Genomic DNA, 72,089 nt, shown 5'->3' with positions numbered 1-72,089 from the left:
GCCATTAGATGGCGATGAAACACTTTAGACTGAACACGTAATATGCATGTGCATGACATCATCGTCTTCAGAGATTCGCGTTTTTGTTGTTTACACGGAGACCGTTTTCAAAAACTTGCACTTCGAAACCCGTTTTCAAAACTTTGCGTTTTCAGGCACCCAAAACGCCGTTGTCGTGTAAACGAACAACCAAAACGCATAAAAAGTAAATAAAAATGAATGACTTCTTGTTAATTTGCATGCTTAATTTGGATACATTTCAAAACAGCGTTTTTGTTTAAAAATGCCCCCCTTCCACACTGGCATTTTCAAACGTTTTCCAAAAAGCCTATTTAGAGCACTGAATGCAGTATATAACTTGCAAAAAAAGATTTTTTTTTCTTCTATTTTATAATTAATTCTTCTTTGAATCACATATCTAAGATTATGCATTCTGCCAAATCTGTATCTTTACTGAATGACATAATTTTTCTGCTATTGGAATGAATGTGCAGTCCAGTGCGGTGACACATCAAGCCTGGCAATAAATACACACTACTCCAGCTTTCAGAGAAGGAAATCCCCCTCGCTACACTTGCAGCATTGGAAATCCCCACAAACAATGGAGGATCTCACATTTCTTAAATAAAGTGTCATTATTTTGGCCGGGACATGCATGTGCAATTGATTTAGAGTGCTGGAAATTGACAAATCCTTTTAGTTTGGCATTGGCATGATATACGACCATCCAAAATCACTATGTGGCTAACGACTAATTCATTAGTTTTGTTGACAGAAAGGTTTTCTTCAGTGATTAGCTGATTATAGATTGATCTAAAGTTGTTTAGACTAGCCAATTACTTTACAAACCTTCTCACATAAACGCTCAAACGCTATAGCAAAACCCAAGACAGGTCCCAGAATCAGGTGTGTGTTTCATGGATATATGACTATAGAGTAAACAGAGCAAAGTGTTTTTTAAGGTTATGTTTTATGGCAAATATATCAAGGAAATTTAGACTCAGTTCAGGCCTTAGAATTCCAAACATGCTCAACAATGCGGGCTAATGTTCTTTTTTTATTATTTTTTAATAATATTAATAAATATATAGCCTATCTACATGCGCGCACACACACATGCACTGTAAAAAAAAATTACATCCCCAAGTCAAAAATTTCAAGTGACCGATAACATCTACATTTTTCAATTAGTCTGACGTATTATTTCTCATTGAGCCAATGTTAACAGACTATTGCAACAAGAATTTCACTTGGGCCAATTGAAAAATTTAGATGTTATCGGTCACTTGAAATTTTTGATTTGGGAGGGTTAGAATTTTTTTACAGTGTGCTATTGAAATAAATGTTTTTGAAAAGGCTGCATTTATTGGATCAAAAATAGAAGTACATCCAGTAATACTGTAACATTTAAATTACTGTTTTAATGTATTTTAAAATGTAATTTAATCCTGTGATGGTATAAAGCTGAATTTTCAGCAGCTGTTACTCCAGGCCTACAATAATATGTAAACAAAAGAAATTATAATGAACGCTAAACTAAATAATTACATCAGACTTCAGCTGCATCTGTATCTCTAAAAAACATACATCATTGTTGCATTGTTATTGGCCGTTGGCTAAAAGCCCCGCCCCTCTGGATAATCAATCAAGAGAAGCTGGGCTTCCAGGTGGAAAAAAATACATTGATTGAAAATCCCATGATAGCAATCAGGGCTGCTTTTCTCTAGAATATTGTGATCTAAGTTGATCGTAGAGACCATTGCGGCAATGGTTGTACGATAGGCTTACGATGCTTTTGGGAAACGCAGCCCAGATCGATTTCCTCATGCAAACAGCGTTCATAGTTCATAGTGAACCACAACGTCTAGACAATTGTTGTCCAATGAATATTGATCTTTGCTCCATTGAATGGAATAAGTATCTGCATAGTCTGCCAACGAAGGGTGAATTTAATAGGTTCTCTATCAGCTGAACCTCATCCTCTATCAACTTGGCACCATCCAACTCTTTGCTCAGAAATAAACTTGTGGTTCAGGATAAGAGCAGAGGAAATGTGCCAATAGCACTGGCTTAACATTTTCTGTATGTGTACTTCAGAAGATATGGTCAACAATATGATAAATCTTTAGTTGCATGTCTGCCTAGTGTACATGTGTTCAGCAGCTTCATGGTGTGTGTGTGTGTGTGTGTGTGTGTGTGTGTGTGTGTGTGTGTGTGTGTGTGTGTGTGTGTGTGTTTCAACCTTTAGCCCAGGATCTTAAATGACTCCATCATATTGATTAAGGAAATTGTCCATCAAGTTGTCAATCAAGTATGTTCATTTCCTGTGAAGCAGTGAGTGATAAGATATAAAGCGGTTCTTTTTGGGTTGTGATTGTAAAGAGCAGCAGATGGCCTCCAGGCAATGCAGAAATGCAGTAACAGGAATCATCTGCAGCGGAAATAACTCCTCACTTTCATCCGCTCACTCCAACTTCTGCTGATTTTCCTGCAGCCTTTCTGCCTCTCTTATCAAACCCCGTTCGATTCTCTGATTATTAATTCACTGCTGCAAAACTCACATTTATAATAATAAAAGTATAACCTGACTTGCCATTTACAGATGCGTATTTGTAGCCTTTATCAATGTTTCTCTTGTTTATTTTTCGCTTACCTTTGCTGGCGATAAAATATTTTACTGGGTAATATTTATTGAAAAATAACAATAATTGCATTTTTTAACAGTTTATTATAGTATCCCACTCAATGAGTCAAAAATCAATATATACTAGTTTTGGATCTCAATAGGAATAATGATTTTGGACCTAACTCTCATAAAATTGCCATAGATCCTGTTTTTGGACTTTTGATTTGCGATTCAAATCATCTGGGAATAATGAATTGAGATCTCTCTTAAGGAAATTCTTGGACACCATATTAAAAGTCATGAAACTGACTTTTAAAATCAGTCTAAAAATCATGATTTACAATGGAATCAGACACCTTTAAATAAGAGATCTTGATATTGAGATCGTTGGTAAGAGCCTGATCACATGCTTTATTTAGGCAGCACATTACATATAAGGTGCTTAAAATGTGCCACTTGCACATTCTATTTATATCTCTGGCTTGTTCCCATCTTCTGAAGCTGTTTGCGTCCAACAGTCTACAAAAGGGCTAAATTATGTGCCGGTTTGGACTAATTAGTAATCACAGGTTATACAGGTTATGGGGAAGCTTTTAAAAACCCTCAGGGGCCGTTACACGACACCATTTTAACTAAAAATGGACAACGTTTAATGCCATTCGTTTACACGACAATGGCGTTTTGGGGACCTGAAAACGCAAACTTTTGAAAATAGGTTCCAAAGTTTATGTTTTTGAAAACGATACCATTGTTGTCTCCATGTAAACTACAAAAACGCGAATTTGTGAAAATGGTGACGTCATGCTATTATGTGTTCAGTCTATAGGCACGGAGTGTTTCTTTACAAAGTGACATCGCATTACCATTAGCAATAAAAATGTCACTAAGTGACATTCTGTCATGGAAATTAGCATGTATAAACCATGTTTAATAACAATCCAAAATAAATGTATACCTGTATGATATTACGCTGTAGCCACATTGGATCAGCGGTTTGGAAAATGAATGGATGGATGATTCAGCTGCCGGCGCCATCTTCTGGTCAGATGCGGGGATTCATTCGGCATGACCCTCACAGTGCATTATGGGTATTCTCTAGCCATTGAGCGTACATCGGTTGTACACTCGTTATTGCTGTGCATTATGGGATTGAATGACTGCACTTCATAATGTCCACTATGGTTTTGGACACAACTACAAATGGCTGTCCCCTCAAATAGTGCCCTATTTAAGGGTATGGGGGGCGATTTCATACACAGCCAGTGTTTTAATCGCAGAAACGACATGCGTCATGTCATGTGACCTTACATTCACCTCAGGAAAGCCAATTGGTGATTTCAAGTCAGGTCGGAATTTCCGAGTTGAATGCACATGAACACCACCACAAAGTCGTAAATACGAGAGCGGAAGCTCTGGATTTTCTTGAGTTAGGGTCGTTTCAGTGAGAAATTTGGTGGAATACAACAATACTTATAGGTATTATTTAGAAGTGATATTGTAATTGTAAATTTACAACAAAGCTAATTCCCTGCACAAAATATGCTAGCATTTTAATACAACAATATAATATGTAACGATAGTTTACAGTGGCTTCATAAATTAATAAAAAACATAAAGCATAACACACATGATGCCGATTCTTTGTTCTTCGTTTTCTAGGAGTTGCGTTAAAAAACCTTGCATTTTTGTGTAGTTAATTAATAAAGGTACATGCCATCTTGCTCTGATGAAAGTGACTTGAAGTGACGTAAATACAAACTACCAAAGAGGACTGGAACACACCAACTATCCAATATTGTTTGTCAATACCACAAAAAAAAAAGACTTTATATACCAAAAGGGGCTGAAAGGGTTGTGCTAACCAGCAAAGCCTTGAGTGTTTCTGTAGTGTTTACAGGACACAACCTCTATCTCTGGGGACAACAGCTGGCACACAGGAGGGAAAATCACCAGCATCCAGAAACACACAATTTATCTTGCTAAGCCAACATTTTGATTAGAGATTTATGATATAAAGTTCCATTTTATGTGAGTTAATAGGCCTACTCATATTTTTTTGTGTGTCAGCTACATAAAGCAAAGCCAGTGATCTATGCCAATGTGCATGTGTGCTAGTGTGTATTAAAAGTCAGTGACATTTTACATGTTTGTGCATTTGGCATTTTCTCCACAAGCCTGTGTTGAGTTTGAAGGAGAGATAGAGAATGAGTCTAAATGTGTGGCGTTGTAAAGAGGGTATGCATTGATCTACGACGTAAAGAGCTCTTTGTTCCCGGTAACAAAGAACAGAGCGTGACATGAGCTAATTAATCATAGCCTTTAACAAGCCACGGCCTGAGCAAGATTAAATGAGCGAGATATCGAGTGAGAAATGAAGGGCATGGGAATGTGATCAAGAGATAAAAGGAAAGTCAGCGAGGGAGAAAGGGATACAGAAGGAAAGTACACAGAGACGCAACGGTAAAGAAAGTGACAGTACCCGCGGCACATTGCCCTGGGGCACACAGTAAACATGAAATAAACAGTTAATAAAACCTATTTAACAGTTAATGAACAGCTCATGAACTGGTGAAGATGAAGGCTTTATATTCTCTGAAGTTTAGTTCCCTTTTGTGTGTTGTGTGCGGTTTGAAGCTGGCGTAAGTGGTTGTCAGATTGCTTTCAATGCAGAAACATGCTGAAATGTCCAAAACAATGGTAGCTAGAAGCATGTTGCAGAAATTTTCTGCGATTTGTAAAATATATATATTTTTCATTTTGCAAAACAATATTGCATGCTTTGAAATACGGGCAGTCTAAGTTTTTTTTTGGGACAACCTAATAGTAACAAATTAGGTAATAAGAAAATAATGAGAGAATTGTTACTTTTGTGATTTTCATCATCTCTACATAATGTTATTATTAATTGTTAACAGTCCTTCCTTATATACATGCAATTTAGGCTTGACCAAAGTTAATTTAGTTTGCAACATTAATGATTGATTTTTTGGGGGGATCCAAAGTCTGATCACTCAAAATAAAAATAAAAACCTTTCCTAAAGCTGCATGATTTTTGGTATCATTCATGCCTTTACCACAGACAGTATGGGTAGAAATACGCACTGAAGTTTAATATTCAAGGATAGGGAAAGTAGGCATATTTTAACATAAAAACTGTATTTCTATTAGTTTACTGCTCTACCTACACAATCTATTTTCCTCCATAGTTGTATTTCTACAGGCAAATGAACAGTTTGGCTCTTACTGTAGAGTATTGTGAGGTTTTTATATTGTGAGGACCACTAAGTTTACCATCTGTCTGTTTCTGATCTATCCTGCGGATATGGAGTTTGTTTTTAATCAAATAAAAAATTCTACGCATTTTACAGTGAGGTCCAGCATCCCACAATAAACCTGGACCAGACATACTGTAAACAAACAGCCACTCATTGCACTGTATCTAATGATTTCATGGATAGTCTCACTCATTGAGATTTTGTAGCCCTTCATACCATCATACGCTGGTGTTATTCCTTCATCAGTTAATGGATGACCGGGGTGGAGGTGCTGACCAGTGTTTCAATGAGTAATAATGATAGAACTGTAGGCCTACTGGTTGGTGTGGAAATGTAACACAAGTGAACCGAGTCTCAGTTTATGACTCCATATTGAGTGAGGGTTAATATATTAAATGGATGCAGGGCTCCCTGGAGGTCTGAAAAGGTGACATGTCATTGACAGAGGGGAGGGGCTAATACTCAGTTTCATTAAAGAGGCGGAGCCAAGTGTATAAATAAAGTCTACGTTTAAATGGTATTCTGGTCTCCTGTCCTGGTATATCGTGACACCAAGACTATTGGGTACAGTGCATGACAATATACTTTTGATCATCATTTTGAAAAGTACATTTATTGCTTTATTCAAAGCCTAACATTATTTAATTAAATGTTTTGTATATTTGTATTGCCAGTACTATCTTAAAATTTAAATGGATTGACATTTTGTTTTATAATAGAATGACAATCATGCTTTTTTAATTTTTTAAATTTATTTATTGCTTAAATTTTGCTAGTGCCATCTTAAAAATTAAGTAGTTTAATATTTTTTTTTATCTCATAAAATGACATTAATTTAAATATATTTATTTATTTTTGATTGCTTAGTCTGCTAGTTCTATCTTTAAAAATATATATTTTGATGCGTTGTTTTATAATACAATGGCATTCATGCTTTGTTGCTTTGTATTTATTTGAATCTTTTTGTTTATCTTTTATTGCTAGTGCTATATCTCAAAAATTAAATAGTTTGATATTTTGTTTTCACATAAATTGGCAGTAATATTTGTTGTTCTTTATCTTCATTTATTGCTTAATGCTGCTCTTTTAAAATGTATATATTTTGATATTTTGTTTTCTAATACAATAACATTTATGCTGTGTTGTTAGTCATTTATTTGCTAGTTTCTGAATGCTTTCATCTTTTATCTTAAGCAATTAAAAGGGTCTGAGCAAAATATACTGAGAATAACATCTCAGTTCTCAGAGCTGTTTATCTTTGAGCCAATCCGATTATTGAAACAAAGAAAGCTCTGCCGTACATCAATAATGATGAAATCCGACTGAAGCGCTAACACAAATGCGCACACCATCCACTCTCACTTTGAATCTTTTATGCGCTTCCTACCACAGATCTCTGAGCCATCGATCTCTGTGCAAAAAATAATCAAATTGATTTCTTATGGAGAAACCATCAAGCCTTGTAATTTCCAAGCCCGTTGAGAGTGAAGATGGGTTAAAGGAGATGAAATATATTTATTTTAAAGGAAAAAAAGGGTGAATCACTGTCTTACAGGGCTGGAATGTGTTCAGGCACTTTCTGTGTTGAATATTAGGCAAGTAAACTGTAGAAGTATTCACGTTTAATAAATCCAGATGTATACATGTGTGGTGGCACGTGTGTTTGTGTGAGAGATAGAGAGAAGTGTTTTCTCTGAGATCACAGACTATTTACTGGCACTGAGACCGTATTAAAAAAATTATAATTACATTTTGCATTGCAGTGCTAGTGTTTTTTTTTTTTTTTGTTGTTGTTTTTTTTGGCAAAACTGTCATATCATTTGCTTTAGTTGCTCGCCCCATATTACTGTATATTAATAATAAAAGTTTTCCTAGGACATGGTGACCCACCCTGACACTCACAACAATGACATATCATGGTGTGTGTGTGTGTGTGTGTGTGTGTGTGTGTGTGTGTGTGTGTGTGTGTGTGTGTGTGTGTGTGTGTGTGTGTGTGTGTGTGTGTGTGTGTGTGTGTGTGTGTGTGTGTGTGTGTGTGTGTGTGTGTGTGGTTCAGGAAAACCTTACGTTATGGGGACAGAATGTCCACCCAAAGATGGCACCCAAAAATCCTGGTCCTTGTGGGACATTTTTGGTCCACATGAAGGAAACAGCTTATGAATCATATTAAGTGATGTTTTTTGAAAAGGTAAAAATGCTAAAAGTTTTCTGATCGGTAGGTTTAGGGGTAGTGGACAGAGTAGACAGTTTGAACAGTATAAAATATTTTTTTGTCTATGTAAAGGCCCCATAAAACATGAAAACCCAACGTGTGTGTGTGTGTGTGTGTGTGTGTGTGTGTGTGTGTGTGTGTGTGTGTGTGTGTGTGTGTGTGTGTGTGTGTGTGTGTGTGTGTGTGTGTGTGTGTGTGTGTGTTGTCCATGAGCAGATATTTCCTCGCCTCCAGTTCCAGTCGAATAATGAAAGACTCTGTTGTGTTGTTTCTGAGTCTCTCTTATCTGTTTCTGAAGGACTGTGTGTGAGTGTTTGAGCTGCGATACAGACAGACAAGTATTTTCTGTTGACTGAATAGCCAAGGTCAGCTGAGAGCAAAAAACCCTCAGATTCCTCTTAAAAAGATAAACATACATTCTCTCCACTGGAGACCTGAAGTCACTCTTAAAAATAAAGGGTCTTTATTCACATCTATGGTTCCTTGAAGAACCTTTTACATGGAACTTTTGCACACAAGGTTCTTAATAGTGGAAAAACGGTTATTTTTTTTTGTTTTAAAAATGTTCTTCACACTAAGAAAAAAAAGAAGCCCTTTTAAGACCTGTCCACTGAAAGTGAAACAGTTCACTGTTTATTTTATTTTATTAAAGCTGACACTTCATTATGTTATTGCATGGATATCCTGCTATTCTTCTCTCCTGAGAAGTCCAAACAAAATCATTCTCTGCCATGCTTAAACACACAATTCAGAGAGAACGGCCTCCTTACCCTTACGAAAAAGAAGTATACTTCAAGTTCATTTTATGAAGTATACTTAAGTAATGTTCAAGTATATTTTTAAGTATACATTATACAGTAAGTATGTCAATATGTTCTAGTAGTAAACTTGTAAGTGTACTATTTTAATACCGCTTGGGACTAAATTGGCCCACTTTTAGTATATAAAAGTATATGTTTAAGTGTACTATAAGTGTAACAGTAGTAAACTTTAAGTGCACAACTAGTTCATAATTAGGTTTCTCATTTGTACTGCAAGTGAACTTATGGGTATACTAGTAGTTGACTATTTTAATACTCGTAGCAACTTTGAAGTATACTCTCAGTACTCTATAAGCTATTCCACCAGAAAGCTTGTTAGGCTACTATATAAACTTGAATATGTTATTTTATAAGACAGTGTGTTTAAAAAAAGTATTTAATACTTTGACTCAATCAAAATAGTAAACACAAGTACAAGCCAAGAATACCTAATACTTAATTAAGTATATCTCGATCAACAAGTACAGGCCAAATATACTTACACTTTTCTGTCAGTATAAGTCAAGTATACTTAAGTGCAATTTGAAGTAAATTTCTGAGAAGTACATAAAGTATATTTCTGAGAAGTACATAAAAAGTAGACTGAAAGTATACTTTCTTATTTTTTTGTTTAAAATAAGTATACTAATAGCACACTTGAATAAACGTCTTTTTCGTAAGTTTCTTCATTTAGAGCTGATATTCAAAATTAGTTCTAGAGACAAAGAGAACATGAGAAAGGAGAGAGTCACTTTCATATGCCCACGAAAGCAAAGAACAGTCCTGGAAATCCGAATCGTTTACTTATTTTGATGATTCTCCCATTTAAGGGAATCCATGAAGAATCACTGTTATCCTGACATCAGGAATAGCTCCAAACTAAAGCTGCTCATTTCCTTGTGTTTTGCTTGGTTTGTGCAGATTTTCACAATGAATTCTCAAAGGATAAATCTGACAGTGTCATTTACACTAAATATATTATATATTGTATTATCACCAAGGAGTTATGCAGATGGTGCAAACATTTGTTTGTCACAATTCCCGATCTCGCAGGCCCGACATCTGAATCAGCTCTTTAAAATGCCAAAAGTGCGCACGACTCCATTGTGGGTTTGGGTTTATGCCTGCTGTAATACTCTTCACAATTTGATTAATTACTGCTGTCATGATCAATAAAAACATACACAAGCATCTCTTTTTAATAACATTCCGTTTACCGCCTTCCATCCACAACATTCGTTTATAAGCCATGTTTTTACTAAAAGAAATGACAATGACATTTGACCTGTGATTATTCAAATCTTTCCCCACGACACGCATTGCTTTCTCAGTCTCCAGTTCTAATGGGAGTGCGAGTGCCACAACACTCTTTTTTCCAACAGCTCTGGTCTAAACAAAAATGGCAGATGTTTATATCTCACAAGTTTATATCTTGCAATTGTGAGTAGATATTTCGCAAATTCTGAGGAAAAAAGTCACAATTCCTTGATATAGGGGCTGTTTATCACAACCGTAGACGTCAGTGTTTATATCCGAACTGTAAACTTTAATCCCAGTAGCTACTTCTGTGATCATTTGAATTGTTGTAACAGTAATAGTGATACTGTGTGGTTGAAAAGACTGTTTGTGAAGCTTTTCATACATGTACATGACAATTGCTTTTTCTGGCGAAGCAGCAGCGCCAATGCAGATTTGAATAAACACTGTGATCGTACTTAAAGGTATCGTTGTTATTTAGGAATAAGATCGCGATCTTTTAACGATTAATCCTGACACTACTGACACTCTTTCCTTTTCACACTTTTAAATGAATACGGTTGCACATTCAGTCTTGATTGAATGAGGATGGACCATAAGAACAATCACAAAACTCATTTATCAAACGTGCCCTTGAATGCAGCACTTAACCCCAGGAAGCCTCAGTGGGATTGTTGCTTTTGGACATTAAATGATAACATATGACACTTTGGTGTCTGTGTGTAGAAGCACATTTGGAGGACTTTAGCTAACTAAACCCCGCTGCCCCAGCCTAAAATACCACAGGATGAGATGCCAGATAATGAGAGTGAGCTTCCTCTGTTCTATAATCTGGGGCTCACTTTTAATCCCTGAAACCTCTGAAGCCTTAACAAATGCACAAACACATATATGCCCTGAATGTATGTGTCAGCAGAACATCCAGTGCTGGAGCTGGTGAATCAAGCGAGGCCTGGTAGACCACCACGAACCACCAACAAACCAGTTACCGTGTTCCTTAAAGGGATAGTAAGTTTAAATTCTGTACTCACCCTCATCTCGTTCCAAACCTGTCAGACCTTTGTTCATCTTTAGAACAGAAATTAAGGTATTTTTGATGAAATCTGTTAGCTTTCTGACCCCACATAGGCAGCAACGTAATAACCACTTTCAAGGCCCAAAAAGGTATAAAGACATTGTTAAAACAGTCCATGTGACTACAGTGGTTAAACCTTAATGTTATGAAGCGACAAAAATAGTTTTTGTGCAAAAAAAAAAAAAAAAAACTTTATTCAACAATTGCTTCACTTCCGTGTCAGTCTCTGACACTGTTCACACGAAAAAAAAAACAAAAAAACACGCAATTTACGTGTTAACGCGTAAATACGTGTTAACACAACAGTTTCATATGTTTTGGCCCTTTTGGCCTTCCATATAAACACAGTGCAGTGCTTCTGGGTTCTACGTCAGAACGCTGACTCAGTATTTGCCGGATCCTGCTTCAGCATCACACGCAAGTGTCGTAGGGCTTACGTGAACAGTGTCAGAGACTGACACAGAAGAGAAGAAATTGTTGAATAGAGTCGTTATTTTTGTGTTTTTTTTGCACACAAAAAGTATTCTCATCGCTTCATAACATTAAGGTTGAACCATTGTAGTCACACAGACTATTTTAACGATGTCTTTACTATCTTGGGCCTTGAAAGTTATGATTACGTTTGCAGGGAACGACATGAGGGTGAGTAATTAATGACAGAATTTTCATTTTGGGTGAACTAACCCTTTAATCTAGCTGGACCAAATTTTTCCAGCACTGTAAAAAATGTATATGATTAAGTCATGTTGAAGTCATGACAACATATCTATTTCTATTACAATAAATCATCTATTACTTAATACATCAATACATCATCATTACCCTGATTTTCATGGGAAATTGAGCACATATGTCACTCGCCTGTGCGTATCTTTTCTTATCGGTAAATGGAGAGAAGTTGCTCCGGTGCCTTTGACACGTGTATGTTGTGGGAGTAACATAGGTTGTTGTCACAACAAGCGAGAAAGGTCGAAATGGAGCATGCTAAATCTCCAACCTCCGGGGAATCACTCGAAAAGAAAACGCTCGTAATAAAACAAGAATCAACATTGGCTTGGCTTTTCGGGGATTGTTGTAAAAGCGACGAGGAGATGGTGTTTCTATTACTCAGCAGGTGAGTAAGGTATTTCATTGAACAGATAAATTGCCATGTAGCTCTCTAACAGAGTTCATTGTAAAGCATTATATCTATTTTGAAGGGTCATTTCACTATGGGTGGTTGTTGTGCTGGAATTTATTTTCAAGGAAGTTGTCACGGATGCACACGGGAAGCAGGAAAATCCAAGTGCAGTAATTTATTAAGAGGGCAATCCAACATCGTTGTAATCCATGCAGAGGTCAAAAATCCAGAGAAGCAATCCAAACAAGAACGGGTATAAACAGACAAGAAGTGTGGTAACACAAATTAACGACTCCGTACACATACAGAAACAGGCAGAGAATAAATACACACAGATCTAACAGGACTAACAATGAACAGCTGGGACAATGATTACGGGCAACAGCTGAGTGTAATGAACAGTGATAAGTGACAGACAGAATGCTGGGAATTGTAGTCAAAGTGAAGGACACCGTGAAACGAGACACAAACCAGACACTGTGACATAACCCCCCCTCTACGGAGCGGCTACCAGACGCTCCATGACAACACTAAAACACAACACAAGAGTTCAGGAGGGAGGTGGAATGGTGGAGGATCAGGGGGAGGGAAGGTGGGCCAGGTCCATGGAGGGAAACGGGGACAGGGAGTGACAGTTCATCTGGCGGCCAGGGCGGAGACGACAGTCCCTCGAGCGGCCAGGGCGGAGACTTTCCCTCGGGCGGCCAGGGCGGAGACCTTCCCTCGGGCGGCCAGGGCGGATCCAGCTGTGCAGGCGACCGGGACGGGGCAGGTCCTTCGGGCGGCCAAGGCGGAGACGACCCCTCGGGCGGCCACGGCGGAGACGACCCCTCGGGCGGCCACGGCGGAGACGACCCCTCGGGCGGCCACGGCGGATCCGGCTGTGCAGGCGACCGCAACGGGGCAGGTCCTTCGGGCGGCCAAGGCGGAGACGACCCCTCGGACGGCCAAGGCGGAGACGACCCCTCGGGCGGCCACGGCGGAGACGACCCCTCGGGCGGCCACGGCGGAGACGACCCCTCGGGCGGCCACGGCGGAGACGACCCCTCGGGCAGCCAGGGCGGAGACTTTCCCTCGGGCGGCCAGGGCGGATCCGGCTGTGCAGGTGACCGGGACGGGGCAGGTCCTTCGGGCGGCCAAGGCGGAGACGACCCCTCGGGCGGCCATGGCGGAGACGACCCCTCGGGCGGCCACGGCGGAGACGACCCCTCGGGCGGCCACGGCGGAGACGACCCCTCGGGCGGCCACGGCGGAGACGACCCCTCGGGCGGCCACGGCGGAGACGACCCCTCGGGCGGCAACGGCGGAGACGACCCCTCGGGCGGCCATGGCGTCGCAGAAACTGGAACAGACACCACCAGCGCAGGAACTGGAACAGACACCACCGGCTCAGGAACAGACACCACCGGCGCAGGCTCAGGAACAGACACCACCGGCTCAGAAACAGACACCACCGGCTCAGGTTCAGGAACAGACACCACCGGCGGCTCAGGAACTGGAACAGACACCACCGGCGGCTCAGGAACTGGAACAGACGCCACCGGCTCAGGAACAGACACCACCGGTTTAGGAACAGATACCACCGGCTCAGGAACAGACACCACCGGCTCAGGTTCAGGAACAGACACCACCGGCGGCTCAGGAACTGGAACAGACACCACCGGCTCAGGAACAGACGCCACCGGCTCAGACACCACCGGTTTAGGAACAGATACCACCGGCTCGGGCTCAGGAACAGGCACCACCGACTCGGGCACTGGAACCGGCACCACCGGCTCGGGCACTGGAACTGGCACCGTCGGCTCGGGCACTGGAACTGGCACCACCGGCTCGGGCACTGGAACTGGCTCAGGAACAGGTACCACCGACTCGGGCACTGGAACTGGCACCATCGGCTCGGGCACTGGAACTGGCACCATCGGCTCGGGCACTGGAACTGGCACCACCGGCTCGGGCACTGGAACTGGCACCACCGGCTCGGGCACTGGAACTGGCACCACCGGCTCGGGCACTGGAACTGGCACCACCGGCTCGGGCACTGGAACTGGCACCACCGGCTCGGGCACTGGAACTGGCACCACCGGCTCGGGCACTGGAACTGGCACCACCGGCTCGGGCACTGGAACTGGCACCACCGACTCGGGCACTGGAACTGGCACCACCGGCTCGGGAACAGACACCACCGGCCCAAGTGTGTGCGTAGCCCACACACACCACATGGCTGTGGCCATAATGGCCAGTGTCGCGGTCACTGAGGGCTCAGGAACAGACACAGAAACAGACACAGGCACAGGCACAGACTCAGGAACAGGCACAGACTCAGGAACAGACACTGGCTCCGGCTCAGGAACAGACACTGGCTCCGGCTCAGGAACAGACACTGGCTCCGGCTCAGGAACGGACACTGGCATGTCCAGGATCCGAGTCAGACGCTCCAAATAATCCATCATAGCCTTGGCAGCCACACGAATGGGCATCTCTTGATCTGTCTCTAGCTGGGCAAACGGAATGTGAACAGTCTCTGATTGGGCAGACGTGACGTGAACAGTCTCCGGCTGGGCAGACGGAATGTGAACAGTCTCTGACTGGGCAGACGTGACGTGGACAGTCTCCGGCTGGGCAGACGGAATGTGAACAGTCTCTGACTGGGCAGACGTGACTTGAACAGTCTCCGGCTGGGCAGACGTGACGTGGACAGTCTCTGACTGGGCAGACGGGACGCGGACAGTCTCTGACTGGGCCGACGCAGGTCTCCTCCTCCTTCTTCCCTTCTGACGGATGTGTACCGTCTCTGAACTGGACGAAACCATCGACGAAGTCCCAGCGCTCGAAGAGACCCGTGGTGAAGCTTCAGCTATCCTGATTTCCTCATGCCTTTGTGCACATCTAGAAAAATACTCTAGTAAAGAGATGCCCTTCTCTCTCTCTGCGGGAGAAAGTTCGCTACGTGGAATCCACATAGTAACTGGGGACGAGATCCTACAAAAAAGAATAAAAAATGAAAATTACCGCTGGATTTATGGTGACGGAGTCGTTCTGTCACGGATGCACACGGGAAGCAGGAAAATCCAAGTGCAGTAATTTATTAAGAGGGCAATCCAACATCGTTGTAATCCATGCAGAGGTCAAAAATCCAGAGAAGCAATCCAAACAAGAACGGGTATAAACAGACAAGAAGTGTGGTAACACAAATTAACGACTCCGTACACATACAGAAACAGGCAGAGAATAAATACACACAGATCTAACAGGACTAACAATGAACAGCTGGGACAATGATTACGGGCAACAGCTGAGTGTAATGAACAGTGATAAGTGACAGACAGAATGCTGGGAATTGTAGTCAAAGTGAAGGACACCGTGAAACGAGACACAAACCAGACACTGTGACAGAAGTACCATGTCTATAAATTGTATAGGCCTATAGCTACAGTAACATCTTCAGCAAGTCAGCTTGAGATCCTTTCCATCTTATATCTCTTAGTAGTAAATGTCTTATGAGCAGTAGGATATATAAACACAACATATATATATATATATATATATATATATATATATATATATATATATATATATATATATACACTCACCTAAAGGATTATTAGGAACACCATACTAATACTGAGTTTGACCCCCTTTCGCCTTCAGAACTGCCTTAATTCTACGTGGCATTGATTCAACAAGGTGCTGAAAGCATTCTTTAGAAATGTTGGCCCATATTGATAGGATAGCATCTTGCAGTTGATGGAGATTTGTGGGATGCACATCCAGGGCACGAAGCTCCCGTTCCACCACATCCCAAAGATGCTCTATTGGGTTGAGATCTGGTGACTGTGGGGGCCATTTTAGTACAGTGAACTCATTGTCATGTTCAAGAAACCAATTTGAAATGATTCGAGCTTTGTGACATGGTGCATTATCCTGCTGGAAGTAGCCATCAGAGGATGGGTACATGGTGGTCATAAAGGGATGGACATGGTCAGAAACAATGCTCAGGTAGGCCGTGGCATTTAAACGATGCCCAATTGGCACTAAGGGGCCTAAAGTGTGCCAAGAAAACATCCCCCACACCATTAGACCACCACCACCAGCCTGCGCAGTGGTAACAAGGCATGATGGATCCATGTTCTCATTCGGTTTACGCCAAATTCTGACTCTACCATCTGAATGTCTCAACAGAAATCGAGACTCATCAGACCAGGCAACATTTTTCCAGTCTTCAACTGTCCAATTTTGGTGAGCTCGTGCAAATTGTAGCCTCTTTTTCCTATTTGTAGTGGAGATGAGTGGTACCCGGTGGGGTCTTCTGCTGTTGTAGCCCATCCGCCTCAAGGTTGTGCGTGTTGTGGCTTCACAAATGCTTTGCTGCATACCTCGGTTGTAACGAGTGGTTATTTCAGTCAAAGTTGCTCTTCTATCAGCTTGAATCAGTCGGCCCATTCTCCTCTGACCTCTAGCATCAACAAGGCATTTTCGCCCACAGGACTGCCGCATACTGGATGTTTTTCCCTTTTCACACCATTCTTTGTAAACCCTAGAAATGGTTGTGCGTGAAAATCCCAGTAACTGAGCAGATTGTGAAATACTCAGACCGGCCCGTCTGGTACCAACAACTATGCCACGCTCAAAATTGCTTAAATCACCTTTCTTTCCCATTCTGACATTCAGTTTGGAGTTCAGGAGATTGTCTTGACCAGGACCACACCCCTAATGCATTGAAACAACTGCCATGTGATTGGTTGATTAGATAATTGCATTAATGAGAAATTGAACAGGTGTTCCTAATAATCCTTTAGGTGAGTGTATATATATATACTGTATAGTGCAAAATGCTACAGGGCCAAAAGTTACATAGTGTACCTTCAACTAATTTTAACTTCAATTTTAAGTTTTAGATTCAACAACTCAAGAGTTAAAATAACTTGTAAATTACATTTTATTATACTTAAACATTTAATGCAGCAACTGAACATAAGTTTTTAAGTCGAATTGGGGAAACTTTTTATAGTGTGGGCAACATATTAGCCGAAAAAAGTTTGAGAATTTTTTTTTATTATTAGATTTAAAAAAAATGCATATATCATTTTTATTAAATTTGAGGTTTTTTTTGTTAATTTAGTACTTCAACTCAAACTAAGCAAATATTTTTTATTTAATTTTCAAGTAATGTTTTTTATTATTATTAGGCAACATTAATAACTAATCTGAACTATTATCAGCAATGCTCAAACATCCTCACATCTGTATTTTCTGAGAAACTAGTGTCCCACTTCTCCTCAAACTATATCAGCCAAAACCATAAAGCGCTTTCAGGCACGTCTCTCATCCGCTGCCTGATTCGCTTCATTGTGACTTTGATTAATTGCAGATTACAGAGTTTACAGTTTCATTCTCCATAACACCACTCCACAATTATTAAAACAAATGTCTCTTGAGTTAATCTGAATGATTTACAGACGGTGACTACTGCCAAAAACACTGGACTACCACACAGAACCACCCATCAGCGAGCGAAACCCGCTCAAAAAATGACAAAAACACATTTTCTGGCCAATTATCCACTGACAGTAACACTAACCATTGCAACAAAGTCTGATAAAACACACCATTTGAATTCAGTCATATAGATCCTTAATGCAAAGAACTGTGTATAGTCCTTTCACAGTCATTTTCAAAGCAGTAGGCTAGTAATTGCACTAAATGCACACTGTATAGTGTGTGTTCAGAGTGAACCGGCTCAGGAAATGACTGATGTAACAGCACTGATCTGTAGAATCACAGCGAGTATCTGTGTTTGCTTTACGGTGATCTCTTTATAGATTAACTCTAATAGTGTGATTTTCACAGTAGTATGCTGGTGCTTGGGCTCCCAGAGTGCATTGCGGCATTAATACAAGTTAGACCGTAATTTTATTGTTTAAATAAAAAAAAAGTCATTAAATTATATTTATAATTACATTTTGACTATGTAACCATGTGCAACCAATTATTGCCAGTAAACATTATTGCTCTATGAAGGAAATTAAGTATCCAGATCCAAGTTCCCAGTCAAAGGAAACGCTAATTATCATAATGGAGAACTATTACACCGTATCAAAAATGTGACAGCCTGCATTGCCTTCCTTAGCAAAAATACCAATAAAATATTTTTCAAAAAGCTACTGTTAAATATTATAAAGCCTGTCAAATTTTTAGTTGTCAAGTCAGCATGAGATGAAAGTTGCAACGACTTTACTGCCATATTGTGACATAAATCGGCTGCAACATTGAACATGAAACCCATTTTCCCATCGACTGGATTGTGAAACGTGATCATTGCATTGGATATCAAGTCATATCACAAGAAGAGCAAGTTACATTTTGATTAAAGTAAAAAAAAAAAAGCTAAAATGCACAGATTAATTAATCATTCACAATAAGACTCGTAACACGCATTAAGAAGACAAATAGGGTCCATTTAAATTTTAATGGCCTTCAAGGCTTTCTTAACAAAACCCACACACTCCCACAAACTGCACCCACTTCCATCCCAGCAGTCTTTTTAATATGTTTAGAAATATATCTTACAACTCCAACAGCACATTTAACACAATCCAAATAGAGTTTATTAAAACCAGACATGCTGCATTGACAGAGTCTCGGAAATCTCTTCCCCTTGGGAAGATTGTGTTTCTAAAACTCAGTCAAAACAAAATATTCTGCTATTTACAGTGGTCACGAGGACAAGAAACTGCTTTTAAACCACAAAAACTACAACATTCTAAACACTGGTAAACTGTTTATACATGACGTATGTATCTGTACCCATGCATCACACAGGCTTTCCTCGCACGACCTGTCTGTTTAAACATTCTATACGTAACCCTGCCCGGTCATTAGAGAGACTCACAAACATAATCATACGCTCGCATTAGCACACAAAGCATTCTTTCTCCATTATGATGCTTTGCTTTACCAGTCCACTGAGGCTATATTGGCCGAAACACAGGAAGACAATTTTCTGGCACATTCTTGATGTGAAAACAAGCACCAGGTTTCCTGCAGGTGTGTCTTGAATGCTTGTAATGTTTATAGAATATCGTTATAGGTACATGAAAGATTGGTGGTTGCGTTATGTTGTTGGTATAGTTGACATGACATGTACGCTTTTATTTATAGTTAAGAGGAGCATGTCATGTAACTCGTAACTTAACGGTTTACACGTGTCCTAACCAGGAGCGATACGAGACCTTTGTCCGCAGTGTGTGAGCCGGATTTTGGACCAATGAAATGCAAAGGATAGGTGTCTGCTGCTCGAAATCCTATTCTTAATAAATGCTTTAGTGTAAAATCTAAAAATCCTTTAAACAAGACCAATTTACTTGAAGTATATTCTAAACATGAATGTGTTTTGTCTTAAACATACTTATACTTATACTTAAACATTTTATAATTTGTTAGTGACAAGACGAAATACACTGGTATTAAAGATGCAATCCATGAAAAAAAGTTTTATTTTATGCATTGTTGTTTCTCAAGTAAAGTTATCATGTTTAAAGGTTTTTTAGATTTTTACTAGACAAAAAGTAATAAAAAAAGAGTAATTAAAAACTTGCATAACTTACAATGTATTACTTAAAAAGTATTACATTTTTTATTATCCATTATTATACTAAAAATTAAATGTATAAAATGTTACCATATACAGTACATACTTGTTATTGTTTGTCGCTTTATTGCGGCATGCCTGGTTAGAACAGTGTAAATTATGTAAACATTTTTTAATAGATATTTTTAAAAATAATTTCAAAGTTCTACAAGCTGCAATGGAACGCTCTTTAGAACCTTTCACATGAATCGCATTAGGACTTCAGTGCACTTAAGGACAAGTTAACTGTGTGACTTTGAAAAATTTTACCTGCAAAGTTCTGTCCTGTCACGAAAGGCCAATTTTTACGGGTAAATCTTTACATTTTTAAAGTAAAGCAGGAACGTCATGCGAATTTTCCAGTGATCATGCTTTGAAAGGTCAGTGGCATGTGGGATCAAAGTTGAAATTGGTTGATTTTAAGCTGTGTGTAATTGTGTGGTAACCATTTGTTGCACTTCAAAACGGGTCAAAGATACAATCCTTAACACTACGAGTATAGCTTGACACTTCGCTCCATGGCGTTCAGTGCATTGGAAATGTTAACGTGAATCATGTGAAAGAGAAAGTGGCAGTGAATTCAAGAACTGTAGAGCAGCACGCAACTACTAAACTTCTAAGTTATGTAATCCCTTTGTCCTTATATAATCTTGAACAAATGTACATTAAAGTTCATTAGGACGTGATTAACCGTTTCATGAGGGTGTTTGTCAGTGGAACCAATGAGGCAGTCGTGATCAGATACACAAGAAGTGGCTTTTGCTTCGCTGTGCAAAGAAGTGGCATTGATAAAGTCTGATTTCATTTCTTTTCCTGCTCTACAAAGTTGATGTTGTAGGTGAGCTGGTGTCCATTGTCCCAGGCGTACAGAATCTTCTCTTTAGGGTTGTAATCGACTTGTGTGGTCAACCCGTATTCGTTAATGAAAGGTAAACGCGGAGACGCCTCGGCCCCTGTAAGCGTGTCGAACGCGTACGAAACCTCCCCTTCCCTCTGATTGTAAATGTCCACTGCGTACAGGACGCCACATATTATGAAGCAGTTCCCGAACGAATTTATCCTCAGTCTCGTCCTCCACGTGGTCTCCTTTTTGACCGACAGGTCATTGGGATCTAGTTTGCTGACTACAATGACGTCGGCCTGTCCGTAGTCATCGTCAACAGACGGGTAAATTACCCAAAGTCCATTCTCATCCACGGCGAAGTCGATATCAGAGTGGCCTTTCCACTTCCAAGGTGTGGTGTCTTCATAGACGACGTCGTGAAGCTGAGCCCAGGCGGCTACGTACCGTTGCTTGAGATTGTATTTGATGATGTTCTTCGTGAAGGCACGATTATAGTAAAACCCTCCTCTGTACACAACATGACCCGTTCCGATCCAGTTATAAGGGAGCTTGAACAGGTTACTCCAACGGCCTGTAGGAAAAGAGAGAGGAAAGTGGGTAAAATGTTGCTAAATTTTTGGAGTAAATGTCACAATAGTGAAATTTCACAGCCATAAAGTTCCATTGTCTAGTGTCATAGGTGTAGAGATGTATAAAGCACAGCTCAGACAGGTCGCTTTCAAGCCAAGCAACTTTTTGTTGACCAAAGTGGCCAAGACTGAAAACAATTCAGTGTATGACTCCCCTGGCTCTGTCTTAACAGGAAATGTTTTTAGAAATCTATTAATACCAGTCGTAACAGGCACACAAACACACACTTATAGAAAAGCACACCAAAATCAACTGTTACATCTTCCAAGCTCTTTCTCTTGTTCCAGGGACACACACACATTCACTCAGCAAAACACACAGGCACACATCCAGACACAAACAAACTGGCTTGTTCCCAAACATCCAAATCATTCACATTTACACTTATTTAGAAATCCAAACCTTTTCCAATGGAAAAATGGAGCTTTTAACTCAAAACACACACTATCCAACCAATATCTGTCTCTCTGTCTATCTATAGACAGCTGCATTGAATAAGTACACCATTAAGTTGTATGTCTCTAAAGAACAGAATTATTTTACACACCCTGTTTAAAGTTGTCTAAGTTCCGGAACTCTACGAGGTTGTTGCCATAGTAATAGTTGGTGACGTAGATTTTGGAGTCTCTGGCGGTGGGATCCTTCATCCACGCGCCTTCGTTCCTGCCGTAGCTGTGCTGTTTGACCGGCAGATCCACCGACGCCAGCGTCCCTTCACAGCTGTGCTCTTTAACTGCCAAAAAAACCCAACAGTTTCAGCCCAACAACACACATGCACCAGGATTCAACCATTTCACTTGGTTAAAAAAAGAAATATAGGCAGAGTTTTAAGTTTAGTTTAGTTTTTGTATTTACTTTGCATTATTTCATTCCAGTTTACATAATTTTAAACAAGTAGGTTTTAGTTTAGGATCATTTTTGTGGTGCTCTTTTGTACAAACTGAGTTTTATTGTTAATATAGGCCTAGTGTACCTGCGATGTATGAGTTATTGCTGGTGTTGTCCAGCACTAGTGCAATCGTTGGGGCCGGTCGTTCCTCTCTGTATATTGTTCTGCTAGGTGTTGTTGTCCTCTGGGTTGTTGTTGTGGGACGAGCGGTTGTTGTTGTTGTTGTTATTGTCGTGGGTATAGTTTCTGGGGTGGTCTCTGTTGCTAAAGTGACGGGAGCGATTGCACTTTCCTCTTCCTCTACTTCTACCTCAAGCAACGTGTCTGTTTCATCAGGCTTCTCTTCACCTGATAGAAATACAACAGAAACAGAGCAAGAGATTAAAATCCTCTCACATGTCACTTCAATAAAAGCACTGCACACTCTAAACCTGGCAACAACTTTATGCACTGGCGGTAACATCTTTACATGTTTGCATATCATGAAAAAAAGCTAATTTTAACTTGTTTACTGAATTGTTGATATGAAACTAAACGGTTAATTCAAGAATAAACATCATGCAAATCATCAAATAGATCAAATGAACCTATCTTTGGTAAAATGAATACAAACCACATTATAATGCTGAAATGCTAAAAACAATATATGAATTGACAGATTCAGAAACACTAGACAAGAGCAGATTCTAGCCAAGAACAGACTCATTTTATTTCTTACACCTGCTCTCTGTGGGTACATGAAGTCTCTGGAAACGTACTTCTTTACCCGTCATGCCAATAAAGGTTTGTTGACATGTTGAAGTTTGAGTTTTAAACTTGTTTCGACACCAATTACTCAACACTTCCAGGACAAAAAATGACTTGCATCCAAAAACAAAGCAAGTTGACGTTTGAGTGAATATTTAGCCAATCTGCTCTCCAAGAATATGAATACACCTGGTTTGTAACCGCTGTCACGTTGAGCATGTAACACGCTCAATCTCACCATACATTTACTGTGGTGGTGCACCTGCTAGAGTGGCACGGGACTGAGGGAAAGTTATATTTAACGAGAGAATGGATTTGATTACTGTACATTAGATCACAGGGTGGGACGACGAAAATAAACATAGTATTTATTAGTGAAAGTAATTTATGTTTATTAGAAATTTTTTACTTGACTTGCGCACGGTCCGCCGGCTTTTGTATTGGCTTTGCATTCCTGTCAGGACTGATCATACTGAATCTGCATCACAGCTCTGTTATGCATTATCTTAAACCAGTCAAACAAATCCACGCAGTCCAATAGCCAAGACACGCTAACAAAGTTAAATAGTCCTTAGTCAGAGGAGATGCCACATTCAATTTGACATGAACAAAAACAAGGCATCTGATGGACAGAGATAGTTTCTTTTAACAGATGAAACACTGAAACTATGTCATTCTATTCTGGCTAATGCTGTGTAACTGTCAAAGTTCAAAAAGTCCAAAGACAAATTTGAGTCAAAAGTTCTAATCTAAAGGTATTTAATAAAAGAATATCCATCATAGAGTAACAGAGTGCTCAACACACAAACAATAGCCGACAATGAACTGAGGAAACACAGGAACTTAAGAATACTTAATAGTGAACTAAGAGATTAACAGGTGTAATGATCCAATGAAATGCCATGGTAACTGATTAGAGCAATACATTTTATACCCCTAATCTTGAATATCTGTTGAATATCCAACATCCAACTTTAAATGGTGCACAGAATAAAATCCACAGGTTTTATGTTGGCACAGTGGCACAGTTTTCTTAAAAAAATATTTTGCACTATCTCAAGAGTTTTAAAGCTTAGCTTAATTTTGGGTTTTTATCTGTAAACCAAAACTGCAATGTGAGATGTTTCCAAAGTGCTAGTTTACAGACTAAACTTTTCAAAAGTGTGTCCATAGGGCCGTTCATTTACAGTAATTTATGCCTTAATCAAATTCCTTGTGATTGTATCTACCGTGCACTGAAATAGTCGGGACCCAATTTGGGAAGTAGTGATTAGGTTACGCCTATGGATAACACAAGATTAGATCAGACCATATTACAAGTCACAGCTGATTGTGGTGCTTTCAGAATAATTCTTTTATAGCTCAGAAAGAAAAAAAATCAGTAATCACACAGACTGTCAAGCAAACGGCGGTAACTATGGAGACTTTCGGGCGAGAGGCACACATCTAAAGCTTAAACAGGAAGTGAGGCTGAAAGCCCACATGAATGGAAACACTGTTGGATTGGAGACATTTGGCTGTTTTTTGTAGAAACCCTAATGCCGATATGAATGTCATGTCAGAAACTAAAACTGATTCATTAGTGTGCGTTGGCTGTCATTTCAGACTCTAAAGACACTCTCTGGCTGGCATCCTACACTGTATCCTGTTAACTTGAGTGCTGGATCATCTAGTCTCAAGATACTGAGATCGAATCTCACTGTAAGATGTTCATTATGTGAGAGTACAGTGTGTGCATGGACTTGGCTGTAGTTTGGGGCCCAAAAATATCCCCAAAAGAGAGAGCAATCTGACAAAACCTCCCTTTGAGGACATCTGGGACTTTATTTGCCACAGTAGATGCAGCAGAAATTGTTGTCAGGTTCATAAATAAAGAAAATACTTTCATTTAACTGAAAAAAATGCTAAGTTTTATTTCAGGGTTAGATTTAGCATTAGTATATTTATAATTAAATTAATATAAAAACAACAGAAGTCAAGGGTATGTCCCCATCAAATAGCGAAGTGCACATGTGTGTGTGTGTGTGTGTGTGTGTGTGTGTGTGTGTGTGTGTGTGTGTGTGTGTGTGTGTGTGTGTGTGTGTGTGTGTGTGTGTGTGTGTGTGTGTGTGTGTGTGTGTGTGTGTGTGTAATATTTCATTTATCATCAGTGGCAGTGCATCTGGCAGATTTTCCTGGGAAAAGGGAATTGGAATTTCTTGTCTCTGTTTTAGTGTGGATAATGTGACACAGACGATGCGTCTGCATTTTATTCTGCTCTTAACATGGTTATGTGAGTGGATTATTAATATAGTTCTTTATCTTGCTATCAGAAAACAGTTCTACCCTTTCAGCAGATGAAGTGGTCTAAAATGAATGACTGTGTGCATGAACGTGTGCACATGTGTCTTAAGTTATGAAAGTGTCTGTGCTAATATCTAAGTGTGTGTGTGTGTCTGGACTGGCATGGATACAAGCAGCTGTGCTTCAATGGGGAACACAAAGGAAACAACAATGTCTCTATAAAGGCCAATCCACACTGCACTGACAGACAGCGAACGACGCAGACAATCACCAGATTACAGTTCGTCACTTCTCGAACATTCTACGACCCGACAAATGCCGTTTCAACGTTCATTTGGTGAAAACAAGAGCTGGTCAACGCCAACTGACGCCAAAGTTGACGCCAACCTTTGTCTGTCAGTGCAGTGTGAATTGGCCTTAAAAATATATTTTTGGGTGTTTCTGATCTATATAAGTTTGCCTTTGCAAGCAAAATTGGTGAAGTTACTCCCCAGAATTTAGCTAACTCATACCTCACTACAACACTATCTCTAAAGAGAGAAATGTTTGTAAAGAGAGTAATGTATTTTATTCAATGCCAATGCTTTAGATAATGTGTAAATAATGTGCATCTTACCTCTGTTTTGGTTTCTCGTCTCATCGGTTTTGGTGGCTTTGTAATATGTGATTCCTCGGATGAGTCCTGGCTGGTTCTGTGATGGTTTGGTTTTATTGGGCAGTTCTGTTTGCTCTGGTTTACTGGGTTTGTTTGGTTTTGTGGTCTCTTTCTTTGGCTTGGCTGGCTTTTCATTCACTGGCTTTGGTGGAGGTTTCCCTTTTTCTGGTTTCTTTGCTGGAAACTTTGAAGCATCTTTGATATTTGTCCCCAGTGTGTCCTACAATCATAACACATGTCTAACTCAACAGATGTTAGAGATCTCATCCTAAAAACTATATTAACACTTACATAAACTCTATGCAGTTATATAGATATGTCTCATATTACAAATGCACACAGTATGCATATTTTTCTTTTGTATTCTGCCAGAACAGAACTGAGATATTGTATCCAATAATGCAATGCTTTGACTTTGACATCCATTTCCATTGACAAATGAACTTTTTTAAAGGGATACTCCACTTTTTTTGGAAATAGGCTCATTTTACAACTCCCCCAGAGTCAAACAGTTGAGTTTTACCGTTTTTGAATCCATTCAGCCGATCTCTGGGTCTGGCGGTACCACTTTTAGCATAGCTTAGCATAGATCATTGGATCGGACAAGACCATTAGCATCTCTCTCAAAAAAATGACCAAAGAGTTTCGATATTTTTCCTATTTAAAACTTGACTCTTCTGTAGTTACATTGTGTACTAAGACCGACGGAAAATGAAAAGTTGCGATTTTCTAGGCTGATATGGCTAGGAACTATACTCTCATTCCTGCGTAATAATCAAGAAACTTTGCTGCCGTCCAGCAAGCGTAATGATATGACGCAGCGCCTGAAAATAGTCCCCAGCTCGGTAGACTATAGGGTCGACTATAAAAGTGGAGTATCCCTTTAACATCTCATTCTTGAATAATCATTTGATTTGCACAGCCAAACTGCAAAATAACCATATTTATGTCAGAGAGGATCTGGATGCCACTCACTGAATTAAATGGGGAACATGATCATGTGATATAGTGCAGCACACTATTAAAGGGGACTGGGGACCTATTATGTCCCCGTTCTCTGCGTATGCCTTGGTCGGGAGTTATTTAAATGAGGAATATTGTGATGTGTATGTTCCTGGAAGAAACTCAAGACTACAATCAAGTCATTTAAAGGAGTTAAAAAACAGTGTGCACTGATATAAATAATGGCTCCTTTTAAACTGACTTTGTACTTTGTAACTTTGCAGACCTTTTTCATACTCAATCAGCAACACTAAAGAAAGCTGAAAATGTAAAAAGCATAATTGGACCCCTTTAAGTGAATTAAATTGAATTATTTTCACATACTATAAAAAAATAAAATAATACAGTAAACTGAACTTTATGCAGTATTCCATTCTGAACATAACCTAGTCCTAAACCATCAAAGTCCGAGATGAAAGGTCATGACCCTTACTTACCTGTGCTTTGCTTTTAGGGCCTGAGGAGGAGGAGTCTTTCTGCAGCAGCTGAAGGCCCAGATTGGACAGCTCCTTCTTTATGCTCATCATGATGTCAGAATGGTTCTCGTACTGCCGTAGCTGATTGGTCAGAGTCGCCACACTGTCCCTCACAAAGTCATTCTCCCGAGTGAGGTTCATCTTTATCATCTGGATGAGGTACACGACTTTACATCATACTACTACATACAACAACACTTCTGCATTTAACTGTACATAAATACATCTGCATAAACATTTTACTCAAACTGTTATGATGCTGATATAGTCTATATTCTCTTATGCTCACCAAGGCTGCATCAAAAATGGTAATGTTGTGAAATATTATTAAATGTGATATAACTGTTTTCTGTTTGAATGTATTTTAAAACACTTGAGATGCAAAGCTGAATTTCATCATCACTTCAGTCTTCAATGTCACACAATCATTCTTAAATCATTCTAATATGCTGATTTTCTGCTCAAGAAACATTTAGTTTTATTATTATAATCAATGCTGAAAACAGTTGTGTTGCTTAATATTTTTGTGGAAACTGATGCATTTTTTTTTTTTCAGTGATACATTTTAAAAATTATTTGATGAATAAAAGAACAGCATTTATTTGAAATAATAGAAATCTTTCATAACATTATGAATGTCTTTATCAATTTAATGCATCCTTGCTGAATAAAAGTATTAATTTCTTTCAAAAATGTAAAAAAAACAACGTACTGACCCCAAACTTTAGTACCAAACGGGACTGTGTATAATTAAATTAAAAGTATAATTAAATGAGAAAAATGCAAACTAGAAGCATTTTCACTAGTGGTCTCAGACTATATATGTAAGATATTTGATAATGACCCTCAGTGTAAATGCAGTAAATTTATTGCAGTGCAGATTTCTAGCCCAGCTTTACCCCATAATGAGCAAAATTTAATTGGAAATAAAAACAGAGTACATAAGTGTGACTATTACATGACTGTGGTTTTCATCCTTTGGTCATTTCCTCTCTCTGTCCCACTCTTTCTCACACACACACACACATTATTTTCCCATCCCTCAAGCCAAAGCGAAGTGGTATAACGGTTAATAACTTTAGCCAGAGCATTGTGGGTAGCCACAGAATGACCAGTTAAACCCAGCCACGGCTCATTAATGTTCACATGTGTGTGTTCACACGCACACGGCCAGTGTAATCACACTCACCTCCTCCAGGTTGTTCATTTGAGACACCACCTTGTTGATGTACGAGTGAACTTTAAGAAGGTCCATACTGAAGAGAGTTCCTTCCAGAAGGTCCACCATGGACTGCAACTGCACACAAAGAATCAGGTGACTTTCAACAAATGAAACATGAGTGGAAAATTACTTTTGGAGGTTCACAAAGCAGCAGCTTGGGTTTTATTTTCAATCTGCAGTAATGTTTGACAGTTCGTCACGTCAGTGATTGACAATAATGATTAACATATTGTTACTTTGGTCAACCATCTTCACAACATAGTGTCGGCCCAGATCCGGCCCATATCTGGTACACATGGATTCCACATGGCCCAGATGTGGGCCGGATCTGTGCTGACACTATGTTGCTGTCTGGAGGCTTGTTTCCGCCAGGGAATAAAAAATAAAAAAGGTAATTGCGACTTTTTTTTTTGTATTGTGATGTATAAATTCGCAATTGCTAGTTATAAAGTCAGAAATGTGAGAGAAAAAAATCAGAATTGCTAGTTTATATCGGACTTTTTAACTTGCAGCATTTACTTCTTTCCTCAGAACTACGAAGTTGAATTGTGAGATATAAAGTCAGAATTGCGATATATAAACTTTTTTTATTGCAATTGTGACTTTTTTCTCGCAATTGAATGTTTATATATTGGCATTTTGACTTAACTCGCAACTGCAGGTTTATATCTCTAAAAAAAAGTCGCAATTACCTTTTTTTATTCCCTGGCAGAAACAAGCCTCCAGACAGCAACATAATGTCGGCACAGATCCGGCCCACATCTGGGCCGTGTGAAATCCATGTGTGGAATCCATGTTGCAACTATGACTTTTTTCTCGTAAGTTTATATCTCACAATTTGGACTTTATAACTCGCATTTGTGACTTTATTACTCGTAATTGCGAGAATAAAAGAATAAGAGATAAAAAGCCACAATTAGCTTTTTAATATTTTTTTTTTCATGGGAGAAACAAACTTCCATAAAAACTAGATTAGATTTAAGCTGGTGTTTTTAACAGGAAAAAAAAAAGACATACTTTTTTTTTTTCAAGAGAGTGAATTCCTCATATGCTTATATTGTTGACTCGTGCCGCAGAAAGTTCAGTCGTGTAACAGCTTGACTGTCGTGATGATTAACAGCTTCATGCAGCATCAACAGATATGAAGAAACTGCAGTGAGGTTAAAATAGAGCCACATGTTTGGAGCTAAACAGCACACGATCAGCAAATGTTTTAGGTGGAAATATGAATACCATTGTGTTTAACTACTGACTAAATACTCCTGAATGATTTTGCAGCCTTTAGCAGAGCTGTAGTCAGGACTGGCGTCAAGGGGGGGGGGGGGGGGCTTGCAACAGTCCCAAGGCAAACCCCCAACACCCCTAATGTGATTTTAAACTTAGGGGGTCCCACCACACACCCCCAAATGCGATTTCTTTTCAGTCTAAGAAATATAAAAGCCCCCCCAAGTCGTGTGTTCTTGGCGCCAGGCCTGACTGTAGTAATATAAAACCCTGGACTGATCATCTGGATTGTCATGTGGCTCTGTGTGTGTGTGTGTGTGTGTGTGTGTGTGTGTGTGTGTGTGTGTGTGTGTGTGTGTGTGTGTAATCTGGAGATATGGAATGCTCAGACAGATGGACAAAGGAGAAGAAAAGATGGAAAGAGTGAACCAGACAGGAATGGTGCGGAGGAAAGAGGACAGGTGCTATAAAAACACACTTGCGAACACGTGCTCCGCATACATGCCCAGAATTCTGCCGTTTAACATTCTAAAGTGAGCCAGTGTTCCATTTACCTCAAAAACAGCACTTCCTTTCCTACTTCTTTTAAAGTTATGTCACAGTTGTGTATCAGTCATGTTTTTAGTAGCATATCAGTAACATCCAAACGCATTAGTACATTGCAGGAGATTGTTAAAAGTCTGGCTTATATTTTTGAGTGCACAGGTTGAAGTTATAGACTGAGCATCATTAATGCTGAATTTGATTAATATACCAATAACATAATGTTTAAGTGAGTCAAATGGTAATTTAAAGCCTGGATCTGTCAAATTACATTTAAAAGTACAATTTTAGGCTATCCTTACAAACATGTTCCATGTTTTTACTAAATTAAAATGAACTGTAGTTACTGTAACATTTTTTTTATGGATAAATGTAATATTAAATCATCATATTCATTTTTATTACAACTGTGTATCATTTATATTATTTATAGTTTGAAAAAGGCTACAATTTTTTTTACTATTTTACCTTTTTTACCATTTTTAAAGTTTTTTTTATAGTAAACAGTTACATTCTGCAAAAGTATTTTGCTTAAAGTCGGCATTAAAGGAAAGTTGTGATAGTCTTTTCTTCCTTATTGTAATTCATATCTGAGTGAAACGGCTTCTTAAACAATAAAAAATGTAGTGCGGGACTTGATTTTGTGCACTTGAACTTGATTGGATCGTTGGATGGTTGAGGTTTGCTATTGGTGGATCTCATGTGAGTGACAGGTTGCCCCGCCCTCACACCAGTAAACACATCATCAGAGAAGAGAAGAGGGAGGGGAAGCTATTTTGATTACAGATTACGATGAATTTAAAAATAAATAAATAATAATGTGTATGGATGCATCATATGCTGTAATATTTCATAAAAAATAAATAGTAGACAATTTTGATTTCATGGTGACTTTAATCAGTTATATTGTCTAATTCAGTAAAATATCTAAATACAAAATAAAAATTAAATAAATGTACTAAATAAAATTGCTTATACATTTTTTTAAAATATATATATATATATAATATATATATTTCATGCTTATACCATTTACAAATTAATGAAGTTTATTTTTAAAACAAGAAAAAAAAAAACTGTTTGCAAATGGGGCATGAAAGAACTTAAACTACGGTTATCATGCAAGCCAAAGGGATATGGGATGTGTTTTAAAGTATCAGGTGTACCTTGAGCAGCTCTGGCGCCTGTTTCTTGAGTTTTTCCATCTTCCATTCGTTCTCGCAGGGGTTGAGAGAGGATGGCGGAGCCGTGCAGGAGCATTTACAGTCGGCTCCGGAACTCACCGTCTCCACCGTGTAAAAATCCTCCACGCGTACACTTCCAGTCCTCAAGCGGGCGCACGCGTCCCGGGTCAAAGGCCGCATGATGCACTTACAGCGGCAGTCGGATCCCTCTGATGTCATGCGGACTTGTTCCTCCCCGAAGATCTGAAAAGGAAATTGATAGAAAGTGATGGAAATTACATTGTGTGCTGGGACCCAATGACCTACTTCAGTGTCATTTCTGCCACTTTGCAAAACTATGTTCACTTTAGTTCTCTTCAGAGACATGCAAGCCAGCCTGAGACTTGAGTTTATTGATCAGTGCTTAAACCCGAGCTGTCTTCCTGACATCAGATATTAAAGTTTGAGGTCAAAAGGTCACCAGTGCCACACGACAGAATTCAGCCACATGTGCCACAACGACCTATGACCTTTTCTCCTTCCTAGTTCCCCGTGTCCATCATTACTCAATTACTAAAATGTCATTAGTGTCAAGTCATACGGCGAATTTATTTTTGCTGCTAATCATATAAAGACAATTTTTTTCTTTACATCTCAACTTCAACAGACCAACAGTCCATAATCAACTAGTGAATGTTGACACGAGTAAATCAATGACATAAGCTGTAGAATACACCATCTTTAGGGCTACAGAGTGACCGTCATCTGTCTTCTGGGCTGTTATTGTCAATGGACTGAGTGGAAAGCAAACAGATGGTGTCAAATGAGTAACCTTTGACCTCTGAGAACAGAAAACCGCATCATACAGAGTGTGTCCTTATTCAGATCAGTTTAGACACTATGGAAAGAAAGTCTAATTGCATTTAGACAAATACATGCAGGTGTGTGTGTGTGTGTGTGTGTGTGTGTGTGTGTGTGTGTGTGTGTGTGTGTGTGTGTGTGTGTGTGTGAAAGAGAGAGAGAGAGAGGGGTTTAACATCTTGGATTACTTATATCCTCTTCAGGAATCCTGAGACCTTCTTAAAAAACAAATGGAAACACAAATCATCAAACCCTGCCAACTTTGGTAATTTAAAACGTGAGAAAGATCGTATTGCTTGATCCGCATGTCTGATAATGTTTGTGTGAAGGGTATGCGGGTGACTGATGTGTGATTTATGAGCAAACTCGCCGTTCAAACATGTTTTTATTCTATTGCCCCACACTTCTATATGTCTTTGTCAGTTCAGTTCATTGACATCCATGATGATCTATTAACAATATAATCAGTTTGCCTCTTTCCCAGCTATTATTTGGCATGTTTAGGACAGCAACCGAAGTCTCCAAACAAACAGAGGGCAAGTGTCAGCTGTGTTGTGCTAAAATAAGCCAATCCAATCTGATTTCCACAGCAGGGATGAATTTCTTCCACTGAGATGCTGGCAGGATGACAAATCCCAAGGAATTAATAGCTATATTGAGTTAGACAGATAGAACAACTATGTAGCTATATTGTTTTTTATACTCATGCTGACAGCCATACAACTGTATGATACTGTGCCATTCAAAAGTTTGGGAGTTTTGTTTTATGCTTACCAAATACCTTATATGTTTATTTTTACACTTTAAAACAATGGTTTTCTATGTTAATATATTTAAAATATATTCCTGTGATGCAAAGCTGAATTTTCAGCATCATTACTCCAGTCTTCAGAGTCACATGATCATTCAGAAATAATTCTAATATGCTGATTTGCTGCTCAACAAACATTTCTGATTATTATCAATGTTGAACACAGCTGTGCTGCTTAATTTTTTTGTGGAAACCGTCATACATTTTCAGGATTCTTTGATGAATGGAAAAATCAAAAGAACAGCACTAACTTTAAATATTAATGGTTTGTAACTTCAAATGTCTTTACTGTCAGTTTTGATTGATTTAATGTATCCATGCTGAACAAAAATATAAATTTTGTTCTCACAGACCTCAAACCTTTGTCTATTCTGTCCATGCTGAATCATATAGTTCTGTCTCTCTTTGTTGCCCCGTCTCAACTGACTGTAACCACCAAGCACAGGTGCAGAACGATGATCAACACTCAGTAGCCAAACGCAATGTGCTTCAAACCCCATGTGGCACAAATACAATCCTTACAAACGCACAAACTCTGATTCACACAGCAGCTGACATAACAACTGTGAGAACTCTGAAATGTAAACTTCACGAGGAGAGGACAGATAAAAGTCGAAGGACATGAGTAATCCTCCTTATAGGTCAAATCCTCTGTAATCCCATGTGAGGAACTGGACTGGCTTTTTGTCCTTCAACTTTAAACTGAGATAATTAGCAATTTAGCTACATATCAATCTTTGATGCACTGCCAAGAACAAAGAAAAAAAAACAGAAGCATGTGAATTTTTCTCTCAGGACCACCACCATCCATCACTATTTCACAGACTTTCTCTTCTCGTTCCTACCCTTCCTCTATATCCCTTTGAGACTTTTTAAATTGGACTGACCCACTTTTAAGAGCAATTTGTTAAAGTCGGCATGAAACGATATTTGCGATGGACATTTTTTCCTTATTGTGACGTATATCCCAGCGAAACGGCTTCTTGAACAAGAATAAATGTAGGGCGGGACTTGATTTTGTCCACTGGGAATTGATTGGATAGTTGTGGTTTGCTATTGGTGGATCTCATGTGAGCGACAGGTTGCCCCGCCCTCACGCCAGTAAACACATCGGGCCCCATCATACATACGGCGCAATGCAGCACCAGGCGCGACGCAAGTGTTTTTTGCTAGTTCCAGCCCAACGCAGTTATCATTTTCACGTCCTGCTTAAATAGCTTGTTTAATAGTTGTTTAAATAGCAAATGCATTTGCACCCATTTGTGCGCCCATGGTCTGAAAACGAAATTTTTAAATCTGGTCTAAAGTCCATGGCGCAGTATTTTTTTTGTTATTTAAAGGGCACATTAGTAGCCTATAGGCGGGTCCACAACATCATAATGTGCACTCTGCTTATTAAACACACGGGGACGCGCAGCAGCACGCAAACATTTTTAAATATGAAAAATAAAAGGATTACAATGTTAAAGAATATTATTGTGTACATAAAGATATAATCCGGCTTGTCCCGTAGATGGTCTGCTTGCGTGCTTTAACCTCGCGCACGAGCAGATCCGTTTCCTCTGTGGAGACGCATTTCCTGTTCAGTCTTTCTGCTTGCAAATTTTGCCATGTAAATAGCAAAGGAATGGGAGATGAGACTCGGATTGGTTTATTGTACGAAAAGCCCAAAACACACCCATTACTCATTAAGAGAATATGGGACAACTCTTTTAGACCATGCGCCGGGCGTGCCGACCATTTTTCCCGTCATTAAACTAGCAAAAGTGGATTCGGACATGCCCTAAGTGTAATTGCGCCCTGCGCTTTAGACCATGCGCTTAGAACGTTAAAATAGGGCCCATCATCAGAGAAGAAAAGAGATGCCGTTGCAAGAGGAAAGGGAAGTTATTTTGATTGAAGATTACGAAGGCACTATTTGTTTGTTTTTTTAAATATGATGTGCAAGGATAAAAAAAATATTATCAAATTAGCATCATGGTATCAAGCTTTGCATGTGAAATAATAATAACAATAATCTAGTCATCTTCTTCATTTATATAGTGCTTTTAACAATGTAGATTGTTCCAAATCGGCTTTACATTGATAATAGCAAAATCTATATATATACAGAATATATAAAAAACATTCCTCACATCTTTTGTGCTCAGCATAGATAACAATTAAGTGCAAGGAATAAAGCAAGAAAACAATCCTCCAAAAGTGAGTATTGGGGCCCTGTCCTCCTCTCCAGTGAGCCGTGACCTGTGATAAGTGCGGCTCTTGATGCGTCGTGACGTCTCAGTGTCGTTTCCTCATGTGTGGTTTTATTCGTGGTAAATCAACCGTTTTAGCTGAAGTGACTTTCGCTGCATACACATCAGCCTTTCATCTGTCCGCCACAGCTGGAGGGCTCAAAGAAAGCTTCGAATGAAGTGGTAAACACTTCTCATTAGGTGCAATGGGAACGTTTGGGATGAAAAACGTAGAAGACGTGGAAGACACCATAAAATACATTTGGAGTATGGAGCGGAGATTATAATGGATGGATGCTGGAATTCTATATGATGGATTAGAAAATCAGCTGTCTTGCAGCACGCTGGAATATTACTATTATTATTATTATTATTTTCTCTGCACTCTTTCCCTATATGTTTCTCAAATCCATGATTTAGGATGCTAGATTTGCTCCTGGAGACCTTCCTGAGTTCAGATGAACTATAATCAAACACACCTGCTCCTCAAGGTCTTGCAGTTTATCTGAAAATAACAGGCATCTTTAGGAAAAAACATATATTGAACATTTCTCTCACTTTTAAAAATAAAGGTTCTTTATTGGCATTGATGATTCCATTAAGAATCTTTAACATCCATGGAACCTTTCCATTAGACCAAGGGTTCTTTATAGCGGAAAATGGTTCTTTATATTAATAAAATGCAGGTTCTTTTAAGAACTGTTCACAAAAAGGTTCTTTGGGGAACCCAAAATAGATCTTCCATGGCATTTATGTGAAGAAAAAAAAAGGTTCCAAAAGGGTGTTTAAGAGTGTAGACAGCAATGAAATAAAGAACAAATGGTATTTTCCTTCTAAGATGTTTCTCCTGAAAAAAAAAAAAAAAAAAAAAAAAAGTCTCCTCTAGAGCTAGAGAAATTATCTCAATGTCTCAAAGTACACTCAGATTTGCCAAGATAGACACCAATATCAGATATTTCAATACGGACTCATCAGATTCTTCCAAGAGCAAATAATCAGTCTATGCACACTTTTAGTTGCTCCATAAAATCATAGGAATTTCAGTAGAAACATCAGAGACTAAGCTGATACTAAATGCAAATGATAAAAGATTAGAGCCAATATTAGCTTTTTTTTTGGTCAATGTTGAAAGCAAATTAAATGAGGGCTTATTTTTTTGCCCTTCAAACATTTTCTATACCAGGCAAGTCACAAAAGTATTATTAGAACGGTTTTATCCCCTTGTTTTTGTGGTTTTAAAACAGTTTTGATTCTACTGGAGGAACCACTGACTGACACTGTTTTCTTGGATCTGTAAAAAGGTGTCTGGAGGTGTGGTGATCTGAAGAACAATAAGGCTAATGAGTTATGAATGGAAAAACCTCTGATCAATCAAATGTTCTATTGTGCAGGTGCATTAGATTAGAACAACACAGCAGAATCTTTCAGGAGCAGGATTGAGCACCTGTGATTTTAGACTGTGTTATGATATTTTTCCAATCATGAACCCAAGACCTTTGAACTCGTGCCAGTGGCGCTTGCGTTGCGCTCAGTGTGTGTGCCCTGTTGAAGAGGTTAATCCCAGCACTTTCAAAGTGCCCGCCCGTGCGAATAATCATTTTAACTATATAAAAAGCACCAAATCCCACTGAACTGAATTGAACATGATAAAATCTGCCTTTTCCTCCACTGCAATGTTCTTGAAAACAAGCCATTCCACTTCCAACTGATAACGTTAACACTGTCATGCATGAGTCCCTTTTTATTAAAATGTATATTTATAAAATTACTTTATATAATAAATTGCTGTTTTTCTTTGCAACTGAGTATAATAAATAATATTCTATGTATGTTTTAGAATAATTAATTATAGTGATATTAGTAATGCAATTAGTAAATAAAACATTTGGGCTATTTTTGCATGTTCTGGAATAACAGTTCTGCAATAATATCTTAACAAGGTAAACACATAAATGCAAAACTCATTCTCAAAGTTGAATTCTTTCTTACCTTGTTCAGAGATGACACATGACTGGACATCATAAGTAAACAAGCCACGAGCTCCACAATCCCCCACATCTCGTCGGACTATGAAGCTCCACTGTGTGTGTGAATGTGTGTGAGATGTTCGCTGATGCGACTACACCGACTACAGACCCATCATCATCATCATCATCACCACCACCTCTCTCTCTCTCTCTCTCTCTCTCTCTCTCTCTCTCTCTCTCTCTCTCTCTCTCTCTCTCTCTCTCTCTCTCTCAACACCTCCACCTACTGGACGCCCCAAAAAAGGCAAGTAAATATGAATATAATAGTAATGAATATCGTCACCTTCCTAAATGAATTGGCCAAGTCATTTTTTCAGGTTTCTCAGAAAACACCAAAAACTGAACCAATAATGGAGGTAGAGTAGATTTTCGTTCTTCTTAATGCAGCTGCCATCTTGAAAAGCTTGTAAAATTGCCTTCTCATAGTCTTTTGACTTAGGCTAAATAAAACGGCCCAAGTCACACTCTTGACATAGGCCATTATACGACAGGGGTAGAATTGCATGATCTTTTTTCATCATGAGGAGATGATTTATGCAAAAAAAAATTAAAATTAGGCTACTTAGGCAATTATTTTAGGAAGGTGACGATATGTAATAATATAGGTTTATTGACTCAAATGATTTTGCATGTTAATAATATATGACAATTTATGTGGTAAATTATGCTTAAAAAACATACTTCAAAATATAGGCCTATGTCATAAGTCATAAAGCCATGGAGATTTCCACCGCATCAAATCATATGTCGTATTTAATCTGTGATGGAAACGACGGTGAAAAAATCTCCGACTTTGTTTTGCTAAGGCTAATATCATAGCTAGCATTAAATGTAGCCTACACTAGGCTACTCACAGTTCACTACTCAAAGTGTTTTTGGTTTGGCTTGTTTGTTGCATAATTTGACAGTTAATGTTCACAGTTAATTATCTGGACAGACACATTACGTTTCTTCACTGCTGCCTTCTTGGTAACCAAGTTCAAACTTAAAGGAAAAAATAAAATAGTGACAAAGCAGTAGCAGTGGTGGAAATGACGACACAATTGTGGAATTTCGTAATTTGTGTAAGTTTTGATATACATAGTTTTCACGTAATAAATATTAAAACTGGTTGGATTTCACTCTTTATATAGATAAATATATTTTTAAATATATGAAAACATATTGAAAATTTAGATTATGGTTAAGGTTTGGCATTAAATGTAAATTTGACATTTCAATTTGTATGCTTTATTTTTGTTTTATTAATGCCAGTAGCGACTATACTACTAGAGCATTACAACAATAATAAAAAAGAAATCTAGCCTATATAATATAATATAATATAATAATATAATATACAAGAGGAAAAGGGCGCTTTATGCAATAATATCATACCTGCCCTAATGAAAAATAAATATGCTAAAATGTATTTGAAATACATTTATTTTAATGCATTTACCTATAGCCTACTTAATATAAATACCCTGCAATTGTACTTTTGAAATACTAAACTGATATAGGCTATTTAAAGTCAGCTAAATTGGAACAACTCATTTTGTACTAAATGTAGGCCTACTTAAGTTATCCAGAAATAGTGCTGAAGATATGCTAATTTGATTGTGCTAAAAAGGAACTATTGCAAATATACTTTAGGTTCATTTTAAACATCTTGCATTTAAAGACTAATGTTATAAAGAGATCACACTATCCTTACTAGTGATATTAAAACACATTTTAGGCTTAATATTAATAAATGCACATTGTGCAATAAAGTGCTCCAAATAAAGTTTAATTATGATATTTATATCAGTTAGTCTCAAGCAATATTTCAGTAGATATGTTAATGGATTTGTAATATACTTAATATAAAATAAATGTATTTTAATAAATTTTGGTGTAGTTTTTTTTCCCACTAGGGTGCTCACATTGGCTCTTGTTGCCTTTTTACCTTTACAACTATGTAAAACAATAAAGAAGTCATTTTAGAGTGTGAAAAAAATCGGTCTGGAGTCAGACCATTCACATTTATGAATGTGAAACTTTCAAATTTGTATGTTTTTGTTTGTTTGTTTGTTTGTTTTTGTATTTGTATTCTGGTCGTCCTGGTTTGATGTTAGACATTCTTCTTCAGTCTCAATGACAGGTGTGTTGATGTAAATGGCCACTGTGAGGCAGCAGAGGACAGTCAAACTGATGAATGACAGCGAGAAGAGCCATAGTAATTGGATTGACTTCCATTGGCTTCTGTGCTTCCCTTATAAACTTTATTACAATAAGTGTTCAGAATGTCTAAAAATATTACTATAGAGTTCGTAATGACGGTCCTTGTTTATTATAAACAGGAAATCAAAATAGCATATCTGTAACATGAACCATCTGTGACAAAATGTTTTTAGTTTATTGTGCATTTTTAAACATTTGATAGAGCTAAATGTATGTAAAAAATAATCTATCTATCTATCTATCTATCTATCTATCTATCTATCTATCTATCTATCTATCTATCTATCTATCTATCTATCTATCTATCTATCTATCTATCTATCTATCTTTCTAGTATGAACTGCAACTCCCAGATGGCGACACGGGGGCGTGTCGTCACGTGACCCGAGCAAGGTGTTTTCACGCTGACACGAGCGCTTGACATGAGCGCGCGGCTCTTTGAGGGCTCGCGGAGGTCAGTCAGAGCTCAGAGTGCAGGCGGACCGCGGAGAGACACGCTCGCTCAGTTCATCTACAGGAGGATGGAGGTGGAGAACCGAGCCAACGGATTTCACTTCTCCAAACGGGACAAATTACTGAGCGGCGGTGAGTTTCTGGTGCCCGTGCACAGTTATTGAGTCTCAGATGAAAATTAAGGTGTTTCAAATCCAGTTCTGCATCTTATGTGTAATGCATGAGGTCAAAATTCAGGCAAAGTATATGGGCTATTATCTCTCCCAGGTGTAATATAAATAGCTAGTGAATTTTAGAGCATTCTCAATGCAACTTTCAGCAATGTTAACGCAATCTGTAGTTTACCCCTTGTAACATATGGAGTAAAATGTGTGTGTAATGTGATGAATGGACGTATAGAGCTGGAGTTTGGGGATTGGGGACAGTGAGGTCTTTTAAAGCGCTGCTGAGGAATGTTTTTTATATGCACGTCCGCGAGGAATCGTAAAAGATGAACTTTTGAACTTGAGAGAATCACCCTCGAGCGCCACAAAAACACGTCAATGACAACAAACAACCAGCTGGAACATTTTTAATCAGTGGCGTTTCCATTGTAGGCAACAACAACAAAAAAAGATTATTTGCAAAAAGTCAGATCATTCAGTTAAAAATATTTGTGAATAATGTGTCTTATGGGGTAAGGGTTAAAAAAAGTTTTATGAATTCGTTTTTGTTTGTTTTTTTTGCGCCATGAGATATTTGTTTCGAGTCTGTTTGAGTCAGTCAGGTTGTTTCAGTCATTCTAAATAATATTTTCTGATTTATTTAAAATCAGTTAACTTATATATTGCCACACAAAACACATTTAGGTGATTTTTTGTTTCAGTAATCTCTTAATATGAGCAATTGTTGCCTTAAGCAAGAGAAATTGGAATCAAAAGCTGACTTTTAAGCCATCCCTACACTAATATAGTGTAACATTTATGCTATATTATTTTTTAGAAATCTCAAACCTTTCAAACTAATGAAGGGATAATTAGGTAATTTTCTGTATTTGCATCCCAAATGATGACGCCAATGTTGAATGGCAAAATAACCGTATACAATTCATATATTATATGGATGAGGACATCGTGTATAAGTACTGTATAAATGCATAGAGTAGGCTATACTATGCATTTATACAGTATGTACTTATACGCGATGTCCTCATCCATATAATATATGAATTGTATAAGGTTATTTTGCCATTCAGCATTGGAGTCCAACTACATAATTAAAGCTGTCCAACATTCCATACATAGTTTTTTCCCCCCGGTTAGTTAAGTGCACCATCCAGGTATTGAAAGTGCGCTTTTTCTATTAGGAATTTTCAGTGTGAACACTCTCACACTAATAATAGCACAGAATGTCCTCGAATAGTGCATAAGTATGCAAATTTGTGTCATTTGCATTAGGGATGGGGCCGATCCGATCCAGTATCGGTATCGGGACCGATACCAGCGTAATTCACGTATCGGATTTTCCCGATCCAACCTGCGGAGATATCCGATATCCTTGAGTCATGTCTGCGCTTTAACGTTGTCTGCTGAAATGACTCCAAAAGTGATTCCCGCCGGCTAGTCTGCTAGCTGGCTGCAAACTGCGGAATGGATTTCCTGAACGGAGGCGCGGCTCAATGAGACACAGAGTTATGAGACACGCCACCGCTCAGGAAATCCATTCCGCAGTTTGCGGCCGCTGTGTGGAAATTCTTCACACTGGAAACACCGCAGAGCAAGACAGCAAAATGCAATGTTTGCAAAGCCGTAATTCAGAGCTCGTTGAAGCTCCCTCGCGTCGTACAACACAACGAATGCAATCAAACATTTAAAAAAGCACCACGTTACTGTGCGTTCACACCAAACGCGAATAGCGCGTCAAATTCGCGTCTGCCGCGTCTAGTTGGACGCTTGAATATTTTGAATCCATTCGCGCGCCCAGAGCGAAATTGACGCTCGTAAAAAGCAAAAGTTTGAAGCGAAATTGACGCGCGTCTGAGGCGAAATCCGCTTGTCTGTTTGCATATGGCTGATGTTGATCGAGCATTCATCGAGAGAGTTACAGCATCGGAGCGAGGATCACCCTTTAGATAGTGTGTGTGTGTGTGTGTGTGTGTGTGTGTGTGTGTGTAAGATGTTTACACTAGCACTTTTCTTATATTTCAAGACTCAAAGTATTTGACATTTTGGGAATGTAATAAATATTGACATGACCTACAGTTGCATATTTGTTTTCAGAATGGGATTTTTCCTGTTAACAGGATTTACTGTTTTTCTGACTTCCTTTTCTGACCTTATACTTACCATACATGCATAAATATGTAGGCCTACATATCATACTTGCCTGTTGAGAGGAGTTTATTTCAGCATCATATAAAATAAACAATAATGATAATAATAATATTAAAGCAAACACAGCTCTGGTATCGGAATAGTATCGGTATCGGCCGATATCCAAATTCAGGTATCGGGATCGGATCGGAAGTGAAAAAATGTGGATCGGTGCATCCCTAATTTGCATATTATCATCCATGCATAGTGTAAATCTTTTGTATAATATTTATACTTGTACATGTACAAGTGTCTGCAAATGTGTTTGTTTGAAGAGAGCAAAGCCTTCAGTCAAATATTCTGTTAGTTTTCCAAGAAAGAAACGCACACACACTCTAAGATGACCAGCTTGTTTTTAGCAAAGACAAAGGTTGCCAGGACTTCCCAGCTTTTCCAGCTGAGTTTCCAGCATCTGTTTGGCACAGATATGCACGCACACCGCAACTAACTTAAATTTTTAGCAAACTGAAACTCCTAATTTTAACAGTTACATTAAGTCTAGATGATCAGCGTTGCTATAGCAACACTGGATTGGTCACTGCACATACCAGAATACAACTGTATAGTCAACAGCCTTGACCTTTCACTTCTGAGTGACCTTTCTACTCTCACTGACCTTATAGAGCGGAAAAAGAGAGGAAGGCGAAGCCAACATGTATGTGTCTTATATGAAAAATGTTTCACTATAGAGTAAATGAGTAATTCATTTTTTGTGATTTTATGTAAAACAATCTGTTATAAAGCAAAAACAACAACAACAAAACAAGCTCAGATTTCCTCCATTGCACAATTAGGTAAAAAAGAAGTGTGTGTGTGTGTCTGTATGTGTGTGTGGTTCAGGTATTTATTCACTATGTTATGGGGTCAAAATCCCCTCAAGGATAGTAATACCAGAATTTTTTTTAACTTGTGGAGATTTTTTTTGTCCCATGAGTAAAACTGCTTATAAATCATAATAAGTGATGTTTTTTGAAAATGTAAAAATGCAAAGAGTTTTTTGTGATGGGTAGGTTTAGCATTAGGGTTAGTGTAGGGGGATAGAATATACAGTTTGTACAGTATAAAAATCATTATGTCTATGGAGAGTGCCCACAAAACATGGAAACCCAGTGTGTGTGTGTGTGTGTGTGTGTGTGTGTGTGTGTGTGTGTGTGTGTGTGTGTGTGTGTGTGTGTGTGTGTGTGTGTGTGTGTGTGTGTGTGTGTGTGTGTGTGTGTGTGTGTGTGTGTGTGTGTGTGTGTGTGTGTGTGTGTGAGAGAGAGAGAGTGCGTGTCTGATTTGCAATTTAGTCTTTACGGTTGGTAGCCCTTCCCCCACAAATAAACAAACACACAAACACACATCATAAACACATAGAAGATAAACTTCCTGTCCACCCACCCACACAGGGATCATAAAACCCCCCTTTGCGCTGGCCATTCCATGACCTCTTGTTTCGACCCCCTTGTTGCCATAGAAACTTTGACGGAACAGGTAGTTTCATTCTGTCCCATGAGAGTTTTTGTTTTCATAAATTTTTCAATATTATGAGCAATTTTAAAACAAAAACAAAAAAAACGTTATTCAATGTTGTTGTGTCAGTTTTCTGCATTTTAGGTTGAATTTTTATAGATAACGTAACATAAACATCCTAAAAAGATGTTCAGCGTAATGTTTTCTCTTCTTTTTCATAGTTTGAATCGTATCTTATTTTTAATCTCTTTTAAAACGCCTGTAAAATGCAATATCAGGACATTCTGCACTCTTAAAAATAAAGGTTCCTAAAGGGGGCTTTCGCAGCGATGCCATAGAAGAACTATGTTTTTTTTTAAAGAACATCTTAAAATCGAATGAATTTCCATAAAGAGCCTTTTGTTGAATGTAAAGGTTCCATGGATGTTAAAGGTTCTTCATGCACCCATTGATGTGTGTGTAGTTTTGATGAAATCTGAGAGCTTTCTGTTCCTCCAAAGACAGCCATAAAAAAAATGGTTCTTCAGCGGTTCTTCAGGGGTTCTTTGCGGTGGTTAAGGTGCTATATAGCACCACTACCATTTAAAGAACCTGTTAAGCCCAGTTTGGTTCTTCAGCGGTTCTTTAGCGGTTCTTTGGGGTGGTTAAGGTGCTATATGGCACCTCTTATGGTTCTACATAGCACCATTTGACAAAGGTAGGTGCTATATGGCACTTAAAGTGGTTCCCCTATGATTACAAGCCAATGAACCACTTTTAGTGCTATTTAGCACCATTTTTGTTTAGAGTGTACGCAAGTACCACTGTGACGCTTCAAAAAGTTAATTAATCAATGAAAGAAATTTCATTTTTGGGTGAACTATCCCTTTAAGTTTTTATTTAAATTTTTTATCTCTAGGCCATCCCGTAAGCTATAGTAGTGATAGATGCATTAGCTTAACCACTAATTATTAATATTATGTCTATTTTAAGCATTCTCACACATCATTTAATTTGGAAAAAGTACTGCAAGTATATTCGAGACATATTCATGAACAGCTGAAAACCTTTAATTATACAAGGGCTTAACAATGAAATGGTAAAAGTAAGAAAGAAAACAATTATTATACTATTTTTCTCATTTCAAAATACTTTGGGCTACAGTTTTAACATGAACAAACTACAGCCGGTCAGTGCATGTCGCTTTAGGCGGAGTGTTTCTTTACAAAGTGAAATCGGCATCTATACTTGCCTGGCATGAATAATACAGCGTTTTGATTATCGTTTTGACAATGTTATCGTCTGTACGCAAAAAACGCAAAGGAAAAACGTTTCCGTTTTGTACACCGTTGTCGTGTAAAAGCTAAAACTTAAAGATCTTCACAACAAACCATCAAAATAAAAGTTTGGTTTAATTTCAAGAAATGATGACAGAAATATAACACTTTTGTATACTAAAATGTGCTTCTCAAAGTAGAAATATGATTATTATTTCTAAGGAATATCATACAACCAAGATATTTTTTCATCCATGTTTTAAATTTATGCAGTTCTGATTTAACAAAAAATTTAAATGCAATGTTTTATTGTAAAATTTTCATTTGATTACATTTTAAAAGCTTGATTAAATTGTTAGTTTATATATATAAAAAAAAAATCATAAGACACAGAATCAATCTCATGCATTATATTAAATGCAGTATTTCCTGAATAAATGAAGTTTTTTTCGCAATTAACAGATTTATGCTGATTCTAACCCATTTGAATAAATGCATTTTGAGAATATGATTGTTTAAATACAATCAAATAGATGTAAAGAGCTAATAATTAACTATGCAGAAGTGCAGAAATCTTACCTGTTTCGAATCACTGACAAATATGCGTCACATAAAATCTTGTTTATGTTAAAAATGTGTTATTCAAATGGGTGGAAATTTTGAATGCAATTCAAATCTAAGCCTTAAATTTAGGCTTAGGTATTTTTTTGAGTGTGGATTACCACACATGGCCATGCGCGCACACACATTGTGATGAGCAGAGGCGCGGGGGGGTTGGCTGGGATTTCATGTCCTTGGATCTGAATGATGAAGCCCTGGAAAATGGAAAATAAATGGATATTCAGGTTACATATCACTACTACATCTGTACACCTCCCCTCCCGATCCCTCTTTCCTTCCATCAGCCAAGTGGAACAGAAGACATCTGGGCAGCCTCATCCTTTTCTTCTGAAGGCTGGGGGTGGGGTGTTGGTATGTGTGTGTGTGTGTGTGTGTGCGTGTGTGTGCGCGTGTGTGTGTGTGTGTGTGTGTGCATATGTCTCTATACCTGTGTATATTGCTGCCTGTCTGTGTGTGTGTGTCCTGGTAAACCCTACGTTATGAGGACAAAATGTCCCCACAAAGATGGCTATATCCGATATCTTGTTCTTTATGGGGATATTTTTTAGTCCCCATGAAGAAAACTGCTTATAAATCATACTAAGGGATGTTTTTTTGAAAATGTAAAAATGCAGTTCTTAACTAGCAGCCTTTTCAATTGATTCTCCCGAACGACGTAATTCAATTGATAGAGTGAAAAAATGTCCTTTGCTATCATTCAATTATCATTTCAATTGTAAATAAAGACATTATTTTGTTGATATTAATTTTCATATACTGTATGTATTATCATTTATTAAGACATTTCCATTTGCTATCATAAAATTGTTCAATTGTATGTAGAATACACATTTATTTATATTAATATCAATATATATATTATAGAAACATTTACTAAAATTCAATTGTCATTTAAAATGTGGATAAAAATAAACATTTATTTATAGTAATATATTTATTATTTATAAAAACATTTTAATTTTCTATCATGAAATTCTTGTTTTAGATCAAATACACTTTTATTTGATGTTAATATCAGCATATCTATTTTTTTATTTATTCAAAATATTTTCAGTTGCTTTCATTACATATAAATACACAATTATTGATATTCATAAATATATTTATTTATTTTAAAAAAATCTTTATTTCCCATCATTATTCAAGTCAATAAAATGTCATTTTCTAAATATATTCAAAGCCACAAAAAGTATTTGTCAATTTTAAAATTACACAAAAAAAATTATGAATTTAATTGCATTCAATTGAATTCATTGAATCAAGTACCAAATATTTTTAATTCTTCTATTATAGATATATTATAATTTCTTCTTTTTTTTTATTTTTTATCTCGCGAATGTATTTTAATGATAAACCAATAGATTGTAATGTGTAATTTCTGGTTTTCAAACTTTAGTGGATCATGCGAATGCCACATGGTTTGATATTTTGTTATCAAATGCAATGACGTTCAAACATTTTTACTTATGGCTGAAGCGTCCAAGTGCTTTTTGGAGCCACTGCATGTGTATAAATCACTGAAAACCCATTATGCTGAGCCAGTATTACCAACACAAGAATGAACAGAACTAACCCTGAATAATGTAACCTGTCTAACATCGCCTATTTAAGTACTGTAGCTTGGCCTGATGAAGTACGAAAAAGTGTGTGTGTGTGTGTGGCATAGAAGGCAGACGGTGAGTATTTGCGCCTGTAGCTCAATACCAACGGCCTACAGCCATCATAGATATTAGATTATCTTCAAGGAGCCTGTGTGTTCTGGTCCACCATATGCCGTGGATTGCTGGAGTGTGTGTGAGATGCGCTGCGTGTGGCAGATCAAAAATACACAGCTGCCAGCGAGCCCAAGAGATCACACTCATACACACACACACACGTGGCGGTTTCTGAAGAGGTCGCGGAGGTCGTGTCCTGAGGGACAGAAGTGAGAGGAACGGGCAGATGGGTGTGTGTATGAGAGAAAGATAGATAGAGAAAGTGTTGTTTTAGGAATGAGAAGAGGCATTGTTTTAAAGTTGTCTTGATGTTCTGTGTGGTAAGATGAACTTTAAGTGTGTCCATCGCAGAACATTTGAACATTCTTTACAGCATGAAAAAGATGATGATAATGGCAAAAATTCCTGCAAGCATATTTATTGAAGGAATTTAAAGGAATAGTTTAATGATGATTTACAAAATTTCTTAGAAGATACAAGATACTCCATTTAAAGTCAGTTTTTAAATGTTTTTGTCTGTTACTAGTCACTCGGTGCATCTGAAATTGAATACTTCTCTATTATATAGAATTCTATATAGAATACTAAATACATCATTACCCATGATGCTGTACAAAAAATTTCCACCAATCAAGAGAGTCGAAACATGCAAAAGATGCACCAAAAGGTTGTTAAATCCGCATGCACTCCCGTTAAGCACCGCGAATGACGTATTAGAGTCTGTCTCCCTACACTCTCAAAAGCATATTTTGCAATAAACTTAAAATATATTGTTTATATAAAATCTACATTTTAAATTAGTACTTTTATATTTCTTCATTGTTTTTAATTCGATTATGCTGTTCACAATGCTTCATGGGATTGTAGTTCTTCCCATCACTAAAGCCGTTTAGTACACAGTCTTTATACCATATACCTTTATGGCTTTATTTTTGGCTGATTTTCAAAAAAATGTTTGCTTCAGTTTGAATAGTGTTGTGATTTAACATAAACGTTATTGAAATCCCTATAGAAGAAAATGCCGCTGAAAAAGTTGACGGGTGCGGTTTCACTCGATAGATGTGGAAATAAAAGAACACAATTATATTAAAGGAATAAAGTAGTTCATTAACATATTCTAAAAGCAGTGTTTTCTCTTCTCCTCATATTCTCTCACTCTTTCCCTCATCTGCAGGTTTTTATGAAGAGAACTCCCTCCAAGATGACACAGGTGAGGAAACTGCCAATGATCTCCATGCTGCCATCTACTGGCTATATCGCACACTCATTTCTGTGCTCTGTGTCCCAAACATTTTCAGACCATGAATAGTGAACATTATAGGGTGGGGCTTTTATCGAGCCATTTAAGAACGTTATAGTTCTGCATTCTGGAATAAAAAACAAATAAATATCCAGAGTAAAATGTGACTGCAGTACTCAGCTTCACCAGTAGAGTATATCACAGAGCTCTTTCTTTCTCCCAAGTTCTCCAAAGCTCTGGTAAAAGTGCACTTTTTAGAGGTCAGAATTAGTTCAGGAGCTTCTGATCTTATGTTGCCAGCAAGTCTTTCTGTGATGCATGCATACATGCTATTGTAAAGCTGCACAAGTCAGTGTCGAACACTGTTAGAGAAAGCAGCTGATTTATGTGAGAAACCAATTAAGCTGTAAAGCATCGGAAGAGCTCTTCAGAAGCACACACACACACACACACACACACACACACACACACACACACACACACACACACACACACACACACACACACACACACACACACACACTGGTGACATCACCTTCACTCCCTGTGTCTGTGAAGTCAAAGATAGGTCAGCAATGAGGCACAACATGTAAACAAGCAGGAATTGTAGGCCTCTGATTGGCTGAAAGTATTTTGATGATTTGGATTGTTTCTAATTTTACGGTATTCTAATAATTATATTTTATATTAAATGTAATTATTTCTACGCAACAGTCAATTATACAATTTAGTGGCAGTGTATGTCACTTTTTGACCACTAAATGCTGTGGTTAACCAATCAAAATCAAGTGTTCTAGTCAAGTCAAGACACATTTATTTATATAGCTCTTTATACAATACAGATTGTTTCAAAGCAGCTTCACATTAATAAAAATTAAAATACTTGTTGTAAAAATGAATGCTAATGTTGTAAAATCCTGTTTTAAACAATTATGAAACAAATTCAATTTCATCTGTAAAGAAGCATACAGAAGATAATAGTGACATTATTCAGCTCAATTTTGTCCAGTGTTGTTTCCATTCAGAGCTGTAAAAACCAAAAGTGCAGCATTGCTTACCTTACATTTTACACCATCCTGTGCTTGTCCAAGTGAAGGTTTGAGAGGTTCTCAGCTAATTTGACATCTGTAGGTCACTATTTTGTCTGCGAAGGTCTATCCGTCTGTCAGTATTTAAGTCTGAAGGTCATGAATGTAATGCCTGAAATGTCTCACCAGACGTTGTTTCAGTGTTCCTCCTGCAGTTTGCACTCATTGGTCAGTGAGTCGCTCACATGTTAAACCCAACGACATCAATGAATGTATATCGCAGCCGTAATAATGAGGAAAGCGCTGGTTTGTTTGCTAGGAGAGAGTGTTGACGTGTGTAGTATGTGGTAATCTCAGGGCACAGCCAACGGTCGATGGTTTCTTATGCATCCAAACTCACCGACAGCGTTGAATGTTCCCAGAATGCACCAGGTGTGTATATGCATGTATATGTATATGCAAAACTCAATGTGAAATATGCTGAACCTTATCTAGATTTGCCATTTCGATTTAACGAGATTTGTATTTGCTGGAAAATTGTCAGTAAAGGTCTTTATCTTATACTTCAAGTCCCCCTGCAGTCCATTTTTATCCATTGATTTGATAATCAGAATGACATATTTAAATGTGAAAATAGTTTTTAATAGAATTTAACCTGTGAAAATAATTTCTTCTTGCCTTAAAATAGCTTAAATGTAACTCTACATCCTTGCTTCATTTAGTAAACGTGAACGTTCATGAATATGCAAATTAGCCCCGCCTCCACTCACTCACACCAGCTCGGATCCTACCTGATCCACGTAGGATATGTGTTATATCCAAACGTTAATTCATATGATTAGCCTTTATCAAACAGCTAATAATGTGTTGGTATTGTTACACAAACCATGTTACCGTTCGCCATCTCAGAGTCAGACAGTTGCCTTCTGAAAATCAGCATCCTTAGAAATGCTTTGAACATCATATAAAGCTAGTGGAGAAAGGCTCATAATTCATCATAACATGGTAATAGACATAATTCCCCCACTATATTGCTATATGCACCTGAATTTTCCTGTCCCTTCTTAAAGTTGTTGTCCTCACTGTGGAAAAGCCCCGCCTGCACTTTGACAGGATTGGTTCATTTGGTTACATGTTTGTAACTGCAGGAAACAGGCTGTGTTTTTGAGACTGTCTTTGATACATTACAGTTTTAAGGAGAAGATACTCTGCAATGGTGTTGACTTTTGAATTTGCACATGGTTTGTCTTAAAGTATATTAAAAACACCACACAGACATATAAACAACATTAAAAACTTTTCTTATTTTTAATGATTTTCACCACATGGGGTCTTTTACAGTAAAATAAAATATGCAAAAGTTGCTAAAAATTGGTTAAAATGTTTAAATTTAATATGAAGAAGAGCATCAAAAAGGCAGATCACACTTGAGCGATTGTGAAATAATATATGCTGATGTTTTAGCATATAATCAGTATTATATTATATGCCGAGAGAAGAGAACGCATATGTTATTATTTAGAGAAAGTATGTGGTTGCAATCATCTGCTATTGTATGATGTCTTTAGTGGTATTCATTCAAATTCACAAGCAGTCTGATTTTTGTTACCTTGGCTGAGATTGAAAATATTGTTTTATTTCATTAAAAAAATATATATATATATATAATAATAATAATAGTTATATACTATTATCCTTTGAAGGAGTTGTGCTGCTGCCATTTATTATGTTTGAGAAACGATCATGGTACATTGATATGATAATCATTCAGTAGCATGGTATGTATGAAAGTACCATGGTATTAGTATGGTATTTGATTATGTACCACAGTATTCTTTGAAATAACTTGATACATGAAAACAGTGTTAAATCAGTACCATGGTTTATATGAAAATTCTGTGATATTGCCATGTTTTTATTTGTACCATGATATTCTTTGGAGTAACCTTTAAATACCATGGTATAAGGATATGATAACAATTCAGTACCATGGCATAAAAATACCATGGCATTATGGTATTTTTTGATTATGTACCATAGTATTCATTGAAATACTGTGGAAATATGATTATAGTAAATTGAAAATAGTCATTTTATATATATATATTTTTTTAAGTTTGAATATGAAACATGGATAATCATTCAGATCCTATATAGAAAAGTGTCATACTGTTTTCTTTTAATATAATAATTTGATTCTAATTAGCATTGCAGTCATTTGCATATGCAAAATGGATCCAAGTAGAACTGGGTCAGTGTCACAATGCATAAAGCTGAGCCAGCTGAATCAGACACAAGAGCAACTGAACTTACAGAGTGATGAAGAAAGCTACAAATATATCAAAAGAGAAAGAATAAGCCAATCTTACCTCAACATAGTTACCTTGACTCTCCTGTGATGTTGAAGAGTTGAATGCTATCTGGAGGAATGCCTGCTTTTCTGGAGGAATCTCTCATGCTCGCATCATGAAGCTGCCGTGGTAAACAAACATGCACATTCACTGCTGGATGAGTCACTACAGAGCTAACATCCTCATTGTGAGTTCGTCGTATTTGAGATGAACTATATATGACCCAAATGATGTGCTGCGAATTTGTCCATGTGCATTGAGTAACGGATTCTGATTGGCTGAGATTCCTGATGCTCTGAATTGGAGCTCTCTGATTGGCTGAGTTCATTTGCATAGACAGAGAAAGACAAACAGAAAGAGAGAGATGTTGGGGGGGCGGGAGACTCTTGGGAATAATTGATCAAAGATAATGATCAAAGAGGAAAGAGGAGATGTGGTAGATGGATACATTTCGCCACTGGGCAGTTTTCGTACAGCTAAATCATGCGGTTTGTTACGCTTTGCCTTCCGCTGGGAGCAAAAACACACACCTGTCCAATACCTACAAAACATTTTGTGTGTGTGTGTGTGTTTGGCTTTGTTTTCTATGTTGCATGGACATTTTTGCCCTAATCTTTCTGAACACTTGGGGTGCATTTGCCACAATCCTCTTTGCCTATGGTGATTCTCTCGCACAACTAGGTCAACGCTCTATGTAGGAACATGTGTACTAACCAGGCATATCTAAAACCCCATCAAATAGGACTGGGGTTCACAGACCAATGATCTAGATGCTGGATCAGGTCACATCAGGTTCTTCTGCAGGTTTAAACCCTTCCTACCTCTCAATCCGAGAGAGGACTGATAAGTAAAGTCAAATGAAATTTACACCAATAGGAATCTGTAGTGTAAATCTTTAGCGTTTTATCTTGTGAAAAAGTACACTTTAGCATGCTTTAAAAACTTATTTATTTAGTACAATATATGAACTTTAAATGTAATATCCAATAACACACTGACTACAGTTAAATGAATATCAAGTACTTTACATGTGCTTTAGTATGTTAGTCAATATGTTAGTATATTTCAAAAGCATGACAAGATTATTAAAACAATGTAAAGTAAAAGCTTTATTTTGACGTTATATCAGTGTGCACTTTTTAAAAGTGTACTTAAGGAGATGTACTCTCTTTAAGGACACTTCTGTGTCCTTTTATTTTTTAATGCTATTCTCATCAACAAAGTAAACATTTTTTTTTTTTTTTATACTTTTATTATTGGAAGTACACTACAAGTGCACATTCAATACAATTAAGTGCACTTCTTTTTTCACAAGGGTAATGTTCATGTTGTTTTAGCTGAGATAAGTGCATCACTAGTAGTACTAAAAGTTTAGCATCCGCAACGGTTAGCTTGTGGTTTAGCCATTGATTTGTCTATTTTGAATCCCCCACATCATCATCTTCAGAACCTTCAATCTACAAACTTAAAGACTGAAGGTTAAAATCATGATAACATAAAATAGTCATTTCAGCTTGTACATTCTTCTTTTACCAGTTTAAAGATTAACCCTCGTTTGTGCGTTTATTTTTATTTAATTAGACATGATCTTTTTGACGAAGCCTATTTTATTTGAACAAGTTACTCTAAAGCCATTACTTCCGTATTTTCAGTGTTTTGTTATGCGTGAGTGATATAAACGAGCTAAAGTGCTAGGACGAGATAGCAAGACACAGAATGCTTCTGAATGTAGGTGGCGGTAATACACACTGACAGATCTAGAACAGCATGAACGGGGGATAGAGAGAGATGGAGAGAGAATGACACAGGGATGTAGGGAAATCAAGGGATTTGTTGCTCCTGTTGTTTCCTCTGGTGCTGTGAAGTGAACTATATGAGCCAACATCATCATCACACGCTGACTGTGAAATGCCTGTTCCTTCTGATCAGCAGAATCAAAGGCTTGTTCAGAGTAGAGTACTAGCTTACTGAATACGGTATGTAGGATGCACTGTGTACTACCTACTATGGAATGTGAAACAGTATGCACTATGCAGTAATAAACATTTTAAAGTGCCCATATGTTTTTCAGATATTATCTTTAGTGTGTAATATAGCTGTTTGTGAATGTTAAAGATCTCAAATCTGCAATGTTTCAAAGATCAAAGTCTATCAAAGTAGAATTATTACACAGCCCTGTGGAATGCTTGATTCTGATTGGTCAATCGCGCCATCCAGCGGTATCTTATTCCCCGATAACAACCGGTAAAAACTGATAACATGAGCTCATCCGGGTAACTGAAGTGGCTGCTTTACGCTTGCTAGGAACGTTTTTTCCTTGTGGAAGTTTTGCGTTTGGTGAGCTAATAAAACTTAAATCAATATTTTGTGCACAGATATTTAATTATGTCATCCGGTATCGCCGACTCGCTCTCTCGTTTCATTCAAACGCAGCTGCTGCCATTTTTCGACGACTTTTTTTGTATACTGTAATAGATTATCGGATAAAAAACAGGTACGATTTCGAAGTTTCATTTCAATATGTCTTATTTATGTGGTGAAATACCGTGTAATAAGTGGTATGACTGTACATCTCTCTTAAATATCCGTCTATTTTGAACTTGCTTCTTGATAGCAACTGCTTTCTCCACGGAAGCTTTGCATTTAAAGAGCTAATAAAATATTTCGACAATATTTTACGTCTAATTATTTATTTGCGGCAAGTAGCCGTGTAATAAGCGGGATAATGTACAGCCAGCCAGTTGTTATCGCAGAATAAACTCTGCTTCGCATCGGGGTCCTGATCACCCTGTCGGGGTTTATTCTGCGATAACAAACGGCTGGATGTTTGTACATTATCCCTCATTTATTGTTTCCCAAAATAAGGAACCGATTCTGAACTGCCTGAAACGAGTCGTCAGGAATTCCAGTCTTACTTCCTGCTCGAACCTACGGAGGTTTTTAACAAATTGCATAATGCCAGTCTTCATTGGCTGCCGGCAAACAAGGTCTACATTGACCCGCCCTCATATTAATAGAAGGTGACAATATTAAAGTCATGAGTTAGGCATGATGATTTGGTTTTTATGTGTCATGTCTTTATCCTATAAAACCTGATGTATTATTCTATGTGGCTGAGATTCTCTGAGAACTGCTCGAACTCTCCCGGACGTAATTAAAGCATTTAAAGGACATTTGCTGGAGTTTGTCTGTCATTTATGCTGAAGCAAGAAAACTAGTTAGTAAGGGGAACAAGTTAGATTAGGTGACTATTATTGAAGGGGACGTCGATTTGTAGACGAGACCCAGAAAGTTAGGTTTTGGGTATAATCTACCACAGGTGCTTCTACATCAGTGTTATTCACCTGTCATTTCACTCTGAGTTTAGGGATAACTTATGGGTAGGGATAGGTTTAGGGATATGGATATGGTTAGGACAAACATTTTCGGACAGAAATGTTGTTCCAGGGTCAAAAAAATATGTTGATCTAGGAACATGTACTTGGCAAAATCAGATCCAACTGCATGCAAAATTGCAAAAAATAACATTGAATGAAAATGTCTGTCAGGGTCTGAACATACCTGAGATTTCTGACCTATCAAGTGAGTGTTTTTTTTTTTTTTTTGGCCTGTTTCTTCTTTATTCTGTCCCTGTCAGAATGTGATGGGATTTGTTGCATGATGATTATGCCTGGGGGTATTTTTTATCTTTTACTTAGACATTCGGCGCATTGAGTGAGAGTGAGTGGGGGTGTGTGTGTGTGTGTGTCACCCCGTTCAATTTTAAAAATGTGTGTTCCATAGTTCCCGTTTGCTATAAAGTTTGACCTGTGTTTGACCCAATCCTCAACAATACTGTGCCCTTACAACACACAACCTTCCTGAGGGTTGTAAAATGGCTGTAGAGTTCAGGGTTAGGTTGAGTGCTTTCCTTTGCGTTTACGACGTTCAGGCTTTTAGAAGACCTCTCCGTGACCCCCGCGCTCACCTGCTCCCTCTACAGTTCACCAGCAGCTCTGAGAAATGAAGAGATCTGTCAAGTTTAGCTGATTCTTGTCAGGTTCTTCACAGGTTCATTTGAATAATCATTGCAATGTGTTCCCTGCATGGAATTTGACATATTCTTTTGTTTGAATATCAGTCCAGCTGTAATACCGTGTGATTATTGTTTAAATATAGATTGAATGTTGCATTCAGTTGTCTTTCTTTCTGTTTCCCATCCCCCTTCCTGCCGGCTCTCTGTCTCTTTGGTTTGTAGTAAAATCTGGGTCACGCCGCATGATGCTGTAAGTCATTTCAAACACACAGTGAGACTGCAGAAGATTCCTGGCATACGCATATGTGCCGGCCGGGCAATGTGTTTGCGTAATCCTCCTCTCTATTGCTCTGAGATTTAGATAAGAACTTTTAGAACTTTATTTTAAAAATGTGCAAGTTTAAGATTACAATGATTTCAACAGCTCGATAAACTCAGATTAACCTACTATCAGACGTCACAGAGACATCTGTGTGTCATTCGTATCTTCCTGTTCTTAATGTCAAGTTTGTGAACTAAAACTTTTTTTTATCATATTTGCACATATATTCATATTCCATTGACTGGTGCTCAACCAATATGTCTTAAATGGCTAATGCTGATATGTAAATCAGACAAAAATGTGAATTGTATATGAAGTTATACCCATTTTATTTAATAATTTTTTTATTAATTTCACCTTAGTAATAATGTATAAAAATAAAATTCTGTATTTTTTTACATTTATCATGTTTTATTAATAAATGTATTATTTTAATAACAAATTATTTATAATCAAATAAATAATATATTTATTTTATTTCAGTAATATATTAAAACAACCTTTTTTAATTTATTTTTATATTTTTATTATATTTTAATAATGTATTAAAATAACGTGAAATTATGGAATTTATTACTTTAATGTATTTTATTATATATACACACACACATTTTTAGATTTTCATTTTTTTATTTAATTTTATTTGAATAATGTAGTAAAATAACATGAAATCGTGTAATTTATTACTTTTAATGTCTTTTTTAAAAACATTTTTATATTTTATTTTATTATTAATGTATTTACCATTTTATTTTGACTTAAAAAACAATACAATAATTAAGCTATTATTTGGTAGATTGTTTGTGATGTCCTACACATCTTGCCCCCATAAAGATAGCAAAAGCGTCACACAAACATTGATCTAGCTTTTTATCTACCAAATTAGGACATATCATAGATTTTTATTGTTTTTATACAAAGCTGATATTACTATGGACTTCACTGAAAATGTTAAAATCAAGAATTAAAAATGAGAAAATGAGGCCTCTCGCTTTATTTTGCATGTAATTAAATGCCATTTCTTTCTTTCCCTGTAGAGGACGGGGGTGAGCGCTGGTGTCTGATCTGTGGTGACCGGGCGTCTGGACTGCACTATGGCATCATTTCCTGTGAGGGGTGTAAGGGCTTCTTCAAACGCAGTATTTGCAACAAGCGCATCTACCGCTGCAACAGGGACAAGAACTGCCAGATGTCCCGCAAGCAACGCAACCGCTGTCAGTACTGCAGACTGCAGAAATGCCTTCAGATGGGAATGAACCGCAAGGGTGAACACACACACACACACACACACACACACACACACACACACACACACACACACACACACACACACACACACACACACACACACACACACACATATTCTTGTACATTTATCTTTATGAGGACATTCATTGACACAATGCAATCTCTAGCCGCTTACCCTAACCTTACCTATCACAACTAAGTGCCTAACCCGAACGCTTACCCTAAACCTAATTATAACCGTATCCCTAAAATCAAGTCTTGACCCTCAAACAGGCCTTTAAAGGGGTCTCAGAAAGTGAGGACCGGCCAAAATGTCCTCACTTTACTCTCCTTGTCCTCACTCCAATGGTCTAAAACTCAAACTGGTCCTCACAAAGATAGTTGTACACACACACACACACACACACACACACACACACACACACACACACACACACACACACACACACACACACACACACACACACGATGCTGATTTAAACCAGCAGATTAAATCCAACAAGTACTTAAGAAATGCAGTGAGAAACCTATTTAAATCAAGGTTATTACTATTAAAATATAGATCAAATTTTTAAAATAAAGTTCATTATCTAAATAGAAATAAAAAGTAACACTTCACAATACGATTCCATTTGTTAACAATAGTTAACTACATTAGTTAACATGAACTAACAATGAAAAATAATTCTAAAGCATTTATTTATCTTAGTTAATGTTATGTTCAACATTTACTAATACATTATTAAAATAAAAAGTTGTATCTGTTACAATTGTTTAATGGACCTTAGCTAATATTAGCTAACAATGAACAGCGATATAACATTAACAAAGATTAATAAAAACTGTAACAAATATATTGCAAGGAAAAACTGAATCTAAAATAAAAGTTCTTTATCATCCAAATCAAAGTAAAAATAACCATGAATCATTTTTTGTTTAATTCTTTGATGCTATGAATATTATAAGATTTCATATCTTTAAAACTTCCTGTCTATTAAACATCCTTTAATCTTTTTCTTTGCCCCTGTTTTTTTTCTTATTTTTCCCTGTGCTATTTTTCTTTCCCTCTCTCCTTTTTTACGCGTATCCATTCAGAATTACAATTTCACCCAAATTATGCAACACGTCTTTTGAATAAACACAAAAACATCAAGGTTTATTTACCTCTTAACTGTCCCTCTCTGTCTGTTCTTTGATGCTGCTTCATTAGAGGCAAATATCTGATCTTTCCACTATGTAAATGAGGTGATATAGATCAGGGTTTGATTAGCCATGCCTGAAGGAAAAAACGCACAGAAATCAGATTGCAGATCTGGGTTGCGCCGCTGCATGTATAATCATGAGTTGCTCAGATGGTTCTGATAACAAATTTCTTGATCCAGAGCATGCTGTCCCTCTTTGATACTTGGGGCTAAACTCTCTCACACATATACATATAGATGATTTACCATTTCTACACTTTAGCCTATGGCACACACTGTTGAGTGTACTTGCCTGCGGTGTGCATCAGAGGGAGCTGTTGGTCTGTGTTGCTGTACTAACCACCAACCTCCTCCTGGAAATGTTTGATTTGCAATACTAGTGACTTGCTTACTGCATACTACACAGTATATATTGTGTAATTCATACATTACATACACATACATATACATATCATATTTTTTCAATTTTGTGCAAAAGTGTCTTGCATTTTTAAAGTCCCATCGAGTAATGAGTCAGAGATGGTAAACGGAAAACATTTGTCAAATGGAAAATATAATGTCACATGTGGGATATAATATTTTTTGAGCTGTGCGCTCTGTTATTGTGCACATTTTGGTAAATAATATTAAATAATCATCTATGCACAGTATATATACTGAATATAGCAGAAATAGTATTTGTAAAATGCTAGTATGCAATTCCTTACAGATCTTTTTGATCTCACTTTCAGCAATCAGAGAGGATGGGATGCCAGGAGGGAGGAATAAAATGATCGGACCTGTACAGGTAAGACAGTTGTGTACAGTTGTGTGCGTTTCTACATGGCTATTGATATTTGTCCCCAGAAGTGAGCTAAATCTGACAAAACCTCTCTTTTGGATATATAGGGCTATCAAAATTACAATATGAAAATGTATATTTAAAAAACGTTGATGTTAGATGCGATTAATCACAATTTATTACAGAAAAATGTGCAATTGTGTTTTTTTTTTTTTTTTTTTTTCTAATAGATTGAATACATGTATTCTATCAAAAAAAAAAAAGCAAATTTTTCTGTAACAATTTACTCTTTCTTTCTTTCGAACTTTCTATTCATTCTATTCAACTCTCTTTTCAAGAATCATGAAAAGTCCACAAAAATATTTATCAGCACAACTGTTTTCAACATTGATAATAATAATAAATGTTTCTTGAGCAGCAAATCAGCGTATTAGAATGATTTCTGAAGGATCATGTGACACTGAAGACTGGATGAATGACACTGAAAATTCAGCTTTACCATCACAGGAATAAATTATATTTGAAAATATATTCAAATAGAAGACAGATATTTTAAATTGGAATAGTATTTCACAATATCAAATTTATTTGTATAGCGCTTTTCACAATACATATTGTTTCAAAGCAGCTTTACAGAAAGTGTATTTCAGAAATGTACATAGAAAAAATACAGTTAGTTAATCATGTATTAATTTAGGGCATAACATATAACATATATATATATATACAGTATCTCACAAAAGCGAGTACACCCCTCACATTTCAGCAAACATTTTAGTACATCTTCTCAAGGGACAATACTATAGAAATGAAACCTGTATATATTTTAGAGTTGTCAATGTGCTGCTTGTATAGCAGTATATATTTACTGTCCTCTGAAAATAACTCAACATGCAGCCATTATTGTCAAAATAGCTGGCAACAAAAGTATGTACACCCTAAGTGAACATGTCAAAATTGTGTCCAAAGTGTCAATATTTTGTGTGAGCACCATTGTTATCTAGCACTGCCTTAATCCTCCTGGGCATGGAGTTCACCAGAGATGCACAGGTTGTTGCTGGGATCCTCTTCCACTCCTCCATAATGACATCACGGAGCTGCTGGCTGTTAGGCACATGGTGCTTCTCCACCTTCTGCTTGAGGACGCCCCACAGGTGCTCAGTAGGGTTCAGGTCTGGAGAAATACTTGGTCACTCCATCACCTTCACCTTCAGCTTCCTCAGCAAGGCAGTTGTCATCTTGGCAGTGTGTTACAAATGTTCATGCCGTTCGGCCTAGTTTCTGAAGGGAGGGCATCATGTTCTGCTTCAGAATGTTGGAATCCATGTTTCCCTCAATGAAGCGCAGCTCCCCAGTACCTGCAGCACTCATGCAGCCCCACACTATGATGCTACCACCACCATGCTTGACTGTAGGGAAGACACAATTTTCTTGGTACACCTCACCAGGGCATCGCCACACATTCTGGACACCATCTGAGCCAAACAAGTTCATCTTAGTCTCATCAGACCACAGGACATGGTTCCAGTAATTCATGCTCTTGGACAGGTTGTCTTCAGCAAACTGTTTGTGGGCTTTCTTGTGAGCCAGCTTCAGAAGAGGCTTCCTTCTGGGTCGACGGCCATGCAAACCGACTTGTTGCAGTGTGCGGTGTGTGGTCTGAGCACTGACAAGCTGACCTTCCGCTTCTGCAACCTCTAAAGCAATGCTGGCAGCACTCATGTGTCTGTTTTTTTTTTTTTTTTTTTAAGCCAGCTTCTGCACCTGACGCACAGCACAAGGACTCAACTTCTTTGATTGACCCTTGCGAGGCCTGTTCCGAGTGGAACCCGTCTTGGAAAACCTCTGTATGACCCTGGCCTGTACTGTAACTCAGTTTCAGAGTGTTACCAATCTTCTTATAGCCTAGGTCAACTTTGTGGAGAGCAACAATTCTAATTCTTAAATCCTTAGAGAGTTCTGTGCCATGAGGTGCCATATTGAGAGTATGAGAGAATTGTACTCAAAAGCACAAATTTTAACTGCTCTAGTACAAGATACACAAATTTGTATGGTCCTGTCAAGCAGACAAAAACATGAACATGATGAATAGGACATGTGGCTTTGCATGGTTAAACAACATACAGCTATCATCACTTAGGGTGTACATACTTTTGTTGCCAGCTATTTTGACCATAATGGCTGTATGTTGAGTTATTTTCAGAGGACAACAAATCTATACTGCTATTCAGGCAGCACACTGACTACTCTAAAATATATACAGTACATAGTTTCATTTCTATAGTATTGTCACTTGAGAAGATTTACTAAAACGTTTGCTGAAATGTGAGGGGTGTACTCACTTTTGTGAGATACTGTGTATATATATACACATATATATATATGAATTAATTGAGTCGTCCATTCTTCTCCACACAATCTCAGAGCATTCCTGCGGAATTGAATCTGAAGTGCTTTGTGTTTCCTCTGAGAGCTTATTGAGATTCTGAATCTGAAGGCCACACATGGGGATCAATTGTTACACACAGAAACCCCTTAAGTATGTATACATCATATAAATCTATAGAGAATGTGAATGTGCAGAGTTTGTGTCTTGGTGTCCTTGTTATTAAGTGTTTATGTTAGTTAGCATTGCTGCTGACTCTCCCTCATTATTGGACATGAGTTCAATCATTAGATTACATCTCACTCTGTTAAACAATCGACAGATCCATTGCTTTCAGTCCACGGAAGATAAGCAAGATTTAGTCTATTATTGACGGATTAAAACAGACACAAAAAAATCTGTAGAAAAGAGAAAATATATAGAATTAGCACAAGAGGATTTCTCAATAGATGGCTTTATATTGACCGATCTCCATATTTTATAGTGATAGATATAGTGCAGTCGATGGCATGCATTCATCTCTGATTTTCTCCATTTCTGTCTTTGTAGATCTCGCTGGAGGAGATCGAACGAATCATGTCTGGCCAGGAGTTTAAAGAAGGAGCTGAACTATCAGATACGTGGAGCCACGGCTACAGTAACCACAGTTCACCTGGCAACAATATCTCTGAGGGCGGTCAGACCTTATCTTTCTCCACACTGTCAACCAGGTGTGACCCGAATGAGATCTTCTAATGCATTTACACACGGACACACTGACCCCAGTGTGCCCTTTATATGTGCAGGGACAAATGGCTTTGATTAAATTGAATTATGAGGTGTTTGTGTCATGGAACGAACCAACAAACACGAGCAGAGAATCAAAACAAGATAAAGAAACACTCAAAATTGAGGCAGTTTTAACTTTTTTTTAAATTCATTCATTCCTTGTGGATACGATTCCAAAGAGAAAATTGTTTGTTTCATTAAAATGTACTATTCGCTCCACCTCTGAAACAACTTTCCTTTTCTGCTGACATCATAGAGCCCTCTTATTTTTTTATAAAAAGACACTTTTCACCATCCAATCAATTCCTGATGGATAAAATCAAGTTCCTCGCAATTTTTTTTAAATATGTGAATCTCTTTTTTCACTCTTAACCCTTAAAATGCATGAATGTTTTGCCAATCATTATTACATATTTGGGTCTTTAGCGACCCAGATCTATATCTAACATGGATGGATTTCTACCTGTCGCAAAAATATAAAGCTCTCTTGATATTAAACTAAGAATTACAGAAGGAAAAAAAAAGGCTTGGAAGGGTTCAGTTTGAGCAGAATGTTTATACCATCATCACTGTCCTCGTATGAACTCATTTCCCATTTCATTTTGCGATCTCAAACATATTCTCAAAACTATCATTTTCAACATCTTCAAAATCAATATTTTGACCGCTGACAGCTTCTTCACCAGATCCTCCATCAAGTGACACTAATATGTGATTGCGTTCAGTACCTGTTCTGCAGTAAATCGCTGAGCTAATTCAAGTTTAGCTGATTCTTCTTATTCTTTTGTTTTCTGCCTGCTGTAACTAAGAGTGAAACTTCACTTCATCATTGTGTATCAGACATTGCCACCTTGTGGAATAGAATGAATTGCACTTATTCAGTCATCAAAGATTTTTGACACTGTTACACACCTGGAGTCGTTAGCGATTCTATACAGTTTTTACAAAAAATGTGTTACTTGAAATGGGTTGCAAATCAGGTTATTGTTAACTAAAACCATAGAAATAAAATAAAGGTTAACTGAAATTTTCCCCCCATTCAAGTACTAAAATAAATAAACCTAAATAAACAAAAACTTAAAACGAATTATATATAGACATTTAAAAAATATATATTAAAACTAACTAAAATTAAAGTGAAAACAGAAATTCTAAAATTGTAAATATTAACAAAAACCATAATAGTATATCAATGATACTAAAGTAGCAGTGTTGCAAATGTTATTTTATGTTGACTTGTGCCGTTTTTATCAAATTACACGTATAACCTTGTCTGTCGTTCTCTCTCTGCAGCCGTTCTGTGGATATGAGCACGTACTCTGTGTCCTGTAGAGATCAGTGCAGCAGTCCTCAACTTGCACACTCTTTCCTGTTGTGTAAATATGCTTTGCCGCCCCCTACTGGTGGCAGCCTGAAGACGCAATCACACACATTCTCAACCCAGCTACTCAATGCTGAAGACCTCACACCTCTCACTACACCCATGGTCATAGAGAAGGGGTAAGACTCTCACAGAATTACATATCAAACACAACTTTTGACACAAAGTCAAGATTTAGTTGATTATCACTCTTACTTGCCCATTACATTTTCAAATGTCTGTGTCAGTAGTCATGTCTAATGGTCTTGACTAAGTATAAAAACTCTGACACCATCTTTATCTAAATGTAACAAGCTGCATGTCGTCAAAAGACAGCTGACCTTGAGCTGAATGTTGAGATATTTTTAGATATTTTTTTAATGGGTGATACAAACCGTAAAATTTAAAATAAACATTTTTAACTTTGGAGCCACTTTGGTTGTCTAATGTGTTAAAAAAAAGATTTTTTTTCTTTTTTTTCTGAGGTATATTTGATGTTACTTGCTATTAAGGGTTAATAGCATCACTTCTGTCTCTTGGAAAGTTTGATTGATTTCACTGAATCATTGGGTTTTTTCAATGTTTCAATTAATGTTCAAAACACAGATGAGTTGCTTGTATCGTCATTTAAAAATATTTCCAGAAGCTCCTGAGGGAAATTTTATATTTGGAAATCTTTTGCACCCTCAGATTTTTGTTGTTGTTCAAACAAATCAATTGAAATTCATTGAAAGAAATCAATTCTTTTATTCAAAATGGATGCATTAAAGTGATATGAAAGATTTCTATTTCTAAGAAATGCTGTTCTTTTGAACTTTCTATTAAAGAATCCTGGAGAGAAAAAAAATCAAGGTTTCCACAAAAATATTAAGCAACACAACTGATAATTATTAATACTAAGAGATTCTATTAGAATGATTTCTGAAGGATCATGTGACACTGAAGACTGGAGTAATAATGCTGAAAATTCAGCTTTGATCACAGGAATAAATTACATTTTAAAACATTCAAATAAAAAATTGTTTAAATTGTAATAATATTTCACAATATTACTGTTTTTCAAATAAAAGCAGCCTTGGTGAGCATAAGAGACGTCTTTCAAAAGCATAAAAAATCTTACTGACCAAATTTAATTTTAAATATAAAATGTATGTATACCTTATTTGTGCATATAAATAAAAAAAATGGTTAAATATCATTGTTCCATTGCTATATCAAGTCTGTATTACCCTCCCTTAAGCATATAATGGAAAAGGATTTTCATTTACATATAAAAGTCTTAAAGATGCTGAAAGATGCAGCTTGTTTAATTCCAAGTGTCTCTGTTTCTCATTTGTTCAGGTATATCGTGACTCAGTCGGAGCTGTTGGCTCTGCTGTGTCGTATAGCTGATGAGCTGCTATTCAGACAGATCGTCTGGCTGAAGCGTTTACCGTTCTACAGTGATCTGTCCATCAAAGACTGCACTCGTTTACTGGGGGCTTCCTGGCATCAGCTTACCCTGCTCTCCTTGCTCACGGTGCACAGCGGACAGATACTGGGAGAACTAGCCAACATCACACACCAGTACACACCATCCGGCCTGACACTACAGAGGTGAGATATACGTGTGTGGCCATCAAAGTTTCTATGATATTCTATTCTTCCCTTTTTGTGCCATATATCCGAGTGAAACGGCTTCTTGAACAAGAATAAATGTAGGGAGGGACTTGATTTTGTCCATGGGGAATTGATTGGATGGTTGTGTTTTGCTATTGGTGGATCTCATGTGAGTGACAGGTTGCCCCATGCTAAAGAAGAGATGCCGTTACAAGAGGGAGGGGAAGTTATTTTGATTAAATATTACAAGTGCACATGAATTTCAAACAAATAATGATGTGTTAAATCATGTGTACTAAATATAGTTTATAAATCCATTTTGATTTCATAGTGACTTTAACATAAAATATTTTGGTAATACTTACAATAAGGTCTCATTTGTAAACATTAGTTAATGCATGACCTAATTTGAATTGACAATGAGCAATATACAGTGTGTGTGTGTGTGTGTGTGTGTGTGTGTGTGTGTGTGTGTGTGTGTGTGTGTGTGTGTGTGTGTGTGTGTGTGTGTGTGTGTGTGTGTGTGTGTGTGTGTGTGTGTGTGTGTGTGTGTTTTACAGCATTCATCTTTATTTTTTTTTATATTGCAAAAAAAGTTTGATTTGAATAATGTATTTGATTTTTTTATGTGAATTCTATGTACAGAAAATGATATTTATGAATGTATGCATGTGTGAGTACAGGTTTGGTGAGGATGCTATGGAGGTCATGGAAAGCTTAAATTTTCTCTTTCGTAAGTTTCATCAACTAAACATCAGCAATGAGGAGTTCAGCTGCTTAAAGACGGTCACCCTGCTCAATCAAGGTAACACACATACACTAACCCTGATACACACTGAGATCTTTTTTTTTTTTTTTTTTTTTGACAGAGCAGATGTGTGTAATTTGAGTGTGTGTGTGTGTTTTGTAGATGTGGCAGGTTTGTCCAACACACCCATGCTGGAACAGTTAAGTGAACGTTACTGGTCTGTGTGTCGCGACCTGACAGAACATCTCCACCCTCACCGGCCCAAACGCTTCTCTGACATCATCACCTGCCTTTCTGAGATACGCCATACCTCAGGTGTGTATATGTATACGTTTGGAGAGAAATTGCGGATGAGAGCAAATTAACACAAAAGATGATTTATTTTTTTCCTTAAATTACACTACCATTAAAAAGTTTGGTGTCAGTAAGATTTTTTTTTAATTAATACTTTCATTCAGCAAGGATGAATTAAATTGATCAAAAGTGACAGTAAAGACATTTATAATGTTAAAAAAGGATTTCTATTTCAAATAAACGCAGCTTTTGAACTTTATATTCATCAAAGAATCTTGACAAAAAGTATCATGGATTCCACAAAAATGTTAAGCAGCACAACTGATTTCAACATTGATTATAATAATAATAAGTGTTTCTTGCACAGCAAATCAGAATATTGGAATGATTTCTGAAGGATCATGTGACACTGAAGACTGGAGTAATGATGCTGAAAATTCAACTTTGATCACAGGAATAAATTACATTTTAAAATAAATTCAAACAGAAATATTGATCAAATGAATGCAGCCTTGGTGAGCATAAGAGACTTCTTTCAAAAACATTAAAAACATCTTAGACAGTAGTGTATCTTAAAGGAATAGTTTACTCAACTCAACCCCATGTTGTTTCAAACCTGCATGGTTTATGCATTCATAAGATTATGTAATCTGGATTATTTAATCAGATTCCCAAAAAATAGGTACTTGTAAAAGATTATATTACATTTTAAAATTCGCAAAATTAGACTACAGTTAAATTTTTATTTATTACATGATTATATATTCATTGATTGCCAACTAGTCAAGCGGCTATAATTTCATGGAAAATCGAGAGGCAACGACATTTGATCACTGAATTTACAGAAATCATTTCACTTTTAAGGAGTGTTTTCTCGATATTGCATCAACTCCTGATCAACACACTTTAATGATTACTCAAATTATCACTCAGTGAGTCATTTAACCATTTATCATTGTCTTGGGAAGGCTTTTGCCTTTCAAACATATTAAAATGCACAAATTAATGTAATTTCATATTTACATGTAGTTATTCCCAAACTTTTTTAGTCAGTTGATCCTCTTTTGACCTAATATATTTAATAATTAAGTCAATAATTTAACAACGCATTTCCATATTCACTGTTCTCTGAAGTCTGATGGTCACATGACATGCAGTTAAACAACTAAAATATCTCATCCTTGTTGATCTGTTATCATTCTGTTATTTTATTTTGACATTTGGATTATTTAACAAATGATTAGCTTTTCATGAACTCACTAACCTCCTGCAGTTCCTTCCCAAACCACACTTTGGGAAACCCTGACGTTATGTTTAATGCCCTTCATACAGTGGAATATTTTTTTTTTATATCAATATGTTATCAATAAGATTGTCCTATTCAAATCAATATTTTAAATGTGTTAGGTCAAAATAATCTAAAAGTAATCAAAAAGTAGTCTGAATATATTACCTAAAACTACAATTTTCATCATGCAATCTGCAATCTGTAACAGACTACAATTTGTATGTAATCAACCCAGCACTGTAATACATTCATTTCCTTTTAATATCTTGTCGTGCAATGTATTTCATAATGAAAATTTGCATGCTGCATGAATACGCAGTTTGACCGTGCAACCGTTAGCCAATCAAAATGTTGCTCTGCTAATGATGTAATTATTGGTTCCAGGTAGGATGATGGGCGTTCCTCTGGAGCAGCTCCCACTGCTGTTTAAGGCAGTACTGTACTCCTGCACAACCAATCAAAACCCCTGGCTGGCCAACAGCTCCGCCTCCAGGACATAAGCCTCGCCTCCAGCTAGCTGTTTCCCCCCAATGTATTTATTACATGACAAAGTTGAATGTAAAACCGATTTGTGTGTGATTTCGAACTGTAGCAAATGTAGCAAACAACCAAATTAGATTTCAAGATGCCTGCAAAGATTACCTCAGGAACATAGCCTTTGAAGGAAAGACTTCTGAATTCTCCAGTGAAATTGAACAAAACATATGACAATTGTGTTAATTATCCAAATGAAAATGAACGCGCTGTAATCATTTGTTGAATTATGCAGCCACTAGCTATGAAATAAAATGTCCTTGTGTTACAGGATGTCACTGATGAAATATGCCACGGTGCTGCATTTCAGTCGAGTTACAATGTTTCTTAATCAAGTGATAGCTACGGTTTGAGCTATAGGGATTTCAATTGTTAGCTAGTTGAAATGATTGACATTTCGACCATCCACGGCTCACAAGCTTAGTTCTGTTGAGTGTGCCACAAAATACATGCTGTTGATCATCGTTTCTTTGGGATGGAGACTTCCGGTAATGTTTGAGCCAGTCGCCGGGGTAATGAAATGCAATAAGCACACTCTTTAGCCCAGGCGTGTGTGTGTGTGTTACATGTGTGATTTCCTCTCACATGTGTCTGTCTTCAAGGAAGTGTGAATGTTTGAACAGGGTTTATGTGTTTGTATTTTGGCGTAGTTGTAGTTTTCCTCATTTCAGTGTTTTTCGGATCATTTTTAATCCTATTTTTGACCATGTTGATATGCGTTTTAACTGTTACTAGAGGAGCCGATTCTCAGGAAGGCCTTTTTATGCGATGAGGGTTGAGTTTGATGAAACCTCATCGTGTTGTGCGGAGGAACATTCCAAGTATTACGAAACATTGGAAGAATTTTATGCGGTTTTAACCTTCCATTCCTTTGAAAGTTTACATTTCTGTTTTTTTTTTTGCCGCAGCAGCAGACAATGAGAGAATAGAGTATAGCAGCACACTCGCGGATAGCATGCGAGGCTCGCTCTGATAGATAGCGAAGGCAGGCGGGGGTGGGGGGGGTAATAATTTTCTTTGTGCCCGCGTGTTTCTCGCTCTGTTTTGTTTCCATCTGAGGCCTTGAAGTGCCTCTGTAGTTGATGACATATAAAGACCAGGCGGCAAACGGACTGTGTCGCTCAGCTGTCTGTTTTTCTGTTTATATTCATTGTTCATCTGTTTAGAATTGTATTTTTCTTCTATGAATTTGAATGTTTACAGCATTAAAAATAACATTGTACTTTCTTTCCATTTCATAAAGATGGCCTGATAAATATGTTTCTGTGTGTTGATTTATCATCATTGTCTCTGTTTGGTCTTTTCCACTGTGCTCTACATTCCATCCATATTGTGTTTTCCTGGTTCTGTGGCCTTGCAGATCTAATCTAAAATGCTCTATGACTGTTTTTTGACAATATGTGTTCACTTTGAGGCCGTCTATGTGCTAGTGCACTGCTTAATCGTGACAAATTGAACTAGTAGATATACACAACACATGGGGCCTGTCCAAATAGCCACACTTGGGGTCTTGGCTACTTGAGAGCATGCACATGACTGGAAGTAAGTGCATAAGAGTGCCCTATAGGTTGGAAAAATGCCGACGTGCAGTATGCTCAACGCACACTAAATCCACACCATCTCTAATACAACTTCGGAGCGGTATTGAGGCTAAGCGTGTCCCGTCATTCATCACGTTCAGAAACTTACGTGCCCTGATTTTGCGTCATGTCTAGGAAAACTTTCCAGTGAAAGTTAAATTAAAGGCACAATATGTAAGATTTTCAGATTAAAATATCCACACACACATAAACATTAGAACAATGTGTAACACTTTATTTTAGTGTCCTTGTTACATGTAGTTACTGTAGTAATAACTATAAATTATGCATAATTACATGCAATTAACCCTATAGTAAGAACATGTAGTTGATTATTATTACTCAGTACTTAAATGTATAATTACACTAGACACCTTAAAATAAAGTGTAGCTGAAGAATATTCACTTATATTATCCCAAATGTTTCCAACAATGTTTAAATCCAGAAATCATCTATATTAACCAATGTAACGGCCCACGTCATTGAGTCGCCTATCAATGACGTCATATCCGCATTACCCTTGATTTTTGGTTTTACTTCCATAGAAACCATGGAAACAACAAAGAACCAGGGGCCTGTACCATGAAGCCGGTTTAGGTGGCTAGCCAGCTATGTTTCAGTTTAGTTTCCGCCAACCCTGGGTTTTAGGTACTATGAAAGTAGCTTGGCTTGAATCGGTGTTCGTTGCCATGGTATCTTACGCTGCACGGCTAACCTGCTCCGGGGCAGGTTATGTTCTGGATTCAAGATCTCAGACTGAAGTTTGACCAATCAGCTGAGAGCAAAGAAACATATAGGTGACGTAACTTATTCCCAGTGTCTGTTGCAATGACTTCACCTTTTCTCCAAATCCTGTGACATCTCAGCGCAAATTGTTTGACGAGCACTTCGTAGAGAAAGAGTTTTTAGCCAGACAAAATCCCCTTGCCTTTCCTGATAGTTACTTGTATGAAAGATACAGATTTTCCGCGGAAGGAATGTCTTATCTTTGCGAACTTCTTGAGCCGCACATAAAGAATTTAACACGTCGAATTCATGCACTTACTGTACCGCAAATGGTATTGCGTTGGGTGGGTGACGCACAGAAGCTATAGGGGAAAACACGGTTTGTCGAACCATTCGTAAGGTGGTCCTCGCTCTGCAGGAGTACATGAATAGTTTCATTAATAGTGTTCCCCGGACATTTATCGGCCATGTCCATAAAAGAGGGCTTTTATAAAATTGCCGGTAAGATATATTGATAGGGTTGACATCACATGAACAAATTTTTTTATAAATAAAAAAAAAAAGCAAATTGCACAAATGTACTATACAATATAATACATGTTAAGAATTATTTTAAATCTTTATTATTATTCTGTTAATCTTATGATAGGATTCCCTAGCTTTCTTAGTAGTACAAATACGTTCTATATTTATGTAAAATTATGTATATATGTATGTGTAGCCTATGTGTAATAGCCTATAGCCTATTTTTATAATATATAAAAAAATGTGCATGTATCATTTTTTATATATTATAAAAATAGGCTATAGGCTATATTACACATAGGCTACACATACATACATAATTCTACATAAATATAGAACGTATTTGTTTAACTTACACATTAACAATCAGCAATCTTTCTCCAACAGTCTTCTCTTGCTTTGGCAGCAGAGACCGTATTGTTTCGAGCTTGAATTTA

The 72,089-nt window shown here is 37.5% G+C and overlaps 2 protein-coding genes across 2 annotated transcripts; one reads left to right on the top strand and one right to left on the bottom strand.

Annotated features, from left to right (window-relative positions):
* Positions 1-18,256: 18,256 nt before the first annotated feature.
* LOC309477663 (olfactomedin-like protein 2A) lies at positions 18,257-37,727 on the bottom strand. Its single transcript, XM_082140981.1, has 8 exons — positions 37,566-37,727; positions 31,674-31,934; positions 28,708-28,815; positions 27,480-27,668; positions 26,002-26,260; positions 22,440-22,703; positions 22,014-22,199; positions 18,257-21,407 (listed from the first exon to the last, which is right to left on the bottom strand). Exons 1-8 carry the CDS (start codon positions 37,632-37,634, stop codon positions 20,794-20,796), a joined length of 1,950 nt encoding a protein of 649 aa, XP_081997107.1. The 5' UTR covers positions 37,635-37,727; the 3' UTR covers positions 18,257-20,793.
* A 2,503-nt stretch (positions 37,728-40,230) lies between these two features.
* nr6a1b (nuclear receptor subfamily 6, group A, member 1b) lies at positions 40,231-70,062 on the top strand (the record flags this gene model as incomplete). Its single annotated transcript, XM_082141191.1, has 10 exons — positions 40,231-40,393; positions 48,831-48,866; positions 57,650-57,877; positions 59,794-59,849; positions 62,779-62,939; positions 64,291-64,497; positions 65,699-65,953; positions 66,640-66,761; positions 66,867-67,019; positions 68,671-70,062. 10 exons carry the CDS (start codon positions 40,231-40,233, stop codon positions 68,784-68,786), a joined length of 1,497 nt encoding a protein of 498 aa, XP_081997317.1. The 3' UTR covers positions 68,787-70,062.
* Between the last annotated feature and the right edge of the window lie 2,027 nt (positions 70,063-72,089).

Source organism: Leuciscus leuciscus, assembly GCF_965113295.1.
Source record: "Leuciscus leuciscus genome assembly, chromosome: 16".
Taxonomy (NCBI): Eukaryota; Metazoa; Chordata; class Actinopteri; order Cypriniformes; family Leuciscidae; genus Leuciscus; species Leuciscus leuciscus.
The sequence above is the reverse complement of the archived record's forward strand: the minus strand, read 5'-3'. Positions and strand labels throughout refer to the sequence as shown.

Bases quoted from the DNA above. Each gene is read 5' to 3' on its own strand.
- LOC309477663 (XM_082140981.1), bottom strand. From the start codon at position 37,634: ATGTGGGGGATTGTGGAGCTCGTGGCTTGTTTACTTATGATGTCCAGT. The intron at 27,669-28,707 runs GTGAGTGTGATT...TACCTCATCCAG, and splicing joins AAATGAACAACCTGGAGGAG to ATGATAAAGATGAACCTCAC. The intron at 21,408-22,013 runs GTGTGTAAAATA...CTTTTCCTACAG, and splicing joins CTTAGACAACTTTAAACAGG to GCCGTTGGAGTAACCTGTTC.